This window comes from Melopsittacus undulatus, chromosome 7 (assembly GCF_012275295.1).
Source record: "Melopsittacus undulatus isolate bMelUnd1 chromosome 7, bMelUnd1.mat.Z, whole genome shotgun sequence".
Taxonomy (NCBI): domain Eukaryota; kingdom Metazoa; phylum Chordata; class Aves; order Psittaciformes; family Psittaculidae; genus Melopsittacus; species Melopsittacus undulatus.
The window spans coordinates 3,294,312-3,366,400 of NC_047533.1; the positions used below are offsets into that span (position 1 = coordinate 3,294,312).

A 72,089-nucleotide genomic window follows, 5' to 3' on the forward strand; every position below is an offset into this window, starting at 1 on the left:
GACCACTTTAAAGCTCTGTGTTCTGCATGCCATGGAAAACAGGCTGTCATTCATTCCTCAGTAGAATTTAACCCAGCACAAATGGGAGCCTACCAAGAAAAGCATCTCCTGAAGGGGACAGCTGGAAACCTTACATGTATGGGATCTGTTTTATGCGGAATCTTGAGGAATAACCAAGGTTGGAGGTCTCTGTTTCAGCCCCTTGGTCAACATTGGGTTAACCTCAAGGTTGCTGAGGGTCTTCTTCAGCCTAGTTTCAAGTCTCTCCAAGGATGGAGGCTGCACAGCCTTCCTGGATCGTGGTCCAGGGATGCACTGTACTTAGAGTTAATACTTTTTACTTAGTCTCTAGTGGGATATTGACTGTATGGAAAAGGGAAGAAGAATGGATGCTATTACTGTAGAGGAATTTGCATCCTCCAAGGGGAGCCTGGCAACCCCATTAGAGCACAGCAACCAGATGCCCACCTAAACCCTCCTTTGCTCTAGGCTGGATGAACCCAGGTCCCTCAGCATCTCCTTGTGTGCTTGCTCCAGACCTCAGCCCACTACTGTGGCCTCCCCTGGTCTCTGTTGTCCAGGTCCCTTTGCAGGGCAGTGAATTGACAGCCCTTCCCTAACTGATGTATCCCAGGGACATCTCCTAGACATCTGCTGATGCATGGGCATCAGTGTCTGCCCTGGATGAGGAACCACAATACTTGTTTAACTGTTCTTTTCCTTGATTAATTATTTATGGCCTTTTTGCCTCTCTTTTTACTTCTTTCCCCTTTTCTTTTCAGCTACAGATGATGTTCTGACTGCTCTGTTTGATCTAAGACTTTCAAAGCATGAGGTTCATCCAGCTCCTCTTTCAGCCTCTCTCATAGTAAGATATAGAGCAGGAAGCCTTTGTCTCTGTTCTGCACTCAACTGAGAGATTCCAGTTGCATTTGGAGATCCTTCCAAGTACTGTTTCAGTTGTTTTGTGCCTGATCTCCCCATTAGATATTACCTTCTAAAGAGTCCTAAGGGTTGGAATATTTGTAAGCTACATTAGGCATTTCCAACCTATTGCTATTATGGACTTTGTTATCTCATATTTACCTGAATTATTAATAGGAATAAACTAATTCATGCAAAGCCTGACTTGCATCTCTTCACTGCTCAGGACTTATTTATTTCTCTGCTGCTAACAGTATTTTGGGGAATACATTGCCACAAGCACCATTTTCTTGCTTAAAACCAATGCATTACCCTTCTCCTTCGCAGTTCCCTGTCACATTGACTTCTGCTGTTAGGCTGTCCATTGCTCCCATGGAAAAACGTGTTTGCTTTAGTGACATTGGCATGCGGCACATACTGTACACAGCATCCACACACTAGTGGCTTTTGCACATTCCCTTCCAGTGATATCATCCATCATCCTTATCTCTTTTCCATGCAGTCAGTATTGCCTTCTTTCATGAAGGTTTCATAGTGTTTAGTCTTGCATCTGTTATTAGCAGTCTATTCTGATAAAATTCCTATTTCCAAGCTTTTATGGGATAAGGTAAAAATTCCTGTGGTTTAATAATGGGTGGAATAGAATCATGGAATCCCAGAGTGGTTTGGGTTGGAAAGGACCTTAAAGCTCCTCCATCTCCAACCCCTGCCATGGGCAGGGACCCCTTCCACTGGAGCAGCTGCTCCAAGCCCCTGTGTCCAACCTGGCCTTGAGCACTGCCAGGGATGGGGCAGCCACAGCTTCTCTGGGCACCCTGTGCCAACGCCTCAGCACCCTCACAGGATAAACAGGGAAAAAGCCAAAGAAGTGTGATTAAACAGTCATTTCTCACAGTGAAGACAGTTTATTATGGATTTCCTTAATGCAATGCTAGGGCTGGGTCACTGTATTCCAAAAAGGATCTGGGAAAAGGTGTAAATAGGCTGGTGACACTTTGCTGTCAAACCTTCATTATCCAGAGCAGTCAATGCAAATGCTTAATGCGAATATTTGTGGATGAGACGTCATGATATTGGATGAGCAGGTGGTGAATTTAATACTGATGAATGCAAAATCATGTAGATGAGGAGAAAACTATGCATAGGGGGTCATGCACTCAAAAAAGAAGCCATCAGGATTCAGGAAAGAGATGCTGAATCTGTGAATAGCAGAAATGTGCTCAGCGGTGGTCAAAAAGGCCAATAAAATGTTAGGAACTACAAGGAAAAGAATCAAGAATAAAGGAAAATACTAGTATGCTCTATGTGTGATGATGGTATGTACCTAATGGTAACCATGGTGTAACTACAAGAGGTTAAGGTCAGGTTAACTTTGGCCACACACTCTCCAAAAGGATGTGATAGACCTGGAAAAGGAAGGAAAGCATCGAGAGATCTGGATCATATTCTGGTAGACTGAATAGGATAGGACTCCATCAGAAAAGAGATGGTGAGGAAGGACATGATGGTCTAAACAGTGATATTACACCCATCTATAGCTAGCAGACAGCAACAGTGATTCATCTCAGGTCACGAATGGAGAAGCACTGAGCAGCCCATCTATGACTGGCAGAAGTTAATGCCAGAGGGTATCTTGGAGGCTGAAAATAGACATGGGATAAAAAGGGAATTAGAAGAATCCAGCAATCTGATGCCCATTGGTGACCACATCTTTACATCCCCTGAGTGTCACAGTCCAGTTCCTTGGCTTAAAGAGAGGATGGAGAGAGGCCTCTCAGGCTGTCAGTCAGGTAAAATATCCCTCCAAAACAAATAGCTAAATGTGAAAAGAGTGAAAAAACAACTTGTCTGGCCAATTTCCACTGGCTAAAAGTGACTGCAGGGGCTCTTGATAGGAACAGTTGATGCAAGGGAAAGGGGTGCTAAAGATAAAGTAAGGGATAAAATGTTACTGAGAGGAGAGGAGAGAAGAAGAGAAAAGAAGAGGAGAAGAGAAAGGAGAGGAGAGGATAAAAGAGAGGAGTGGAGAGGATAAGAGAGGAGAAGGTAAGAGAAGAGAAGAGAAGAGAAGAGAAGAGAAGAGAAGAGAAGAGAAGAGAAGAGAAGAGAAGAGAAGAGAAGAGGAAAGGAGAGGAGAAGGGAAGGGAAGGGAAGAGAGAAGAGAAGAGAAGAGAAGGGAAGAGAAGAGAAGAGAAGAGAAGAGAAGAGAAGAGAAGAGAAGAGAAGAGAAGAGAAGAGAATAGGAGAGAAGAGAAGAGAAGAGAAGAGAAGAGAAGAGAAGAGAAGAGAAGAAAAGAGAAGAGAGAGAAGAGAAGAGAAGAGAAGAGAAGAGAAGAGAAGAGAAGAGAAGAGAAGAGAAGAGAAGAGAAGAGAAGAGAAGAGAAGAGAAGAGAAGAGAGAGAAGAGAAGAGAAAGAAGAGAAGAGAAGAGAAGAGAAGAGAGAGAAGAGAAGAGAAGAGAAAAGAGAAGAGAAGAGAAGAGAAGAGAAGAGAGAGAAAAGAGAAGAGAAGAGAAGAGAAGAGAAGAGAAGAGAAGAGAAGAGAAGAGAAGAGAAGAGAAGAGAAGAGAAGAGAAGAGAAGAGAAGAGAAGAGAAGAGAAGAGGAGAGAAGAGGGAGAGAAGAGAAGAGAAGAGAAAAGAGAAGAGAAGAGAAGAGAAGAGAAGAGAAGAGAAGAGAAGAGAAGAGAAGAGAAGAGAAGAGAAGAGAAGAGAAGAGAAGAGAAGAGGAGAGGAGAGAAGAGTGAGAGAAGAGAAGAGAAGAGAAGAGGAGAGGAGAGAAGAGTGAGAGAAGAGAAGAGAAGAGAAGAGAAGAGAAGAGAAGAGAAGAGAAGAGAAGAGAAGAGAAGAGAAGAGAAGAGAAGAGAAGAGAAGAGAAGAGAAGAGAAGAGAAAAGAGAAGAGGACGAGAAGAGAAGAGGAAGAGAAGAGAAGAGAAGAGAGAAGAGATGGCTTCCTATTCATGTTCCTTCAGTTCAGCACACTGTGTTTTCTTCTTTCAGCAAACCAGGTGCACTCTTTGGGCAGTATTTTAAGCTCATCAGGACTTGCCAAGTCAGGCAGAAAGAAACCACTTATTTTTAAGGGCAGACAGCATATTTGGATAATTTGGCCTGACCTCCTGTCTAAGCAGGGCATGAGGGCAAACTTTTACATCGATCCCATTACTTCTCCCTGAGACAGATCATGCATTATAAAGTAATTCTCTCTGTTCATCTCTCCCAAGTTCTGTACTTCAGGAACCCCTCACATCTTGGAGAACACTTGCTCCATGTGTTAAATACTCCCTGTGCTCACTCTCCTTTTCATGTCAATTTGCCCAGTCTCACCAGTGGACTTCCCAGTCCTTTGCCTGTGGACTTCCTTGTCCTTGAATGACAGACCTGTTGAACCAGATCCCAAGAGGTCACTGCTGTAATTGTGCTCTCAAGGAGTGAGAGGCTCAGCTGAAGCATGTGAGGCTGTCAGGAATAGCACTGTGCCAAAGGAAAGGTCATAGAATCCCAGATTGGTTTGGGTTGGAAAGGATCTTAAAGCTCCTCCAGCTCCAACCCCTGCCACGGGCAGGGACACCTTCCACTGGAGCAGCTGCTCCAAGCCCCTGTGTCCAACCTGGCCTTGAGCACTGCCAGGGATGGGGCAGCCACAGCTTCTCTGGGCACCCTGTGCCAGCGCCTCAGCACCCTCACAGGGAACAGCTTCTTCCTTATATCCAATCTGAACTTCCCCTGTTTCAGTTTCAACACATTACCCCTTGTCCTATCACTACAGTTCCTGATGAAGAGCCCCTCTCCAGCATCCTTGTAGGCCCCCTTCAGGTACTGAAAGGCTGCTCTGATGATCATTTACAGGCTAATAGGAGAAACTGAAGACTGGAGAGAAAAGCTAAACCATTTTACTAGCAAATGAATCAGCAGGGGAATATTTGTTCCTTTCTACAGCAATTTGTTAGCACAGTTGCTCATCCTTGCCTGGTTTGAAAAGCTGGAGGTGGGAGGGGGTTGGAACCGGATGATCTTAAGGTCCATTCCAACCCTAACCAGTCTATGATTGTATGGAACCTCAGAAGGCTGAAATTGCCCCACCAGCTGCAGCAGGATGCATTCTGCTTAGGTACCGTATCTAAAATGGTACCTAAGATAAATATTTGCCTGAACACCAGTGATGGGAAGGCCACATCCTTTCTGGGTAACTGATTTCAGTAATGGAATATTAGACAGCTCATTATTGATTTCTGCATCACCATAAAGTCCTTCAGCACCTGAACTCCACATGTGAGCTTTGGGGTAGTAGCTTCTGGCTCTAGGGGACATGGGACACAGCCTGGGTGTCAAGTCAGCCACAGACAGCAGGAGAAAGCACAAAACAGCATTTAAAGGATAAAATGTATACATATTTATACGTGTATCTGTATAGATCTATATAGCCATACCTATTAATGCATATAGATGAATATTCACTTGCATAAACCCCTATTTATAGCCTGCCAAACCCCCCATAGCATAAAGCTTTGAGAAGACATTTAAACTCGCAAGTCTAAACCAGGCTAGAAATGAAAGCACTGCAGCAATCACAGTTAAATTGGATTTCTGCTGTGAATCATCTCTTGCAGGCTGTAGTAATAGACATGCATAAACCAGTGGCAATTTACTCGTGGATTAATATTAGTGCTGTCAAAGTAGCAAACCTTTTAAATCCATAAAACTACCTTGTGTGATAAAATCAAAGGTTACCCAAGGGCATTCCCATGTTTTCAAGGGTTTGTGGAGAAGTTCCAATCTATCAAGGCAACTTGTAAATGGCAAAGAGCTTTTGGGGATAACTTGATGTAAGTGGAGTTTTGCTTTGTGTGTTCTAATCGGTGTATGCTTGGTTTTGGGGGTCTTTTCATAGAATCATAGAATAGTTTGGGTTGGAAAGGACCTTAAGATCATCCAGTTCCAACCCCCTGCCATGGGCAGGGACACCTCACACTAAACCATGGCACCCAAGGCTCTGTCCAACCTGGCCTTGAACACTGCTGGGGATGGGGCATTTATCACTCCTTTAGGCAATCCATTCCAGTGCCTCAGCACCCTCACAGGGAAGAACTTCTTCCTTATATCTAACCCAGACTTCCCCTGTTTAAGTCTGAACCCGTCACCCTTTGTCTTATCTCTACTGTTTCTGATGAAGAGTACAGCTCCAGTGTCCTTGTAGCCCCCTTCAGATACTGTTAGATATTAGTACATATATATTATACACAGTTATATCTCATATATATTAGATATATTATTTATATATATATAATACATTATACTCAATATACATATAGGCCTTAAGAGATTTTTCTTTTCCATCTAGAGAGTAAATATTCAGCACAGGAGCTAGAATGGGCTTTGATTCTGAAATACCCAAATGCTTTCTTTAACGTCTTAGTGAGATATTAAGCACTGGTCAACCGGACTTGTCATGGCCAAAACCCCTTCCTGGCCTCAGTCTTTTTGAAGGTAAGGACATGCAGAAAGCCCAGCAATCCCCAAACTGTGTGAAACGTCCTGGTTGGGACTGTGTGGTGAAAATTCAGCTGGAGAGCTGGGCATAATAAATGCAATATAAGGTTTCCACAAAATGCATTAAAGCTATTTTTGATGCCTACACCCTGCCCTTCAAACCCCAAGACATTCGTTATCCACCAACATGGCACACAGGAAACCTTTAAAGCTGACTAAATTGGGTTTATTGTACTGAACAGAACTGGACATTTTGCTATAAACCCTCTTCTTTATGGCCCTATGGGACTTCAGGATAGGTCACTATCTCTGACTTGATCTTCCCACCCTCTTGCCAGGACTCTGTCTCCCAGGATGCGGCAGGGACTGGGTGGCCTGGTCCTTCCTGCAAGTCAGGCCTTGATCTGACTTTTGATGATCTATTCAACCACAGTAGATATTCCATGTCCTTTTCTCCATAGGGAAAAGGGGGGATCAGACCTTCACTTTCTGCCTGTTCTTTGCCCAACATTTACTTCTGCTCTCAGTCTACAGATAGGTCTTCCTGTCATATTCCTAAGTTTTGCACAGGAGGTTTTCTGTCCTATTTCCTGTCCATGTGCAGATGTCTTGGATAGCATAGGATGACTCAAACAGCATGAAACACCTATAATCAGAGACACAGTGTTCTTTTCCTCTAGAGCTCCATAATGAAGTTTAAACACCTGGCTCATACATGGACACCTTATTGGAATGGAGATGTCCCGATCTGTGAGCTGAATCTCACTAAATGTACCTAGGAAAAGCAAACCTACTTGTCAGTGGCCTTAATGCCACCATTCATGATGTGTGTCTCTATGGAGGGTCATTTAGAAGTCTGAATGTGGACAAGAAATTAAACCTTTGCACATGATGACTGAAGTTGCTTGGGAAACCTCTGGGCAGCCCCTAGATTGCTATGGAAAGACCTTAAAAGTCAGTCTGTTGAGGAGATGGTTTTCAATTGGTGAGTGCTGTTCAGTAGCAGGAATTGACACACAGTGATGGCAGAATGGTGGGAACTCGCTCCTTTAATGTGCATTGAAGACTAACCTTGGGCTGTCTGTGTAGAGTCTTGGGTGACATGGTCTAGTGTGAGGAGCTCCTGCCCATGGCATGGTTGGAACTGGATGACCTTAAGGTCCTTTCCAGCCCAAACTATTCTATGATTGTATGATTTCCTGATGCTTAGCCTATGGGCAGAGAATTGAATGATGTAGTTGCATGGATGAGATACCCAGTATGAAGATGAAGGGTGCGCAAAGGTCTGTACCAGTGCAAAGCCTGGGTCCTTCTACCAGAGTCCCTGCTCCCTGAGGATGGAAACATCAGGAAATGATAGAAGTAAAGAAAGAGCCTACAGTGGAATATAGAATCATAGAATCATAGAATCATAGAATAGTTTGGTTTGGAAAGGACCTCAAGATCATCCAGTTCCAACCCCCTTCCATGGGCAGGGACACCTCACACTAAACCATGACACCCAAGGCTCTGTCCAACCTGGCCGTGAACACTGCCAGGGATGGAGCATTCACAACCTCCCTGGACAACCCATTCCAGTGCCTCAGCACCCTCACAGCAAAGAATTTCTTCCTTAGATCCAATCTAAACTTCCCCTGTTTCAGTTTGAACCCATTACCCCTTGTCCTATCACTACAGTCCCTAATGAACAGTCCCTCCCCAGCATCCCTGTAGCCCCCTTCAGACACTGGAAGCTGCTCTGAGGTCTCCACGCAGCTTCTCTTCTCCAGGCTGAACAACCCCAACTTTCTCAGCCTGTCTCCATACAGGAGCTGCTCCAGCCCCTGAGCATCCTCGTGGCCTCCTCTGGACTTGTTCCAACAGTTCCATGTCCTTATGAGGGCACCAGAACTGCACACAATGCTCCAGGTGAGGTCTGATGAGAGCAGAGCAGAGGGGCAGGATCACCTCCTTCAACCTGCTCCCATCAGACAACAGTTGCCTCATGGACTCAGCTCGGAGATGATACAGAACTTTCAGTCATGAAGGCACCTAATGGCTGTTCCAACCTCTATAGACTTTTGGCAGATGTAATATCTCATTCCACTGTTTTGATATGTGCTGTGTGAAGAATTACCTCACTTTGTTCATTTTGATAATTGGATCTAATGCTATTCTTGTATTATGAGAAACTGAACAATCATCCACTGTTTGTCTTCTCCCTGACAATCCAGATTTTATAGACTTCCACTGTGTTCTTCTACAGTCCTCTGTGTTCCAGGAAAGTGCCCTTTGATTTAATTGGTCTTTGGATGGAAACTCTCACATATCTTTGGCCATCTTCATCAGCCTTTTCTGAACCCTTTCTAAGTCCATTCTATCACTTTGACCTGGGCTGATCAGAAAAGCAAGCAGCAGTCAGATCACATCTACATCATTGATCTATTCAGAGATGCACAGATATTTTCAAGATCATTCTCCACCTCTTCCATGCTCCATTTTGTTCCCCAAATTCCCTAGTACAGCCTGTGACTGCTATCAAATATTGATCCAATGTTTCCATATTATATCCCCTTTAGTTTTTCCCTTTTGCCTTTCCCTTTCCTGTCTTGGATATGTACCATAATAATGTATATTACTATAAATATATATATTACATGAGGGTGCTGAGCACAGGGTGCCCAGAGGAGCTGTGGCTGCCCTATCCCTGGCAGTGTTCAAGGCCAGGTTGGATGGGTGCATTAACAGATGCATGGGCTTTTGGGGGCTGCTGTGGGATTGAGCCAGACCAGCACCATCCCAGGGTCTGACAGACACCAGAACTGTGCAGCCATGGCCCCTCATCCTGTCTGCATAGCTCAGGCCACACAATGTTGTCATGCATTAAGTCTGGGACAAGGAAGGATGCCAAAAGCAACATGCCCATGTTGCTCCAAAGGCTCATTCAGTCCTTGTGGCCACGGCATGGGTCTTTCTACTCATACTCTTGGAGAATTCAACAGCAAAGCACCTGAGGCTTTCCTTGTGGCATCCAAGCAAGGCAGCAGCCTGGCTTGACAGTGATACAGGAGGGAAAGAATCCCTTTTACATGAGCAGCATCTGTCAGGAACGTGCTTTGCTGCGGGCTCACCAGGGAATACAACATCCATCCTCCTTCCCCAGCATCAGTCTGACTAAGCCACATACAAGCATTACAAAATGCAGGGTGAAGTCATGACTATCACCTTCCCTGGAGCTGATGAGTTATATTTGTATATGTATTTGCAGTTGTATATGGTGCTCCTTTTGCCTCTGCCTGGAGCCATCCCTGAAGGACGAGCCAGCCTTGGGGCTGTGTGTCTCATTTGTTTTGCAAAGAGATATTCATGGGGTACTTGTTGGATGCTTCCAGAGCTGTTTCTCCCCTTACTTAAAGCAGTTTATGACATTGCTTTAACATCCTAGAGGTGATTTGTCTTCTTTTGCCATTCTCCCCTTTGGGCTTTCCACTCTGAGTCCTTCCCAGTCACCCAGCCCTGAGACACCAGTGCCCATATCTAGAGGTGCCATCAGGCTACATCTTGTGAATCACTTAAAGTGAGATGGTGAACAAGAAATGTTTCCATTTCACCATGAGCAGTGGTTTTGTGAGTGATGCTCAGATTTTAACTTAAGAAGAAAAATGAAATCTTCAATGAGTTAAAATCTCAGTTTTCAATTAAAAACCTTACTTTTATGGAGAACCTTTCACAAGAGCTGCTTTCAGACCATCAGCTACACAACAACCTTTCCTTCTCTCTGCCTTCTTGCTCATGGCTGCATCCAGATTCCTCCTGCTCCATGGAGCATCTGGGACAAGATGTGGCTTCATCACTGTTCAGCATAAAGCTGAAAGTATCCTCTTCTGTTGTATTCTTACCATAAGTTCTTGCATGTAGCAACAATTGCATAAAAGTCTTTAAGAAAAGCCAATATTGGATCATTCACAGGTTTCTCTCCCTTCTTCCCTCATCCCCCACACCCTCTGTTGTAAAAATAAGACAGAGCCACAACTCACAGCAGGGTTTTAGACAGGTTTGTGCATGTATTTGGTACAAACGAACAAAACCATGTGCATTCTGGTTCATAGAGCTTACATCAATCTGACAGGACTTGAATCACAAAACAGAAAGACGCCGGCTAATAAATACATCTGGGGATGAAAAATAAAACTCTAGACATAAAAAATCCCAATGTCTGCTAAAGAAAATGTACACTTATATACACACTGTAAACAATAGGAATGCAACCCAACTGCAGTCCAGCTCAGGCTGACAGGGACCTTCCTTCCCCTGAAATAGGACTCGTGAGAGTCTACTGACACACAAGGTGCTGCTCATCATCTTCATCACTCGGTCTGTTGAAGCAGCGAGGTCTGATGGTGATGTTAGTGACACAAAGCCAGTGCAATGAGGTGAGAGCTGCTGGATAACCAAGGTATGGGGGCTTTGGGAATGGCCTGCTTGATAGAGCTGGAGAAATGGGGCCATACCCTCAGCTGGTCACACCATTGTGGGCCCAGAGAAGTGAATGGGATCAGACCAGATTTACCTCCTGAAAGTCTGAGCCCATTTTTCCAAGCCTGGAGAGTTTGGAGATAAAGAGTATCAAAGAGAAATGCACAATATTAGATGCTCAGGTCATCCTTCATACAGCACTGTCCTTCCTCCCCTGCTAGCAAAGGCAACCCTGTCTACTCCAAATGAAGCTCTACATGAACAGCCTCAGGGTCTAGTCTTGGCATCACTTCTTCTGATGCAAGATGCTAGATGAAAAGGGGGCTCTACCTTAGGTGAGAAACAAGCATTTTGCCTGAATGCAGCACAGCAGAGCTCAAGACTTCCCTACAGCATCTTCTAGGGTGTATCTCAGTGCCAGATCAGATGCAGTAAGTAAATAAGCCAGTTTAGGCATTTATGTGTATGCATGTGTGCTTAAACTGCCTTTATCCTCATTTTCTCCCTTTAGGTCTGTAAGGAATTGGGATGGAGAGGCAGTAAACCTCCAGACTAATCCTTATTTCCCTCCTGGCTGCTTTCAAGGGGCTGGAGGCTGTAAGTGGAAGCAATCATGTCAACTCATTCATGGGAATGAACTGCTTGCCAGTAATTATTAAAAGCCCCTGCAAGGTCTCCATTTATAGGATGTCTGCCCATCTATAGGAGAATGTGCTGTTTTGGAGGTGACATATATAAATATAGTAAAGTGTGTGTGTGTATCTTTATGGTCATGGATGCAGATGTTACCATATGCGGTGGACATCTGGCTGTGGAGAGACACCAGATAAATGCACTCCTGAGCATCAGAGAGCATTTAATGGCAAACATCCATCTTTCCCCCTTGAATAGACTTTCAATTCTGATAATACCTGTATCAGCTTGTCCTAAACTCTGCCCCAAAGCACTTACACTGCTCACTTGCCTGTATTAGACCTGCAGAGCACTGTCACCAGAACAGGGTCCAGACATGCAGATCTGGGTGCATTTACTCCCTCTGATAGTGGCATCTGTGCACATGCATCCTGAGAGGTGAGTGGAATGCAGAAGTAATGCTTTCACCTTGACCTTCCAGGTATCTCTGTTCTCTCCCTAATGCCTTCTCTGCTACATCCCCAATGCCAGCAGTGTGCTTTCCTATCTGGATCCCAAAAAAGCCCAGGAAACCATCAGCATCTGCAGTCTTTACACTGCACAATGACTTTTGTGTCACCCCATCATCTCTGAGGGTCTCACTTCCCTTGTCAGCCAAAGTAACAGGGACAAGTAAGATGCATTTCCCCATGGAGGTTCCCATGGGGTGTCGGACCTTTGCTTTTAGTAGGGTTGAACCTCTCTAGCTGGCAGCCTCTGCAGACACTGGGCAATATGCAGGCAGTAAGGAGTCTGGCTTCAGTGTAAGTGCAATGCTGCCCATGTGCCTTGGTGGGATTTGCTGCTGGGATGAAGATGTTTGGACAACATCTGCAGGTCTTTGTGCAGTAATTTGTCCAGTTTAGAGTCTTGCCTTGAGGAAAGGGCAGAAGGGTGTTAAGGGTGTTGAGACAGGGCCAACTCCAACGTCACATCTCAGTATGCACTGTACATAAAGGTAAGAAAACAAAGACTGACTGTTCCTCTGATTTGATTTCTTTTAAAGCAGAAAAAACAAAGGTGACATTCTCTGTGCTGTGCCTAGGAGCCTTTCTTCTTCCTTTGATAGCCACCCTTAGCTAGATGTGTAGGCACGTTCATGAAAGACTCCTAATGGGGGTTGGGGAAAGTGCTAATGTGGATGAGTTTCCATCCAGGACACATTCAATTGCATTTTTCCACTCCTCAGCATCATACTCCTGTTCTTTAATCACTTGTCTTGAGACATGACACTTCACATCCAGACTTTGCCTCCATCACCTATATGTCTCCTGCCTCTGCTCACAGCTTAATCTGATGATCACTCTTTGTGGCTCATTGATGTATGAAGCACGATAAAACCAGTGCCTGCAACACATGGTCAAGTAGATTCTGGATCATCTTCTGACTTACAAAGCACTATTTGTGTGAGCCTGGCTGAGGTGGGGCTGTCATGGCTCCAACCTCCCAGACCATGGTGTCCTCCTGAGGACAGCTCACACTCTAGGCTGTGAGCAGGGCAAAAGTCCACCTTATTGACATAGCTTTTGACCATGCTATAACAGACATAATCAAAGGCCACTGTTGACAGCAACCAAAGGCTTTGATGTATCAGGTATGTGGGAAGTCACTTTGGAGAAGAGTCATGAGCATGACCCTGATGGGGGAGAAGATCCATCTACATGAGGGAGCTCCAATTGCACATCAGCTCTATTTTAGATGGGCAGTAGAGGGCTCAAATTGAGCCATCCCACCATTCCTGAGCCACAGAGCAGGCTGACTACAGACCTGAGAGAAGCCCCTGGGATACATCTTTATTCTGTGCTGAGAGAGACAACAGCAAGAGCAAGAAGGGGACAGAAAAGGTTGGGGATGACCAATACCACAAGGAGCTGCTTTCTCTCTGTATCACAGACTGATGTGCACTAGAGCAAGATGGGTTGCAAGTGTTTCAGTTGCAAGTGAAATAGGAAATGCATCACAGGTTGGAATTACAGAAGAGAGACCTGCACACCCATTGGCACCAGTGTACACATCTGGACTGCTTCTCTGGCCTAAAACCAGGTTACGTGGAAGGGGCAAAGCTGTGGTCACTGCAAACAATGATGGGCAGAGAGTCAGGATATCCCATCCTGCTTTGGAATACCACAGTCTGCTCATCCCCCAAAGCAAAGGCCTCTCCTGGAGGTCTTGTCCAACCCTGTAGAACTACAAGCTCCCAACCCATTATCTAAAGGATGAGCTGTTAGCTACTGCTCAGCATTGTCCTTTCTGGGTGCTGCCTCTGGGTAGGAACATGACCATATGTACTAAGGCAGGGTTGGCATCTTTTGGGGTTTGATCTTTCCATTAGACTTGGTGGTGTTTTTAAGGCAAAGGAGACATCCTGGTTTCCCTTCATAGAGCAGCTTCTTCCACAGTCAAAGATAACCATCCACTGGAGGAAACAGCTCTTATCCTAAGGCCATATCCACCCCACATCTTCCTCTCCCACTGCACTCGTTAAAATGGGACGTGCCACTGGCTCTTATTTGAGGAACCCATGATCCCACAGAAGGAGCTGACCTCTGCGTGGGGGATGCTTTGATAACCTTTGGGCAACTGCATTTTATACCTGATTGCTGCTTCCAGTCCACCTGACAGACCCACAGATGGAATCCCTTCACCTTCCTGCTAGACACCTCTAAAGAAACCATCAAAACCTGTCCCAATGGCTTCAAATATCTGTTTCTCTCAGCCCGCAGCAGTCTGTTAAGTCATAGGTTTGATAGTCAATGGTTTCCGTGAAGTCATGAGGGATCCCAATGGAGACAGACTCCACCTCTGTTTTGTAGGTGGCTGTCACCCCCCCTTTGCTGGAGCCACCCCGGATTTTGTTGGAAAGACTGTTCATCTTCTCCTTCAGTTGGGTGGACGCTGGTTTCTGGAAAGGAGTGAGCATTTTCCAGCCCTTGAAGCTGAGCGTTCGCCTCTTACTGGGTCTGTCCTGCAAGGAGGAGTTAAATAGGAACGAGCTGTTCAGGGTGTTAATCCTGGGCCTCAGGTCTGTCTCAGAGTCTTGCACTGAGCTGTTCATGGAGGCCCCTCTCCAGTGGTGATCATAGACACGCCAGATGGGTCTTCTCCTGCGGTGGCATTGGCACTTGAGCAGCCTGATGAAAGCTCGCTTGAACTCTTTGCTGGAGCACGGGTAGATGATGGGGTTCACGCAGCTGTTGAAGTATCCCAGCCAGAAGATGACCTTGAAGACAACCTCGGAGGGCTTCAGAGATGGGAAGAAAGAACCTTGGAAGAGATGACAAGAAATAAGGTTAGAGGAAGGGGATGGTCTGTGCAGGGGATGGTCAGAGCAGCCTGGAAGAGGAGAGACCTGTGGAACAGATGTGATTCTGACATTAGGTCCTTGCCTAGCAATGCTGTTACAACCAGAGTGAAGAGCTGGCCACTGCAGGACCACAAGGCATCAACCCTAAAGTGGTAAGAATAGGTAATACTATGTCTTTGGCAGGAGCCTCTTAGTCTGCACTGTAAAAAGGCTGCTAGCAATGGACCCAGCACCCTCAAACACATCTCTTGGGGAGAAGGTCCTGGTGCAGGACCCAATAGCCCCATGGCCAAAGTTGTTTGCATCACTGTGGGCTGAGCCATCCCGCTCTGAACAGATGCAGGTTACTTGTACCCAAGAGGCATCTTCCATGCCTATGTGCCAGGCTGCTTTTTGAGACCTTAGAGCAGGGGATGAGAGCATCACTTTGGGGAGCAGGTTCAGTGGTCCCCATGCCTCCGTGGGTTATCAGCACAAGGCAACAGTCCCTGTCCCATTCCAGGTAAGACAGAAAATTGCTGCTTGGCTTTTTTGCATGGATCGATTCTTGGTACCTGCTTTTCCTGTCTGTTGCACTGCACAGTTCACCCTGCAATGTGAAAACATGGGTACAGCCTCACGGATGGAAGAGCAACACCTCTTCACTTCCTACATGTATTTTGGGTTATCAATGTCACACACCCTCTGTTCAAATTCCATACGGATGCTGATGTAGACTGTTAAAGAGGGCTCAGATCCACAGCTCCAAACTCATACCTGCTACTTGTAAACTCTTGATCCACTCCAACCCCTACTTATGCTTTAGTGCTGGAGGTTCCTGGTGGGTTTTCCTTGATGGAAAAGCAGGAGGTGTTTCCTGCAGCCAGAAGATGTCAGTGTTGCTCCCGCATGGCCCCATTGCTCTCGGCATTCCCAACTCCCATCTGAAACAACTTTCTGACTCAGCCTTAATTCCTTGTGATTTTAGCTGGATGACAAATCCTGCTGCCATGTGACCGAGCGTTAATTTGTATTTTAGTAAATAACATTAGCTCTGGATATCGTTATTATTTGTCCTGCGCTCAAAATCCTGGTGTCAAAACAGTAAAACAAGTGCCAGGAACAAGAAATTCGGGACTGACACTGCATAAAAGCTCTCCAAAACTGACTGCTGCAGGGAAAACATCATCCAGGAAACCCAGAGCACTGATTCCAGCAGAGCTTCCTTACATTCATCCCTAAAATTGCAGCCAGACACAGCATTAGTTGTGTGGGTTACTCCATCACGGGGATGTGGGAGAAGATAGATACTGGCATTTACTGATGGTTAGGAGGGAAAACATAGATGGAGCCATGCAGAATGTTGAAGGTCAACCTAAGTCTTAGTGCTGGAGTACACACTGGGTGTCAATATGTGCTGAGGAGGGATTGGATCAAGACAATAAGCAGGATTGATGTCTGTGCTGGCAAGACCTGGGGCCTTCATGGAAATGAATGGTATTTGCAGTTAAATGAGCAGCCTCTGGTGGTGTAGCCTGTGCTTTTGAACAAAGCAATAGCACCAGGCTTAGGTTTTGTAGAGGCAATGATCCCACCTCGGTTGTGTTTGATTGAAGGGGTTTATTTCTGGTGCAGTGGTGAGCTTTAGAGGTTGGTACAAGGCTGCTTGGATCACCACATCCAAAGCAGAAACACCACCCCTGAGTGTTTAACCAGAAGCTTTTAAACACCCCAGTGGTGCTGGAGATAATCCCCCTTCATGTTACACATAGCATCTCCAATGCTCTTCATACAGCCATGGCTTTGAGCCTCCCCACTTTGTGCACTGTTCCCAGCCCATCACCCTGGACCTACAAGCACCATACTTTGTGCAATGAGGACCAGTGGTGGCTTTGCAAGCCTGGCATCAATTCCTTTCATCCATCTTTCCATTGTGAGGATGGTGAAGCACTGGCACAGGGTGCCCAAGGAAACTGAATGCCCAATCCCTGGCAGTGTTCAAGGCCAGATTGGACACAGGGGTTTGGAGCAGCTGCTCCAGTGGAAGGGGTCCCTGCCCATGGCAGGGGTTGGAGCTGGATGGGATTTAAGGTCCCTTCCAACCCAAACCACTCTTATGATTCTATCTCAGGTCTTGGCAATAGTGGATGGGTCTGTTTCCCTGCTCAGACTCCCCCTCTCCATCCTGCCTGGGACCAGCCTCTACCCTGTGCTCTCTGCAAGGCAATCCCTGCCTCTCAGTCCTGACATTGTGTTGTCCCAGCTTGACCCTGCCACAGCTCACTGCGATTGTTTGGAGCCAAAGCAGGTGAAGGACTTCATTAAGCACATAATCCTTTTCATTCCTTTGTCAGGGAGAGGTTCTGTGCCTCAGTTTCCCCACTGGGAAAGGGTATTAACCACCATAACCCCTTTCACAGCGCTGCTGCGAGCCCTGCTTGCAGCACACACTGGGTTCTGTAGTAGTTTTTCAACTTTCAGAGCGAGGAAAAGAAAACAAAAAGCTATGGTAACAAAGCAAATCAAAGAAGGGTCCCTTTAGAAATGAGACTGGTGATTACTGCTTGAGCCGGGCTGCTTAAGAGATCGGGGCTTGCTTAAACAGCCCCATGGTTGCTAAAATAATCACATATCCAGTGTGTTAGCAGCTCCTTGAAGTTTCTGTTGTCCAGATACAAAACCCACAGATTGAAAAGAATTAAAACCCAACTCTATGAATTCTATGAAGTTCAGCTCTGGCCGGTTTTTACTGGCCAGAACCTTGTGTACATCTGAAGACAAGGGGCTCATTGCCATCCTCATTACCATGCAAATAAGCATGCCCCTTGGAAGAGATGTGTGCTGAGTGCGTCCATGGTTTCACCATTTGATCACACTGGGATGAACAGAACTAGGCAGGGGGTCTCCCAGAACAGGTCCTTGGCTGCTAACTTTGTATAGGCTGGAGCATCCAACTGTTGATAGGCACTGGGAGGCTGCACATAAGGAAGAGTTGAAGGGACTTATCTAGGGAATGAGTAAAGAATGGAAGAAATTAGCTTCTGATTTCATATGCACAATTATGTGACAGCATTTGAGAGAGGGAGAGATTTTGGACTGGGCTTTTTAATGGTTATTATGTAAAAGCATAGATATTATTAGGATTCATGAAAGACTGTGTGGAGTAATGGGCACTTGAAGAGCTCGGGATGAGCTGGATGAGCCCGAGGTCCAGAAATAGAAAATATGAGTAAAAGCTCAGGTATAGGAGCAGAGAGTGATGCACCAGCACTAGATATCTCAGTGTAAGAGCACTTTTTGATGATCGGGTCCCAGAACCATCAAAGCCATAACAGAGCAGTATCAAAGAACGGGAAAAGCAAGTACTGTAGGACTGTGACATAATAGAGATTTGTGAAGCCTGGTCTTGTTTCAAAGAGAAGCTCTTCCTGCTCACTCCTAATCAGCCCTCTGGACACCTCTCTTGAGCATCCAGCTCAAAGCTTGGTGTGCTTTCCAAAGGTGGAGGTGGTGACACACACCTTGGGGACATCCACCCATGGGGTGGTCTTGGTGTGATGAGTACTGACAATACATACAGTATGTGTGCTGGCATCCAACAACCCCCTGCCATGCTGGAGCATCTGGGACCCCAGAGCCCTCACAGGGAGAGGACAACAGAGACTTGACTTGCCTTTGTTCTCCTTCAACATCCAGCCTAATCAGATCCACATGTTTAACACAGAGGCAGCCTAGGGAGTAGGGGCAGACCCTCTGAGATGAACCTTCTCCACCCTGACTGACCACCCATTGATGCTTGTTCTTGTGGTGGATGGAGGATCCTGGTTGTATCTCAGTGTAGGATGCTATCATGTAGGACAGGATGCAGAGCCTCATCCTTTACATTCTCCACTGCCTTGTTGAGATGACTCCATGTTGGCTTATGAGATCCTGCTGAAGACTTTGTCCTCTGATAAATGACATGGTTTAGTATTTGGTGTCCCTGCCCATGACAGGGGATTGGAACTAGATGCTGTTAAGGTCACTTCCAACTCTAACTATTCTATGATTCTAATACTGTTGGGGGCTTGAAAGTCAATTTGGAGCCTTTATAACTCTCATCAGTTTATAGAAGTTCATTCCGTGTCTTTCAAAGCCTGAATCCTAGTGACAGAGCTGGGTCTGAGTATCAGCTGCAGGTCCTGTTGTAACCCTAGAGAATTACCCTCAGGATCACTAAGAAGGCCAGGTTGGATGAAGCCTTGGGTGATATGGGTTAGTGTGAAGTGTCCCTGCCCATGGCAGGGGGGTTGGAACTGGGTGATCTTAAGGTGCTTTCCAATCCAAACCATTCTATGATTCTATGAAGTTAAGAAAGCTGCAGATGAGCTCAGGGAAAACCGTCCTGCACTGTGCAAAGAGACTGGACTCAGACCAAACATGAGCTGAAGACTGGATTTCATTCTCCTGGTGGTGCCAAAGCTGAGCCGATAAAGTATGTGCTCTGAAGTGAAAGCAAAAGAGTGATTTATTTGCTGTCCTTACCATGTATGTGCACAGGAGGTATATGTTGATACGCTCTGTGTGTGCCTATGCATTTTTTCCCCTGGTTAATATCACTCTACTCACATCCGGATACACATCCCTGAAGCCATGGAAATGGTCCCCCCACTGTTGCACCCTGCGTTGGCTGGGAATGGATGCAGGATGCTATCTCCCCTCCACGTATCCAAGCACCCATCCCATTTATTGTTTAGCTTGTTTGACTTAGCACTATCTCATGATCTTTCCTTGCCTGCACTCTCCACCCTGCCCTCCCCACGACTGACTCAAAGGTGATATCACTTGGATTGTTTGGAGAGTTGCTGGTCCCAGTGTTCAGCCCTCAAAAAATAAAGCAAAACAAGAAGAAAAGACAAATGCACAAATGAAAATGGACCCAGTCCAAGCTAAATTCTGGCCCTGGCTCCCAGTACGCAGCCAGAATCTGTGAGCAGGCTTGCTTTGTGCTGCAGTTGGCAAGGGCATCCTTGCTTTAAAAGGTCCCTGCTTTAGAGCATGTACCAGAGTCCATGGCATAGAAATGTTGCAGATGTGATAGCAGGAGGGAAATACAACATGCCAGAGTCATGCCCCAATGTTGTCCCATTGGGAATATGGGAAATGTGAGGACAAGCAGGATTGTTCACACTGACAAGAGTGTCTTTGCTGTTGCTTGGGGTGGGCTTTGTATTAGGAAGCAGGGTAGCTTTGTATCAATCCCTGGGCAAAAGTAGTTTATGGAGAGTTGGCCCTTGCAGGTGTTGGTGGAATGCCATGGAGAAGGTAAACAGAAATCTATTACTCACTGCCTTTCCAGAGCAAGCAGCATCACAGGAGATGGAGACTACAGGTGGTAGGTTAAAAGCAAAGAAGAAGGGAGTTCATCTCACAGTGCATTGCTCAGCTGGGGATGTCCCTGCTGCTGCATGACTGTTGATGTTAAAAACTGATTGGCAAAACTCATGGAAAAGAGGGAAATTCACCCAAGGTGCAAACCATTCTGTTCTTGAGTGAGGAAGCTCCAGAAATCCATCTGTAGGATCAGGCCATAGGTGTTCCATTGCCCAAGCTTCTCCTGGATGTGGCCTCAAAGGTCAGAAGGGCTCTGAGGACTCCCTCAGGATGTATTAGAGCAGTAAGTTAAGCGTAGGTGCTGAAGCTCACTATGAGCTCTCCGGGCCGAAGAAAGAAACATTCTCTTTGTCCTTTTCTTCTGGTTCTCATAAAATAATTAAATCTGGTCCAAAGTAATCATAAGCTGCCACTTTATGGTCATCATCCAGCTTGCATCCTTCCTTGCCAGCTCCTTCCCAGGCTCCCATGGTGGAAAAGCTCCCTGGTGCAGCTGCCAAGCTACGGGAGGATGGGCTGGACATTAGCACTGATTTCTGCCTATGTGTGGGACTGGGAGCCTGAGCTTCTGACCAGTCTTTGCTGACCTTCTCCTCCATCTGCTGTTGACCAGCTCCATCCCTGGCAGTGCTCAAGGCCAGGCTGGACGCAGGGGCTTGGAGCAGCTGCTCCAGTGGAAGGTGTTAGGGGTTAGGGTTAGGATTAGGGGCAGGGGTTGGAGCTGGATAAGCTTTAAGGTCCCTTCCAACCCAAACCATTCCATGATTCTGTGACCACCTCCACTGTACATGTCAGGTCCGTAGAGGGTTAACACCTCCTTACAGCTGATGGTGTGTCTTGGAGCGATGAGGGAGTTCACTGCCCTCCCAGGATGGATCCAAGAGCTGCTTGGCGTGGGGAGGAGGACAGCATGTTCACAGTGACTCCAGCGTTTTCCCCTTGGGATGGTGGTGTTGGGATATCAGGAAGAATTCCTCAGGCCTGTGAGCCTTTCAGCTGACTGCATAAGCAGTGTCACAGATAAGTGACAGCTTCCATCATGCCAATGAAAGCTGCAGTGAGCTGCCTGCGTGCCTAAATGTGCACAGAATGCTTGCTTAACCATAGGATTATAGACTCATGGAATGGTTTGGGTTGAGAGAGACTTAAAGCTCCTCCAGCTCCAACCCCTGCCATGGGCAGGGACCCCTTCCACTGGAGCAGCTGCTCCAAGCCCCTGTATCCAACCTGGCCTTGAGCACTGCCAGGGATGGGGCAGCCACAGCTTCTCTGGGCACCCTGTGCCAGTGCCTCAGCACCCTCACAGTAAAGAACTTCTTCCTTATCTCCAACCTGAACTTCCCCTATTTCAGTCTGAACCCATCACCCCTTGTCCTACCAGTTGGCTTGATCCAAGTTGTGCACCCTGACTGGCCAAAACCAGGGGTAAACCATCCCTCCCTGCCTGTTTCTGACCTTCTCAGCAATGTTGCATTGTCACAAGTTGATGGTTGAAGAGGCTTCCCCATGCCATGCCAAAGCCTATGGTGGGGTGTGCATATTGGGAATGCAGGGGCCTCATGGGGAATGAGGGCAGCCTATGGTGTGGTGTGGTGGTTGCAAAAGTAGGAGAGACCAGACTGGGAGAGGGTGAAGGGCTATGGAAAACACAGACACTCTCAAGCAGGATCTCAAAGCTGAGGTCTGAATGTGTATTGCCTGGCAGCAACAGAAGGATAATGCAGTAGAGCCTTGTTTTGATCATTTACTGGTCTAATTCATGGTCCCTGAACCAAACTGGCCCCTAACCTCTAGGCAGTACAGTCCTAGTGATGTCTCCAAAGCTTTCCATTCCTGCTAAAGCTCACATTAGAGCTTTTCTCAAAGCATCCCCATGGATCTGGACCTCTGATGGGAGTCATTGCCATAAGGATGTTTCTGAGGTACCAAAACCCTGAAAACTGTTGGTCTTTTGTGAATCACTGAACTGAATTTAGGTATCTAAGAAGGTTTCAGACTCCTGGCTCATGGGCAACACATCACTCTTGATGGATTTTACCCTTAATGTCATTGGTCTCCTCTCTTAAGAGGAGTTGCCAAAACTTCTCATGCATCAGTTTCTCTCCTGTGCAGGATAGGACTTTCATCATTGGAAGAGTTTCATCATTGAGGCTGCCATAGTGGTGAAGAGTGACATAGTGAAGAGCCACACAGGTAACCAATATCTAACAGACACCTAGCTAGTCTTGTATTGTGCACAGCTTAGCATGGTCCAGCTAGACCTCTCCAGATGAATTTGGTCCAGGGAGCAGTTCACTTCAGAGACCATTCCCAAAAAGCCTTAAGGACCTGACTATGCAGCCCTCCGACATTGTCCCAGCATCCTTAATCATCCCCAGATGCCCTCACACCACATCACAGGGCGTGCAATGCAAACCATGTGTTTCAGAGGGCAGATCCACTCTGGTGGGCTGCCACACAGCACCCCCTGCTCTTCCAGAGACTTACAACTCCACCAGAGAGTAATTATGTTGTAGGACCATTGGGAGACTGCATGGGGCCCAAGAAAGGCTTCGGGCCAGCTGCTATGAAGGACTTATTCTGCTCCAGTCTGCCCTACAGCCCTTGCTCTGGGGGACTGGGACCTTAAATTGGGTCTTTTGTTCTCTATTCCCTTGTTGCTGTTGTTTCAGCAGTATAACTAACCGCTAGAAGGTAGCTTAGCTCCTGAGCAAGCTGTAGCTAAACTCATTTCCTGGATACTACTGGGAATGTGCTTATGTAGGTGGGCGAGGGGACCCATAGAAGGTGCAATGTGCCAGGTTTCTTGGGAGGGCATTGACCTTTCATTAGGGAACACGGTGCTGAAAGCAGCAGCTGTAAATCCCCAGAAGGTCATTGCATTTATTGCATTCTCTTTCCAAGGACCTTAATATCCCATGTTAGCACTACACACCAAGCTTCATTGCCCTGGGTATACTGATTATCTTTCATTCGGGACCTATAAAGAAGAAAGTTGTGCTCAAGGTAATAAAGGAACAATGAAGGGATTGTGCCCTGCTACTGCTTTTTGATGTATAGATGAATAGAGCTCTGGGTCAGTAGAAGGGCCAAAAATGGATTCCCTTCAATCATGCTCCTGTGGTGAATACCACAGAGAATGAGGCACCTTGGACCCTGGCAACCCATGAAAACAGGACTCTGCTTCAGTCTCTACCCTCCAACATTAGTACCAAAACTAGACATGAAACCTTAAGGTGTAGACACCCATGAACAAGGTCTGCAAGGAGAAACTGCCCCGGAAGCACACATTGACACCACAATGATTGCTGGTAGTGGGTGACTCTGTATGGGCACTGAGATGCCCATCTGCTGGCCTGATGCTGTCATGGTAGGCATGCTGCCTTCCAGGAGCTATGCTATGAGATCTTGTTGAGAGGATGACACAGCTTGGCAAAGGTATAGACTACAGTTATCCATGGCTACTCTTTCATGTGGATGTGAATTACAAGGTTTTGAAGATGGTTAAGGCAATGGTTTCATGAGAATGAAGAGAAGGACCAAACTTCTCCTTTTCACATGGTGGAAGGCAATGTTGGCACATCAGCTTTCCCATGCCTGTTGTGAAGGACCTGGGCTCTGCTACTGACCATTAACTGTGGGCCACTCATCATCATGAGTGCTCCTCTTGCTCTGTGGTGAAGAGCATGGCTGGTTCAGTGTTGAAAGGAGACTATAGAAGGCTTGGGGCCTCCAAGCTTGGTGTTAGACATTGACTTCACCATGCCCTGAAACCAAGCTTGTCCTAAAACCAACGCTGCCCTGCCAGTTGCCTTTTTAGCTGCTTGGTTCATCTTCCAAGAAGAAGGGCTGGGCAGTAGATTCAGGGCCATGGACAATGCTGAACACAGCAGGGTCAGTAAGATGGGCTTTGGAGTCACAGAATGAAGGTGTAGGCTTTTTTCATCTGGCTTTTAATACAAATTCCCCTGAAGGTGATATTTTTTGCAGTGTTTACTATGCTTGGGAAAGATGTATGTGTATCCAGCTGCCTATTCCTGAATAATTCACAGATTTTTGTGACTCTGACTTCAGATTTGGGCCCTGACTCCAGCACAGAGGGGATTTTAAAACAAATCTTTGGATCATGAGACTCAGAAAAAGGACATAAATAAAATAGGAAAATAATAATAATAGTAATAATAATAATAGTAATAATAATATTAATAATAATAAAGCCTGGATGATCAGCCAATCTGGCAAATCCAAAGGAACATCTCAGGAAGGTTCTTATTTGCCAGATGCTAATGGAGAATAAGAGTCTCCTGAGAGAAGGAAAAAGTCATGGCATCCCAGATGCATGTCAAGAGCTCTGGTCTTGCTGTGTGAGCAGGAAGACTGCAATCCATGTGCTATAGGGTGAGCACGGCAGAGACCACAGTGAGATTCTTCCCTGTATGGTTCAACAGAGGAAACACGAATGTTCCATCTAGCTCGGGATGGGGATGAACACAATGGCCTTGTGGGGTTGCTAGGTTCCCTCCAGGGCAATGCACAAAGCAGTGTGTAACTCAGAGAACAGCATTCCCATGGCTTCCTGAGCATGAAGGTCCTGCTGCATCTGATGCTGAGTCTTCTCTGCATGATGGCATCTCAACGCACACATCTGGGTAATGCAGCCAGCATGACCGGCTCTTGGGGAAGGGAAGCACTTATGGGCAAGCTGGCTAGCTGTTACCTGCAGCAGGAGTAAGCCATAGGTAGAACATCTCATGGGCAGAAATCCAACCATAGACATAGGTTGTAAATAACAGTAAGCGAAGATGTTTTGCTTACTGCAGGTCTCAGCCTGGAGAAGAGAAGGTTGTGTGGAGACCTTAGAGCAGCTTCCAGTGCCCAAAGGGGGCTACAAGGATGCTGGAGAGGGGCTCTTCATCAGGGGCTGTAGGGACAGGACAAGGGGTGATGGGTTCAAACTGAAACAGGGGAAGCTCAGGTTGGAGATAAGGCAGAAGCTCTTCCCTGGGAGGGTGCTGAGGCGCTGGCACAGGGTGCCCAGAGAAGCTGTGGCTGCCCCATCCCTGGCAGTGCTCAAGGCCAGGTTGGACACAGAGGCTTGGAGCAGCTGCTCCAGTGGAAGGGGTCCCTGCCCGTGGCAGGGGTTGGAGCTGGATGGGATTTAAAGTCCCTTCAACCCAAACTACCCTGTGATTCTATGTTGCTTATTCAAGTCCTGTGTAAGCTTGCCAGTATGACACCAAACTATGTAAGTTCTTGGCCTTGGCTAACTTTGTTTATTACTTCTGGCTTGCATAATGATCTCTTTCAGTTGACAGTAACTTTGCAGTAGGAGGCTATGTTCTTAGCTTCCTGATGCTTGCATTCCTGTCTCACTGGTGTGACTTGGTTGGTTAAACACAGGAGCTAGAGCTGTGTTAGACACCCCAGTGTATCTTGATCTACTGCTGATGTTTCACAAAGGGTGTGGGTCTTCTCTAAATTGCCTCATATCAGCCAGATCTGTGCAGGTAACTCTGAGACCATGGAGTGGTTCAGATGGCAATAGGGAGTGGTGTTTAGGCTACTGAATTAAGCCCTGGATGTGCGGCTTTTAATCTAGCACAAATCCAGCTCAGCAAAATGGATCTCATGCAACTGATGACAAACTACCTTGGGCTTTGACATATCCATCTCCCAAGCAAACCTGTGCTGTGCCAAGTCAGTGCTGGAGCCAAAACCACCTTTAATCTGGTGCTTTTATGCACAGAGAAGCAAGGAAGATTAGCTGCTATTTATTCCTTGCCTTGGAGTCTTGTTTCAGTTGGACTGGGGGGGCAGTGGATCACCCCCAGGAGTCTTCCTCTCCTTACTCTGTGACATGAAGAATTGACTCAAGTGATCCCTTCTCAGGAGACAAGAGTATAAGCCACCCAGCAACACAGGACATCAGTATCATCAGTGCCTGCCATGGGTTTCTGTTCCCTTCATAGTGGGCTGCAGGATTAGTTGGGAAAGTAAATTCTCATGTGGGATTTCTCAGGAATGGAGGCAAAATTCATTGTCAGGTTGATTAGGCATATAACCTTCACATCCCTGTCTGTCCAAAACCTCCTGTAGAAGGAGGTGTGTGGCTTATGGGAGAATTTCTACTTCTTTGAGGTCCCAAGTAGCTCCTATTGGCAATCCAATGGATCTGAATTTCCATCTTTTGCCTGGGCACATCAATGGGTGCTCAGATGCTATCCTGATGTACTCTGAAACCATCCTACAGGGTTTAGCTTTCAAAGCCTGGGATAAACAGAGGACAGAATCAGTGCTCCTGGTTGGATGGAGGTTGCAGACTGTGGAAGGGACAAAAGGTGGGAGAGGTTTCCAATAGATGTTACATCAATGTAACATCTAATCAATATTAGGAAACATGGTATAACCTTCTTTCTTAATGTTATTTTTGGGGACTACTCCTAAAAATCAATAAGAACTTCATGATCATCTGCATTATTATTTAGAGACATAAAAATATTGTATATAGAGGGCAGAGAACTTACCTAAATACATACTGAACTAAGAATAAACCCCAATAACCAAGGAAGAGAGGTGCTAAAAGGGACTTTGGAGGGTCAGCTGAAGATTCACCACAATAATCTACTTGAGAAAACCCTAGGTATTACAACAAGAGAAGCAATAACAAACTTCTAAGCAAGGTGGTAAGTTAGTAGGAGCAATTAGCCCTGTGATAGCTCCTTTGACATATATATTCAATGCAATATCATCAAAGCTTCTTTTGCAAGATAGCAAAAATGTTTCTTCAGCCCTTGCCACAAAGAGCTGTCTGCTTCTGTATCTACAAATACTGAATGGACATAGCGCAATGTATAAACCAGGGGTTCTCCAACTTTTCTGAACCAAAACCTGTTAATCCTCATTATTTTCTTGCAGACTGGATTGATCCCTTACACTCAATAGTTTTCCTTGAACCATTTACCCAGCCTTCATGGACCATCAAGATGGCCCAGGGAGGTTGTGAATACTCCATCCCTGGCAGTGTTCAAGGCCAGGTTGGATGAAGCCTTGGGTGCCATGGTTTAGTGTGAGGTGTCCCTGCCCATGGCAGGGGAGTTGGAACTGGATGATCTTAAGGTCCTTTCCAACCCTAACTATTCTATGATTCTATGATCTGGAGACCCCTTTTCTAGATCCTGTTTCTTGAATTTATTGACAGAAACAATAGCACTTTGTGGTGAACACTCCAACTGGCTTCTTCTGCGTTACTCCTTTTAACAGCTTCCTTAATCCTTCCCTTGCAAGTAATTGCTGTTCCTCTCTGACTACTTCAAACATAAGCCTGCTTTCAACTCACCTCCCAAACAAAAGTCCCTTTCTATCCAACTGTCTCCTCCACTCTGTTCAGAAGCATAGAGAATGTGTGCTTTTTCCAACTAAAGAGCAAGCTTGGGAAATCCCATAGAAAGGGATGGAGGGGAATGATTCTCAAGCAAGTCATCCAAGACTTGGAAAAACCACTGTGTTTGCTGGGTCGGACCCAAGACTAGTCTTTGTTTTTCCAACTCAGAAGTTCTTTTCTCTGCACTTGGTTTTCTAAGAATGTGAACTCACCCGCCCCGTCCTGTTTACAAGCTCGTAAATATGTAGATCAGATTTGGCTGCAGGGTAGGCCTTGGAAGGGCTGAATCCTGCTGGGAACACATGGCATTTTATGTACAGCGAGGCCAGATCCGAGCGGCACAAAGGAAAAAGGCAATTTTTCATTGGCCCAACCCAAATGAGGAAAAACCTCTTCCCCAAAGTCAAATGCTTGAGTCTTGGCTTTAATTTACAGTGTGGGGTGAGAAGAACTCACGTTGGGTGCCTGAGCATCGACCCAAGCAGGGATAACACCATTGATCTAGAGGGATGACGTTACAATAGAAGGTTTAGTATAGCTCATTGCTGGCAACACCGGTGGCCCCGAATCTGGAGAACTTGCTAGTGGCAGGAGGCCAGCATTTGGAAAGCACACTATCAAGGGGAGGTGTGGGAGCTTCCTCAGTGCGTTTCCACCGTGCCGGTCCCAAGGACATTCTGTTTATATCAGAACTGGTCAGACAGCACGTCACTGGCCTCGGAGCCTGGCACCACAAGCACTGGCAGCCCATGCCCTGCTCCTGGCTGTGAAGGATGCTGAACAGCATCCTCCATAGAGCCACACCACTGGTCTGGGGTGCTGCGATGTCGTGGAGGAAAGGGTGGAGAAGAAAGGATGGAGGAGGTTGATATTTTCAGCTCTGATGAAGAATTCAGGAGCAGGTTTCGCAGGCTCAGGAGAGGTTATTCAAGACCAGCCAGACAACTTCTTGTTTCTTTTCAAGCTCGGAGGGGAAAATCCTCCAACGCCTGCCCTGTTTCCGCACCCAGCTCCAAGGCACAGCCCTTCTGGCTTCAGCTTGCATGGAAAGATCTGCAGTTTCTCATCGCTCACATTCTCTTTCTGGCTTTTTTTTCCCTCTATGACAAGAAGGGAAACTCAAAATAAATCAGTATTTCCGTCTTCTCCCCCAGCATGGAATTATTTTGGGGAGATAGATAGCAAAGAGTTGCTGTGTCTCTCCTTAGCCCTTAAACCCAGCTTGCAGCTGATTACCAAGCTCTAAAAACATTGCACTTGAAAAAGAGACTTTTTCCCCCTCTCAGAAAACAATGGGTCAGTGTAACAGGGCTCCAAAAATATAACAGGAATGGTGAGATAACAACATCCTCATTGCTCCCAACAGTTCCTGAAGCCCTTAACTTGAAGGGATAAAGTCTCCTGCTTAATGACGCATTGGTTGACTGCAAAGAATCCTTTTTGTCCTTTCTCCCTTCTCCACAGGAAGGGTCATGTCCTCTGTCTGATGTGACCAGCTGTGCATCTCTTATCTGGTTATTCAGCAGTGATGCACTTAAGCCCTATCTCTGTGGATACAGTAAACAGGGATAGGATAAGGGACCAGATTTTGGCATCCAGGCTGTTAGCATGGACCCTGTCATGACTCTGCCCTGGATATTGTGTAGTGGTAGCAGAGCCAAGTGCTTTACCTGCATGTAGGTCTCTGTTTGGGAGTGTTCAGCTGTGGCAACACCAGGCTCATGGCCAACAAATCAACACTAATCCCTTTTATTTGCTAGCAGTGATGTGATGGGGGAAACTCCTTGTGCTTCTTGCTGTGCAACCAAAGACCTGTCCCCGAAGGGGGTGTTTGCCCCCTAATGCTTAGCAGGGGTTTCCTGCACTTCTGTAGCACACACAAGGCTTGTACCCCACAATCTGTGGTCCACAGCAATACATCTGGCAGCATGAATAGGAGGGATTGCATGGGTATCGCCACATCAGGAGAGAAGAGAGCTTGTGATGCCCAGACTAGAGCAGTCTCCAGCAGAGCTGGTGGAATAATACAACCATGCACAATGGTGTAAGGACCTCTCAGTGGGAAGTGGGGACAAGCACAGAAAACCCATATTTTTAGTGACCTGAGCAATCCACCTGGATGTCATGGCTAACCAGAAAGTGAAATGACACAAGAGGCAAAATTGCCTGCCTGGTTGTCTTAGCCATAGAACTGAGCCTAGAACAAGCATGAAAACAATGCCAGGAAAGATCAAGAAACACAGCAGCAGCCCAGCCATCATATCCTGGTGGTTTTGTATAAGCTTTACAGCTACATGCAGTTTTAAGGAGATATCTCAGGAGAGAGAACACCAGAAACTTGCTGCATTGCCTGGTTTAAATGCCTGCACAAGGCACTGGGATCTCTGCTGAGAAGAGATGAGTGTCTCAAAGAGCTTCATTATGGTGATGAGGCTCATTCTCCACTGACATTCTCCGCTGACTGCTCCATCTCTGCCCTATCTCTATTTCGTTTTTAATCTCTGATCCTGAAGGGAAAGGATGGAAATTAGCATTCAATTTTCCTGGCAGTTTGAGTACCTCCCATGAGATATGTGCCTGCCTCTCTCTTGCCTTTTCGTTAGGTAAACAAGCCTTTTTGCTTCCTGTGCTCTTCACTCACTGCTCAGAAGGAATAGACAGGGGATCTGGGGTGCACTCCCTGTCTTGTTGTAGCCTTGGCTCCTAATTAACTTTGGGATAGGCTAATTTTGCATATGCACTTCTTGTTCCAGGGTAATGGCCCTAAGTGGACTTTCTGACCCTTCTGAGGGAAAGTGCTGGTTTTGGGGACAAGCCCTGTCAAGGCAGAGTTCATCCCAGGTAACTGTTATGTCCTCTTCTTCCATCATCACTAACTTCCTCCCTTTTAGGAAACTTTGATGGGTCCTCATATCGAGGGAACTGTGACATCTGTCTCTATACATATGTATATATAGGTATACGTGTGCATATGTATATATATGTATATCTATATAACTATATCTACTCTATATCTATGGCTATGTCTATATCTATATCCATATCTATACCTGTATCTATATCTAACTATATCTAATCTATATCTATCTATCTGTATCTATATAACTTGCTTTGCTTGTGCACTTCCACCAACAATGCTGTCTAAAGGAATGGAGTCTGGGGGTCCAATGGGAGACTTCCAGGGTGTCCCAGGGATGCCTTGGTCAGTAGATCTTCAAGCAGAGGTGTTCAGACTTGTCTTGTGCAATGGATCTATGGCTGGGTGAAGGGATTCTGTGTTTGCTGTGAGACAGGACCCAGATTTTCTACAATGCAGATCCCCTTCAAATTGCCTCCAAATATTTAAAACACCAAAAAGAGCAATTTCCCTGGCAACTGAAACCATCTGTCTCAGATGCCAGTGATGCGCTTCTTCAAGGCTATCAATTTGCTTGCAACTAGAGACAGATATCTTGCAATATTGGGTGAAGCAAAACCATCTGATGATCCCTCACTTAAATGTCAAGGAACAGATTTTAAAGGTAGTTACACATTGAATTCTCATTAAACTCGTGGGCATTAAGCATGAAAATACCTTCTGAACACAAGGATGCCCAGTATCAATCCCAGCATTGCATATGTTAGCAATACTGGCAATTCTGGATCAGCATTTGTGCACTCCCTGAATAGTAGCATATGGGAACATTCCGGTGAAATGGTTCATTACAGGAATATCTTCCCTTCCAGTTACAGCTGATTAATTGCTCTTACAGATACCACCCTCACAGAAAAGCTGTGAAGGCTGTTGGCAAAAAGGCATCCGTGATATACCCAGGTAGTTACGACACAAGCTCAGATCATAAGAAAGCCAAGAACAGAAACAGAGGAACTAGACCAAGGAAGACTGGAAAATGGAGGTTGCTCATATGGAAAATCACGTCCCATGTTGGTGCCCACAGTGCAGAAAAGAAGCCAAGGAGACAAGATATGCTCTGAGGAGCTCTACGAGCCAGCACAAGGGGCTGGGGAACTTGACTTTATAGAGCATGAGACTAAAGGATATTGATCTATTGGCATTATCTGGGAGAAAATGAAGCAACTTGCTCATTCATTGTGCTTAGATACAGGGGAGCTGTTTCTGATAGCAAACATATCTTTTATCTAGCCAAGAAAGGCAGAAAAATGTAATGGCTTGAAGCTATAGATACATAAATTCACCCTGGGAAGAAAGCATCATTTTTAACAGGAAAGATAACTAGAGACATGGTTTCTCCATTATCTGCAGTCCCAAATTAATGCTGAATGTATTTCTAAGGAGAAAACTGGTTTTGAATAATGGGGGATTTGAAGAAATTACTGAATAAGGTGTTCAGGGTTATAGTCCTGTGTAAATCACAGTGGGCAGTTGGAGCAGTCCATTCTAGCCTTGCAATCTACAGCTGTGATGAGCAAACTCCATTCCAAAATGGGGTAGGTCTTCAACATAGAAGAGGTGTAAAAATCACCATTATCACAGATGGTCTTCAGACGTGATAAGTGCAAGAACTGTTTGGGAAACAGCTGTCCCAGAAACTGCTCTAACTGTGAATAGCAGTGGACTATTCCCAACAGTCCATTGGGACTATATATCATCATATATATATATGATGCTATATATGTATATATAGATATATAGCATATATATCATATATATGCTATATATATATATGCTCCCTGCTGCAAGATCTTTTCCCTGGGTTTTACACACGTAAGCTGTGATGTCTACATTTCCATGCATTTGGTCTCAGTTAGAGGCACTGACAATGAGTCAAACCTCTGTGTCAAGGGGTTTAATTGAGCGTAATGAAGGTTTTGCTTGTTGGGGATTGTGTCAACATTTAATTAATTACAGTGAGCTACAGTGTTGGTATTTGAGACCAGTTCAGTGTCTCTGCACTCTCACATCCAGAGCTAATATACATTGGTGTGCTTTGTAATTACCCAGAGCTATGAAGAAATAAGCACCAGAGAGTGCTTTGTGGGCCTTTCCTCTCAAAGCAAGCTGCTGGCACTGGTGGCATGGTCTGCAATGTGGATGCCATGAGCAGAGACCTGAGCCAGATGTGAACAGTCATTCACATTGCAGCAGTGTTAAAGCTGCAGTTTTTGTGCTGCTGAAGAAATCAGTGCATGATGTGCTAATACAGAGCCTTGCAGCTCTGGGGATAGCTGGTGGGAGCAGCCTGGGGTGTCCTTGTGCTGTATTCTTTGATGTCTGCCTAATCTGCTTTGCATTTGTGGGGCCCACAGCCCACTTGGGAGTGGTTCTAAGGGCTCCCAAAGGAGCTGGAAGAACTGCTATATGTTATATATCTGTTATGTTATATATTGGATGCTAGAGAGAGACTCTTCATTTGACAGTGGTAGGACAAGGGGTGATGGGTCCAAACTTCAAAAGGTGAGATTTAGGTTAGATATAAGGAAGAAGCTCTTCCCTGTGAGGGTGCTGAGGCGCTGGCACAGGGTGCCCAGAGAAGCTGTGGCTGCCCCATCCCTGGCAGTGCTCAAGGCCAGGTTGGACACAGGGGCTTGGAGCAGCTGCTCCAGTGGAAGGGGTCCCTGCCCGTGGCAGGGGTTGGAGCTGGATGGGATTTAAGGTCCCTTCCAGACCAAACCACTCCGGGATTGTATGATGTATGTAAAACTCCATGAAAAAGAGCTTTTCCAATAACAGCCCTTTCTCCTGATCTTTGAGCTTTCCCCTTTCAGTCCAGTGGGAAAACATATAATCAAGAGAAGAAAAACCCCTCAAACACCCAAAATAGCTTATTAAAACAAATAATACCTCCCTCCTTTTTCCTGTATCTTGTGCTTTTCCTGGGGAGCCTTTCAATGGAGGTTCCCATCAAAGTAGTCCCTGTCCCCTTTTGGGGAGAGCAAACAGCCTCTGCCAGTGACTCCTGTGCTTTCCTCTCTGCAGTTGTGTCTCACTCTCACAGGGATAGGTGCCAAAGGACACACGCTTGCTCCTGGCCATGCCCAAATGAGGACAATCAATTCCAGGACAGCCCTGCCTGCAAGCACTTGGAAAAGTCTGCTGGCAGCTCAGTGGCACTGGAGTCCTGCATGGCATCAGCACAAGGGGCTGGGATGCTTTGGTCCCACATTCCCATCACTTGGCATTGCTTCTGCTCTTGGTGGTGGGCAGGTTACTGCTTTGTTTCTTCATCCCCTCTACCTGATTCCTCTCTCTAAGTTATTTCCACCGTATTTCCTTGGCTTTTGCCTAGGTTTTCACTTTGTTTCCTTTGCTATCCTGTTCAATGCAGGCTACCAGTGGCCTTTTCCTTTGCCATGCCCCTGCCACGTGTAAAGGTAGAAGTAGACATGCTGAGAGCCAGAGAAATGGATTTAGCCATGCCACAAACCAGCTTAACTCTTGCAGATAAGCCACAGGGACAAAAGCAAGTGAAGGGATGGCATCACATAAGCTGCTAAGCTACTTCTGTATTTCCCAGGAATATACTTGTTTCGCTCAAGAAGGATATCTCAGCCCCATGAAGGTGGGTCAAGGAGAAAGCAAGAAAGCTATCCTCTAATGTCTCTCAGTGCATCTGTCCCTTGCATGCCTGCCTATGTAGATCCATGCAAAAGCAAGTTGCTACTGTGGCTTTTTTCACCTTATCTGAGTTCTTTGACTCCAGGTATCAGATACCTTGGAGGAGATATGGGCTTACTCTTAGAAAGAGCTCAAATTAAATAAGTACTCAAAGAAGATCTCAAATAAAATACTGTAAAAGATCTCAAATCCCACGACTACAGCAGAGAAGCATCTAGGGTATTATTTAATCTTTAACCTTTATTACACCTTTACCTGCAGGTGTGAGTCTTTGGTAATGACCACCTTGCTTCTGTCTTTGAGAGGTCCCTGTTGGCCCACACAGGAGATAGGGCTGTTCTCCTCAATGCCTCAGTTGGGGTGAATGTCATCTGGACCTCAGCAAGGTGCTGAGGGACATCCTTAAGGGATAGTACTTTGAAAACCTGACTGCTCTTCTATGTTAGACAGGGCAGGTAGAGCTGGTCCAATTTCCCAAATGAGATGATTATTAACTTGATAATAGTAATAGTACTAATAATAATAATAATAAATATAATATAAAATAATAATCTCTCATTAATTTGCCAGTTTTCCTCAGTGATAGATCTCCATCTGGAGTGCAGTCCTGGACTTGTCCTGCATGGCTGGAAATGGGGTACATGAGACTATGAGAACTCACACCTGTGTCTCAACACTCCTTTCCAGGAGTCCTTTCTGCAGGTCCATCCAGCACTTCAGATCACTCTCTCAATGCTGTATCCCTTTGCTGGGATGAGCAGTCTGTTATGCTGGGCACCCAGCTGCAGCTCTGGAAGTCTTTATAGAGCCTGGCCTGGCCTTGTGTCTCTTCTGCCTGCCAAGCAATCACTGCTGATGAGTGCCTTAATAAATACTGTTTATTCCAAGCGTACCTTGGATGCTGAGCTCTCTGTTGGGCTGAGCCTGATGACACACTGTGATCTCCAGGCATTTGTCTCCAAAGGAAAGCAGGTAAGTCCCCTGATCCCAGCTCTCCCAACTGTATATGCCGATGGATGCTATCTCCCAGTTATGCATCAGGCCGTGTAGCACCACTTGGATCCCCATGTCTTTTCAGTATATGCATATGACTTTCAGAGTGTGTGACCCAGGATAGTAGGAATGGGGCAGGAATTACTGTTTGCAGCCAGAAAACTCCTTTAGTATTAAAAAGCCCCTTGCTTTCCTAACTGGAAACAAGCTCTTACTTAAAATCTGGATGGACATGTGTGTGTATTATCATAGAATCATAGAATAGTTAGGATTGGAAAGGACCTCAAGATCATCTAGTTGCAACCCCCCTGCCATGGTCAGGGACACCTCATACTAAACCTTATCACCCAAGGCTTCATCCAACCTAATTGGGATGTATGCCTGAAGCAAAAGCTGTTTGAGCTGCTGTTGCTGTATATGGGGCCCAAAACACAAAGAATATATGAGGCTTGGTACTTCTGCCTTCAACCTTGGACATCTGGAGGTGAGACCTTCCTTAGCACCCTTGAGTAGCTTTTGATCCTTCCATTACACTTAAAAGACCCAAATCACTCCACTCCATAGATGTATTTTCCATGAAAGGAGGGATTACTTGGTTCCAAAACTGCACACATGGGGCTGCCCAATGCCTGATTTCTAGGGCTGAGTCTTTTATTCCTTTTTCCCACTGTCCTTCAAGTTTGAAAGCTCAGATTAGCCCAGCTGTGCTTGCCTTGGTCTGATAATCTGTTTAATACCTCTTAGAAGTAACTACAAAACATCAATACATCGTCATTACTAATGCTGTTAAGTCCATGTCAGAGGAGAAAAGAAGCCTCTTGCCAGGCATGGAGTTGTTCCTGCATCCAAGCAAACCCATTTTGGATTTGCTGACAGGTATCGGCACAAAACATCTTGTGACAGATGCTGTATTGATGTAGGAGCAGATAACCAGGACTGGGCTGAAGTGCATCGGTAGTGGAAGAGTCAATATCAACCACAAAGACAAACAGATTACACAAAGTGAGTTAGAGGCTCCTATGTACCTTTGTAGTCCCCTTGAAGAGGGAAGGTCAGCTTGTAGCAGACATTTCAAGCTGTTGTGTTGCTCAGGCTGATTCTGGAAAACCACAGTCCCCAAACTTTGCTGTTTATCCAAACTTCTTCTCCTATGAAGTTCTCCCACAGACCTGAAGTGCAGCTCAGAGCAACCCCAAGTGTCAGTGCAGGCTCACCAGGCAGAAGGAAGGGTGTCCCATTAGGGCAGCCAGGTCATTCCTCCTGAGTTTAGTTGGATTTCATCCCCTTTGTGCCAGCAAAGCAAGCATGAAGGAGCAACCTGTTTCTCACAGCCCCATGAAGTCTATGTCATTCCCCAGTTAAAAATGCATGGTGAGATCCTGTATTCAACTCTTTTCTGCAAAGCAGCAAGCTGTTCAGCAGATGTGCCTTTACTCCATGCTTAGGGAAAATCATGGACAAATGAAGAGACTGACATGTCTCACTCCTGTTCCTGTAATGAAATGGGAATAGAAGCTCACAATCCTTCCTTAATAATGGCACATCCATTTAAAACAAAGGATGGGCTCCATGGATCCCAGTTACCTCTGGAGGTGGGGGGTACTATAGCAAAGAGCAGGAGAAGCAAGAGACCTGCACAACGTTCACCTAGGGACAAACATGAAATCAAAGCTCACTTAAAGGTGGAACTGTTGGGATAAATAAAGGCAATGATATGGAGGGAGTGGGCAAACTATTTGCACAATACCAGACTGTGTTAATCTGTATGGTTGAACTGAAACAGCTTAAAAAGAAGGAGATCCACTGAATGATAGAAAGGAAATGTAAGAGAGATGATTTCAGTGACCCAGAACAGCCAGGACTCAGATTATGAGGGGGCTTCAAAGGTAAGGTTCATCTCACAAATTGACTCCCATATTTAGGTGGTGCATGAGAGTGAAAGGCTCAGTGATGCTCGTGTAGCAGTGCCTTGTGCTGCTTGGCATGACAACGGGACATCCAAAACTTGCACACAGGACTGGCTACTGTGACACAGGATCTGCTGCTTTCTGAGTAGAAACTGAAGCCTAGATGGGACTTCCTAGTACATCTTTAATGGAAACAGCATGACATCCCATATCACCTTGTCATGGTAATGAGAGTTTAGGTGTGTGGCTCCTATGTATGTGTTCACCTATCTTCTGGAGCATTATTATGCCAGCCAATCTTCCCTGTTTGTATATTCATTGTGAATTTGAAGCTTGCCTATGAGTATCCCAACCACTAGAACAGACAAGAGGAACTACTTTGTCTCATGCAACCAGCACAAGAATTAGTGTGGAAGAGGAACCTCCCAGGGTCCATTCCCAACAGGCAGCTTGCACAAGGCCACCCTGTTTTGAAGGCTAACAGAATACACTAGCAGAGGTACCGGCTGTCATCTCCCAGTGGCTTCAGCATCTGGGAAATTCCAATTTATTCCAAGAAATGGAACTTCCAACTTCCATTTATTTTACTGATAAAACATTTTACTGCAGCTGATTTCACTGAAATTTTGACGCATGGCTGCACACCAACTATCCAATGATATGGGCTTAACATACTGGAATGAAAGGCCGAGAGTGGAATAACTGAAGGACAATAAACCATATCACTTATAACTTTGATGACTTGTATGGTTCTCCTTTTGGATCTGATTTTAGACACACAGAATAAGTGAGTTTGGAGGGGATCTCTGGAAGTATCTTGTCCAACCGCTACTAAACCAATGGGTAACCAGGTTTTCTGTGCAAAAGCAAAGAGCAAGGCACTGATGCCCATCCCTTCTACTGGGTTCCAAGTGTCTGGTCAGAAGTCCGGGGTTTTTTAAATCCCTAAAACAAGCAAGGCATGGCAAAGACATGGTTAAGGGTGGAAAAATGCCAGAATCACATAAATGACACTGAATTTCTAACAAGTGATAATATTGACCAGGCCATATTAAAAACTGACTCAAATCAGGCTTTGTATCTAATGTGTTTTAAAGAGGAACAATTACTTCTGCCTAACAGATACCCTGGTTTCATTCATTTAACCTATACATGAGATAACCTGTACTCCTTTGACAGTCATGTTGCTTGGAAACACCTGCTGGTAAGGCATACTTATGGCCAAGTCATGCCATAAGGCAATCAGCTCAGCTTCAGGGAAAGCATGTCAATGTGTGGGTTGCGTGTAGGATAGTCCTAGAGTAAAGAAAGCCTCTTACAAGACTAGGGCACAGTTACAAGGCTGCAATATTGATCAGGAGTTGGATTTAGGGTCAATTTATGTCACACAGTTTATACTTTCACTGCTGTTGGATGGTAAAGCTTTCTCCTCAATGGTAACCCACACAGGACAGATTTAAAGTGATGCAGGTACTGCCTGAATTACATGACAGAGCTAAATTAGACTTGCACACTGGAAACAGATTCAGGTAATGGAAATACTCTACTACATACTCATTGTATAGACCAGATCCATTTTCTCTAACTCAAGGGATGGAAAAGACCATCTCTTTAGACAATTTCCTGCCACAACCATCTGTATTTCTACAAAGCCAGTGGTGCGAATCATAGAATCACAGAATAGTTAGGGTTGGAAAGAACCTGAAGATCATCTTGTTCCAACCCCCAAATCCCCACGGTTTTAATGTGACAGGATGGAAATGTTAAGACTTAGCTTTCGCAGAGTATGTCAATCTATGCTTGGGAGCAGAGCTCTCTGGAAATCCGGTTTCTAGGAAATTTCAGTGTTTGATATTTGCTTTCTTTCACAGAAGCAGAATGTAATAAAAAGAATAATAAAAATTTCCAAGGAACTGTAAATTAGAAAGAAAAAAGAGGAATTCCAAGAACCTCAGTGCACTTGGAAAACTGATGTGGAAACACTTGTTAATCCATGGAGACAACAATGCCAAATGTCAGCCACCAGAAGATGGATCTGCACCATAGGATCGTGTCCCCCTGTTTCCCTTCTCAAGCTTTCCCAGCCACAGGGCACCAAAGATGAAAAGTCCTTGGCCAACAACATTCCCTATGATGAGCAACACAGGAGATCAGGCAATGGAAGCCCTGTGGTCCTTGGAATTTATATATCTGGGAATCTGGAGTGTCTTGAAGTCCCCTGAACTAACATAGTTGTAGCAGGAAGCCTTGAAGCATGAGAAAACTCATGCTTCTGGAGCCAGGATGCTCAGGGCTTCCAGGTTACTTGTGTTGGATCCAGGAGTCAAGCCCGGGTTAGAGCAGCGCTGCCAAGGCTTTCACTCTGCTCTTTGCATGGTAAGAAAACCATGGAAACTTGGCACGAATGGGCTGTCCTGGAGCTGTGAATAGTGGTTGAAGTAGAGGTTGTTAAATCTGGGACATTTCCACTTGGTTTTCCAGCTGGCATTTTCCAATGAAATCCTCCTTTGCTGGCCTGCATCCAGACCTGACACTTGGGCATCTCGTGAGTTCAGCATCAGCATCACTTCATTTTGGGCCACTGCACCCAGGAGAATGGCAAGTGCTTTGCAGATGTGCAAGAAGCTGAATCCATGCCTCAGGTACCACAAGATGGTCAAATGTGACTGATTTGTATTTGCTGATGACTCTAAATTGACACTGGAGAGCACAAAACCTTCTGGCATGAGGGAATAAATGAAGGAGAAGGGGAGATGTTGTACAGATGGAGCTTTTCTCCATCCTCATTTTAACCCCTGCCTAATGGTTTTCTTAACTTGTTTCTCACTCCTTCCTCACTTCTGTAACACACCATTTCCCAGCCATTTAATGCAAAAGATGCCAATCAATCACCTGCAGGCAGTTAAAATGCCAGTTATGTATTTGGAATAGCCATTTTCAGGTTTGCAAATGCAAATACATACAGGTCTGCAGGACACCGTGCTTTACAGAAGCATGGATGTCATCAGGTGTTTCAGCCCTGCATCCCTGACTGTTGTAAAAGCCAACACTTCCATTCCCAACAGTGCTGGACTGGGCACAAAGGTAAGCTGCTGATTTGGAATACAGAAATAATGCAAGCAGTATGAAATAGAGGTCTCTTATTCTTTTGATCATTGATGAGAATGGAGGACAAAATGCTTCTACTCAGAAAATGTCACTGTTTGAAGAAAACCCTTCCAGTTTTTGGGGAAGATCAAACCATGCCGTGACAAATCGACATTGGCTTTTACATTGTCCTAGGGCGAGATTTACCATTTGGGATCTCTAATAAGGTAATTGTCATTTCTCTACAAAATCAAAGCATAAAGGCATTCTGCTGAGATGCAGAATATCCTACACTGACCCTGTGGAGGAGACAGACCATGGCTGCCCCTCTAAGCCAGAGTTTCCAGATGGATCCCAGTCACAGAGCATCACAGAATGATAGAATGGTTTGTGTTGGAAGGGACCTTAAAGCTCCTCCAGCTCCAACCCCTGCCACGGGCAGGGACCCCTTCCACTGGAGCAGCTGCTCCAAGCCCCTGTGTCCAACCTGGCCTTGAGCACTGCCAGGGATGGGGCAGCCACAGCTTCTCTGGGCACCCTGTGCCAGCGCCTCAGCACCCTCCCAGGGAACAGCTTCTGCCTCAGAGCTCAGCTCAGTCTCCCCTCTCTTGGGCAGGTTCAAGCCATTCCCCTTGGCCTGTCCCTACAGGCCCTTGTAAAGTCTCTCTTCATCTTTCTTAAAAGCCACCTTTATATAATGAAAAGCTTCTGTAAGAAGCTTTTCTTCTCCAGGCTGAACAACCCAACTCTCTCAGCCTCTCTCCATCACCGACGTGTTCCATCCTCTGGCCACCTTTGCAACACTCCTTTGGACCCACTCTAAAAGGTCCATGTCATTCTTGTGCTGGGGATGGATGCAGTACTCCAGGTGGGGTCCCACTGGGGATGAGCAGAGTGGACAATCCCCTTCCTTGACCTGCTGCTCACGCTGCTTTTGGTGCAGCCCAGGATACAGTTGGTTTTCTGGTCTGCAAGTGCACACTGATGGATCATGTTCAATTTTCCATCCACCAATACCCCCAAGGCCTTCTCTGCAGGGCACTTCATCCTGACATCCTGTCCTGCCCTTGTATTAGGCTATTAAGTCAAGAGGAAGGAGCTGGGTGACATGAGAGATTCCCCTGGGTGCTGGCTGACAAATCAGTCCATATTCTACTGATGGACTGTGCAGGAAAGCGGGATCATTGAATCAGCTGGGACATTGCTTCCCATAGGAGACCCTGTGGTGAAGGTGGTCTCTGTTCTCCTCACACCCTGGGACATCCATGCTCCTTTGTTCATTTCTTCCAACCTCCCTTGGCTTGTTCCCTCAGAGACATCCCAGAGGACTAAAGAGGACTGGTATCAATTAGCTACATAAGACAGCTGTTTGTAATTCCCTCTTTGATGTCCTGGCACAAAAAAATCCCTGGATGCTCCCTTCAAGAGAGAGGAAACAGTCGAATTTATGGGCTGGCTCTTCAGGCTGGCAGGGGTCCCTTGGTACTTAGCCTGGGAACCTTCATGGTCCCAGGTCTGCCCTTGTTCCACATCTGTGCCATAGGTATCCCAATTGTGGCCAATATGAGGATGTGTGAGTGATACCACCTCTGCCAGAGGTCCAGAGAGGGATTTTGAGCTGACATTGAGAAGGATTGGCCCCATGGCTGGGTCTGCCCTGGTGATGGCCCTTGATGCTGCTCCCACTGACATCTTGCAGACCAGTGATATCAAACTGATCCCTCCTGCCTGGTGGTTCTTTTGTCAGGGTTGGGTGATATCCATTCCTACTCTCTGACACCACTACCAGTCTGTGACTTTCCTGTCAAAGAGGCCACTTGCTCCCCTCATATTGGGATACACAGAGCAACAAAAGTGCCCTTCAGTCTGGGAATCATTCTGCAAAGGGAAGTCAAAAATAGGTATGACCAAAAAATGCCATTGTTGTTCTAGCAATAACATGCGTCTGCTTCATTATCCACCCTTCTTAATCACTGTCTATGCAACGAAGAGATTCCCAAGAGCTTTCCAGCCTGTACCAGGATATCTCTCCTGACACCATTCACATTGTAGCCTCCCAGAAGCATAAGACATCTGATGGTATCAGGGCATAAATATATTGGTTGCTTCTTTCATTCGCTGAAAGGAATACAGACTAGAGGAGACAAACACAGATTTCCTTATAGGGCAGAGTCATCCAATTATTTTGGCCAAAGCAGATGGGAGAGAAAGAGATTATGTGAAAAATAAAGGCAAAGTTTCAGTATTAAAACTTTTCTAAGCAAACCCTTTCTTTTGGGGTATGGAGGAACAGGCATCACAAAGTACTTTGTAAGAAAATTCACTTACATTTAAGGTTACAAACCAAACGGAACCTAAACAAAGTGCAAAAGGGAATAGGACACTATGGGTCAATTGGAGTTTAATTTCTTTTGTTAAGCCAACAATTCTTTCTCTTCCTTCACTAGTTCCTAAACCTGCTGGTAAAGGACCATTATCAGCCTTCTGGATCTCTCTTGGGTGATGCACCAACCTCATTATCAAGCCTTTCACTGACAACATCCACATTTTAATGCTTGATTCCTCTGTTCATCTGCTGTGGACCTCTTGTGATAATCCCACAACCTAATGATGCCCAGAGGTCAACAATTTGCACAGCTGAGCTCTCCAAACCGAGGGAATAAAGCCTTTAGAGTGAGGAATTCCCATTTTACTATGGGAGTTCCAGCTCCCACACGCATGTTCCCGCAGTACAAATAGACTTTATTAGTAGGAATAACAAATAATTACTTGTTCCCAAATGATCACATTCTTGTATTCTCTGTTGTTTTGCTATTTGTTTGGTTGTGGGTTTTTTTGCTGTTTGTTAATGGCAATAAACAGCTCAGTTTGCTTTTCTGCAGGGCTTTGCAAGTGTTCCCAAACTTAATGGAAACAGCTGTCTAGTGGGATGCTTTTTGCTCCTCACCCATATTCTGGATAATAGAGGCACAACTACTGCTTAGCACTGATGTCAGCTTTGGTCTGCAGGACCCAGACTCCAGTTTACATGTCAAAACCTGCCAGAGTGTTCTTGGTTTGTGCAGGGAATAAAATGAAGCAACGTGAAATAAAGATAACTTAAGAGAGGAAGAAATGAAGGGAAAACTTGCTAGTGCTGAAACTTTCCTGAGTCACCAACCTGGCACCAGCAGAGCTGGTTAAAAGAGGCTTTCAGAGTGGGATGGAAACCAATAACCACTAAATGTGGAAGGATTCAACCTTGTGAAGGAAGGAAACCAGCTCTGTGTACAAGGATCTATGCAGGTATGAGGGTGACAACAGTGGTGATGCCTGTAACCACAATGCAGACACCTAAATTCTGCAGTCATGAAAAATGGCCTCACCATTGCTGCCAGATACATGAACAGGATTTCTTCTGATACCAGGAGATAGAGATATCCATTGCTATGAGAATCAATGGACAGAGGAGGAAGAAGAGGAGGATATCTCTTCCTGGAGAAGAGAAGGCTGAGTGGAGACCTCAGAGCAGCTTCCAGTGTCTGAAGGGGGCTAAAGGGATGCTGGGGAGGGACTGTTCATTAGGGACTGCAGTGACAGGACAAGGGGTAATGGGTTCAAACTGGAACAGCAGAGGTTTAGATTGGATATAAGGAAGAAAGTCTTTCCTGTGAGGGTGCTGAGGCACTGGAATGGGTTGCCCAGGGAGGTTGTGAATGCTCCATCCCTGGCAGTGTTCAAGGCCAGGCTGGACAGAGCCTTGGGTGCCATGGTTTAGTGTGAGGTGTCCCTGCCCATGGCAGGGGGGGTTGGAACTGGATGATCTTAAGGTCCTTTCCAACCCTAACTCTTCTATGATTCTATGATTCTATTCTATTAAAGACACCCTACTTTAATACAGCACCAGCTAACTTCCAATGCCTGTCCACCTGAGAACCTTACAGATGGAGTATTTAATGGGAAAAGAGTAGGGAAACCAGGTTCTGACACTACCTATGTCTGTCCCAGTCTCTCTGTCTCTCTATTCCCAAGCAAAGTGGTTTCTCATGGACTGTGACACCTTTTTCAGATATATTTGCTAGAATTGCCTCCTTGATGATTGCAGTCTGGAATGAAATAAAGTCTCCTTGGTCCCCTGCAAGCTGCTTTACCTTTGAAATACAGGTCTGTGCTGGGCTGGAGATGGAGAGGGGTTAGAGCAGACATTTGGAAATGACCAGAAATCAATAGGGAGAAAGAAAAATGGTCTTTCCCAGTTAATTTTTCAGAGGTGCATGACCCAGTCACCATGGTGACCATGAGCGGGTGCTAGGGATGCAGGATGACTCATGTCTGGCAGTGGAGCAGCAGTTCTTGATCCACATTTCATCACTGGCTGATGGAATCCCCTCCAGTGACAAAGGAGCTGTTTCCAGATGAGTTTGGGAAGGGGGGTCCTTTGGAGAGTCCCTTAGGGAACAAAATGGCAGCAAAGAAGATGAGCTTATGAAATAAACCTTATGCTACAACCTTGAGCATGCACTTGGGCATGGCAGGTAGGATCCATGTATTTCTTTATAGACATTCTCCCTTGGAGATCTCTGCAGCATGATTAACAAGAGTCCAAACCCAGTGCTGACTTAACACACACAACATCAAGCTGCATAAGTCTCATGGTGGCAATCACAGGGGACACCCATCACCACAGTGAGGGTGGTTGCCTTCTTCTCTTCTCCAGGTGGGAGTCATGATCTGCACTCCTGTTGCTGACAAGGATATCAGGATTACACAAATGACTCCTTGCCCACACTCTCTTTTGTCTGGTGCACTTTCAAGAGTGTAAAGCATAAGATTGGTCTCCCAAAGCACCTAAGCCATCAATGATCTCTGAAAGGGAAGTAAATCCAGATGGACCAGTGGAGGAATATGGATGATAAAGGCAAAAGGGAATTCATTAAGTGGGATGAATCTTCACTTGTTCAATGCAGCAAAAAAGCTACAATGGAAGAAGACCTTTTGCTCTTATGCAAGATCACTTGTCATCCATAACAATGAAAGCCAAGGGAAGAATATAGCTACTTAAGGAAGATCAGATGGACACCAGAGTGAATGGTTGCAAATGAGTCACAGATATGTTCTCACTGCAAACCATAATGTTTCTAAGAGTTGGAAGCAATAAGATCCAGAATGCCCTTCTCAAAACACAGGAGCAGAGGGTCAAGGACTGAGACACACATGGAGCTCAAGGGATTTTGGATAGGATTCTGCAACATGATGGTTGGCAGTGGCAGTCTGTCTGTGGTATCTCCACACCAGACCCACAGAGGGGTGCAGATAGGAGAAGAAACAGGGAGAGGAAGAGGAAGATGAAGCATATACAGAAAGAAAGTACTTGAGGGATTGCCAATACACTTGATGGGAAGGCAGATGCAATCACATTTCTGGCTATGTTGCTCTCCAACAGCTCATCTGAATTCTGCTGTGAGTCACCCAGTTCTGCTTTGAGCTGTACAGGCTTGCTTTTGGAGCAAATTATTTAATCACCTGTGGTTCCTCTAAGTGCATGCTGATGGATGTGCAGCCAGAGTACACAGAGAGAAGGAGCAGACCCTTTCCAGCTGAACGTGTGGAATAAATCCTGACAGGCTGATGGCCATGTTCTATGTAAACAGTCTTCACTCAGCCCCCTTGCCCTGGCTGCCTTTGACTCCAACAGCTTCAGACACTGGGAAAGTTCTGTTTGCAGTGTAAATACTTTCCCTTGCCCTGTTGTTGCAGCAGGAAAATGAAACCATCCACATCCAGATTCCCCTGACCTTTGGGGGAAGTTCATGGATCCATCCTGTAGGAGAGCAGTGGCCATGCTGGGATCATCAAGGGATGGTATCAAAGCCCAGGAGGAGTCTGCACATCACACATGTCATGCTGGCTGTTTCTGAGCAGGTTCTCACATCTCAGCATTAGTTGGTGGACAAAGACCTAAAGCTGTGATGGGGCAAGTTTTGTGCGCACCATCACCCTATCCAACAGCCTTACTATCACTGCATGTCCTAAATGGAAGAGCTGGCAAGTAACTCCGTACTTTCCATCTATTTGGCCAGCTGGATCCTACTTCCCTGGATAAACATGCCAAAGTGAAGGAGCCTAGAGGAGAAACATACAGGTCAGACCAGTAAAGGCACTTAGATGACTTCTCTATCCCTGCCAGTCATCAAAGATTAAGCCATTCCTTCAAAGACTTTTCTATACATTTCCTACTATTCCTGTGCTGAAGTATTAGGCATTCTTTTAATGCTTGCCAGCAAAGTAAAGGAAGGCAAACTGGTTCCTCATAAGCCATGTAAGAAAGCAGTAATTGCCTCTTTATTTTCGGGACACAGCTTCAGAATTAGCCTTTGGAAGGGTACATCTGAGGGAAACATATTGGCATACCAAGATACCAAGCTTCAGGGCACAACCTACACTCCAGTCTATGCGACAGAGAAAGAGATGATTGTGTGGGCAGGTTACCAGGAGTGTTTTCCTCAAGGGTGTCTGGTTTTCCTTCTAATTTCTTGGGAAAGCAGGCCAGGATGCAATCCAGGTCATACAAAAGTAGACACTGAGGTTGCCTCTGTGGTTTGTAGCACTGGAGATGAATGCCTCATGGTTTCTGGATGCCCCTCTAGGAAAACATGGGGTTTCTCTAGTGATTGTCTTGCAAGCAAAAACCCCACATGGTCACTTTGTCTGCTTCAGGGGATTTTGGACAACAAGGGGCATGTAAATTGCAATCCAGACCTGGTTAGCTTTCTAGCTCTCTAGACATGGACAATAATGGGAACTGAGACATCCAGCTCACATACACACACCTACCCATAGACCATTAACATAAATGTCTTCACCTGTGAGCCTGGTTCTACCCTATACCTGTTTGTCTATCTGCAAACCAGAAGTAGTTATGTGCCTTATTTATGAGTGGCACGGATGGAAAGGGAAACACTGGCAAGGAAAGGGACCAGGGAGGAGCGCTGGTGGCCAAGGAGGTGATCAGATCCAATGGGAGTTGATCCTTTCTTCTTGATTGCTCTCCTAGGATAGCAGAAGCTATCTACCAATAGCTGTATCACTATTTCCTTTCCTTTGCTTCAATGCTGGCAAAACTGCAGTCTGCCTGCACGCAGATACCACTGGGTACAATCCTGCCTCCCACATCCATCTGGATACACTACTTTGAGCTCATCTGGGTTAGAAATAGCATTACTGTTTGTACAGCACCTAACACAAAAGGGGCTGAAGCACATGACTACTGGGCTTGAGCATCATTAAGGTTCTCAGATAGACCAGCCTGCGAGAGCCCTGATGTGCTGTAACTGTGTGGTGTCAATGGAAAGGATGCACAATGTGATTTAATCCGAAATAACTGCTATTGCAAAACAGAAGAGAGGTCAAGATGCACTGTTTGGAAAGCCCTGTGCTCTGCTCCCTCTCCCTCTGTCTCTGTATGCTCATCCCTCATCAAGGAACACACGGAAAGCAAACCCCATTCTGTGTTGTTTCCCCAAATCCCCAGCCTGAGTGCACTATTGAGGGAGGCAGACAGGCCTGTGGCTGCCCGCCAGCTCGACTTCACAACACATCCTCACAGCATTCCAGATAATTCCTATGGAAGGAACCCTGGGAACAGAAATAGCCCATGGCTGAAAAGCTTTGCTGGTGCAGTTTGACAAGCGTCTCCTAGAGAACTTGGCTTGGAAGGCAGAAGTTGAGCTGGCGGCTGCTCTGAACCCAAGTCCTCTGCTCTTTGCACTCAAAGTAGGTCAGCGAGCATCTAATGGTGTCTCCACTGTTGGGTTGTGACTGTGTGAGCCCCATGACCTTCCAAATAGAAAGCACATCTGGGGTGTGAATATACACATCAGGTCCCCTGCTTGGGACTCAGGCAGAAGGGCTCTCACCTAGGACAAGGGATAACACCATTGCCAGCTTCATCTGGTGACCTAAAGGCTCCAAAGTGGCTCTGAGTCCCTGGATTTTGGCACCAATGACCTCCATAATCCCTGTTGTTACCCGTGGGCTGTTTCTCAGTGATCTGCAGCAGGAAAACAGCCAGGGATGAGATCTACCATGAGCTCACTGTGCTTGTTACCTGCTGCCTTCAGTCTGTCCTGAAATGCCTGGCTCCAGACCATCCTCCTGCTGCACTGAAGGTTCCTGTCCATTTCCCAGTCATGTTACCCTAACCCCCTCTTAACTGGTTGCTGCAAGATAAGCACATCATGAATATATCCCCATTTCTCACTATAATTTCTAAGAGTGAGAGCTCTTATATAGTTTCTATACTACAAATCATCTATGAATTTCCACCTAAACAAGTTTCTCTGTTATCTTTTCCTGACTAAATGCTTTCACAAAGATCTTTTTCATGGCAGAAGACCACAGAGCTTCAGCATAGCAAAACTGATCCTTGCATGGGAGATCTCTTGCAGGACTTCCTTATGTATTTTGTGTTCCCATCATGGACACATCTGGGAGGATTTACACCTTGGCTCTTAGGCTTTTCATCACCTACAACTTTGCGTTGCAATGGTCTTCTAGGGGAATGAAACCAGTTCTTTAATTCAGATCAGATGAGAGAACCTCTGTGATTTGGTCCAGCCTTTGATTCCCTATGGGAAATATAGATCCTATAAACTGTTGAACAGAGCAAGGCCTGATTCCAGGTCCTGAACACAAATGGCACCAACCAACTCATATTTACAATGCTCCAGGCACACTCCTTGGTGAGATTTGTGTTGGAGAGAGCTGGCTGGGGCCATTCCCTACTCGCTATCTCCTGCTGATCTTCCTTTATTGGGTGCCATCAATCTACCCACTGTGAGCAATGGAAAAGTCACCTTGGACTTGTCTGGGACAGGGATTTCTCCCAGCAGGAATCCCTTGCAAATGTTTTGGAATCATAGACTCAACCAGGTTGGAAAAGACCTTTAAGATGATAAAATCCAATCATTCCCAACACTGCTGAGTCCACCACTAACCCATGTCACCGAGGGCCTTATCTACATGGTTTGTGAACACTTCCAGGGATGGGGATTCCACCACTGCCCTGGGCAGCCTGTTTTGTGGGTTTTGGTGTTTTCCTTTGGTTTGTCTTCAACTACTGGAGGGGATAAAAATAAAAGCTGCATCTCAGGGTCCTTAATGGCTGAGTTGTGAGTTGGAAACTTCCTATTAGGAGGAAATGCCCTGTCTTTAGTGAGCTGGCAGTTGGTTTTCTGCCACCAGACCTGGTGATTTCTATGGCTTGGCTCCAAATGCATTAGCTAAGGAGCTCTCTTAGAAAAAGGCTATTCATTAGGAGCAGCTAAAAAGCCATATCCTGTTCCAGCCATTTCAGTGAATCCATTCTTGGGCCAATAGTTTAAGGTGCAGGGAGAATCATGGTCTCCTGTGACTTTCCATGTGAGAGTTTCATAGAGCACCGAAACAGAGGAAGCAGGACAGGCAGAAGTAACTGGTGTGTTAGCAATACTGAAGAGCTACCAAGTGACCACAGGTATGTAAGTGGTGCCTCAGTTTCCCCACACAAAATATGATGATCAGAGAACCATGGAATCAACTGGGTTGGAAAAGCCCTTTAAGCTCATCCAGTCTAACCATTCCCAGCACTGCCAAGGCTGTCACTGCTCCATGACACTGAGGGCATCATCTCCATGGTGTGTGAACACTTGCAGGCATGGTGCCTGCAGCCCTGCCCTGGGCAGCCTGTTCCAATGCCTGAGCACCCTGAGGGGCAGGAATTGTTCCTCAGCTCCATCTAAACCTGCCCTGGTGCAGCTTGAGGCCGGTTCCTCGTGTGCACTGATGAACAGAGTTGAAACCACTGACTCTCTCCCTGATTATATTTGTGTGTGTTCCTCTTCTTCCTATTTAGTCCTGTGCACTATGGAGCTGGCACCACTGGGATAAGTTTGTCCTCAGCACACATTGCCTGGGAAGATGGGAATGTTGCCTCTACCACTGAGGTTTCCTTCATCATGGCAGGTCCTCACTGTGATAATCAATGCAACAAATCAACACCCACCAGAGACTTCATTTTTGCATTGCAGTGGTTGGAATTTGCTCTAGAGAAAGGAGGAGATGAGGATATTTGTTGCTGTGTGCTCAGGTACAGGTGCAAAGGGCTGGGAGCTCTCTGGATGGCAAGTGCTCATAAAAGCAAAGCCTTCAGAAGGAAGAGCTCATCACTTATTGTTCCTAGAGGCATTTTAAAGCAAATATTTACTGCAAGTAAGGATGGTAATTAGCTGCCAAATTGGAAAGTAGCTCTCCTGTGGAAGCAACTGAGCCAGCTGCTGAGCTTTAGTACTGAAGCTATTCCTCATGAGCTGCCCTCGCTCCCAAATCACCAAACCCCTGCAGCTACAACCAAATTAAGAGCAGGTGGGTAAGCAAAAACAGGACCATAAAGCACGTTTGGCCCTTGGAAACACTCTTGGGGGTTGGAGAATTAGGTGAGAGAAAGGACGGTTCTGCTCTCGGACTCAGCAAACCCTCTGTTGTGGGGTCACCTCAGTGAACCTTAAGGTCTTGCCACCAGCCTTCTTAGCACCTCACAAGCCCCACTGCATCCTGAGCCTCCTGTTCCTCCTCCTCATCTCTTACTGTGCCTTCCAGATCTACAACTCCTCTCATTGCTCCCACATCCCAGTTCTTGCACAGAAAAAAACTATAGTGGATAAGAGATCCCCCATAGTTGGCTGTCTCCAGCCCCATGGTCAGACTCAAGAGATGTGAGGGATGAGATGACAGCACTAATCTCTAATGGAAGAGATGGGGAGGGATGAGTGCTCTCACATATTCCACAGAGACCTTGTCCACAGGGACTTACCACCCAACAAGTGTTACCCCAAAAGGTAATTTGATGGACTAAATGAGCCCCATATGTAAGATCCTCATAAAAGATAGCATACTTGGGTTACTGACATCCTTTTTTGACAGGTTGCCTTCAGCTGATATTTTATTGTAGACCCTTTTGCATTAAAAATGGCTCAAAATAATCATAAAGTCTTAAAGCCACTGAGATACCTTGTGAAATCCAAAGAAGACCCTGTGTTGATGTGGAAGTGTAAGTGTCCTCCAAAGACAAGGATCCTTAAGCTATGAGGATGTGAGTCAATGCACTGCTTTGCTGGGGAAAATGCAAGGTTTGCTTTGTGGAATGGGTGCATTTGTGATAATACATATACATATACAATGATAATCCTGGTGTAGCACCTACTTTGAAGAACGAAAACACAACACCTTGAACTTTACATCAGCCGTTTTCCCTAGGTACTGGCCCGTCAACATGTCCCTGACACCTGCACCACCATTTAACAGCCAATATATAGAAGAATAGCCAACTGATCATCCTCAGAAGAGCTCTTTTGAGTTGATGTGTTCAATAGATCTGCCTTGGTGACAACCCAAGAGTAGGGGAATGACTGCCTCAGGGTTATGACCCCACACTTAGCTGTGCCTCATTACCACCTGACAAGGAAAAGAGGTAATTTGCTCACAGATAGAGCAGGAAACCACATTCTCAAAGTGTAGTTAGTACAGAGGCTTTCCTGGGAAAAGCTTTGCTCAGAGATTAAAGCTGATTCACAACCTACAGAGAATTGATTGAACACAAGAAGAGTCAAGTTATTCTGAGAGGAACACTGCACAAAAACACTGTACCCTCAAAGCCTTAGGAGTACTTATAGAATCATAGAATCAACTGGGTTGGAAAAGACCTTTAAGATCATCAAGTCCAACCATTCCCTTAGTGCTTCTTAGAAACTGTATGTGTAAAAAGAATAAGGAGGTGAAACAACTTGGGTTGGTGTGAATATCTAAACATCTCTTAGTTAGAAAACTGGATTTCTCCCTACAACATTTTGTGCCAGAAGCTCTTTACAGCCTTGTTTTGCCCCAACACCAACCAACCAACTACGGGAATATTTTGTCAACAATAACATCATCCTTCTGAGAGCTGCAGTTCAGTTGCTTTCCTATTACTATTTGACTGGAGATTGGTTTAACCTGTGATACAAGATAGCCAACACTTGTATGTATATATGTATGTATATATATATGTATGTATATAAATGGGAGACTATAAATGTGGCTGTACCAGCAAATATAGACCAGTTAGGAGGATCACCTTATAAAAAGCAATCAGGTCCATATGCACCCAGTAATGCTCCATATAAAAACATCCAGGGGTATTTTCCTGAATTGAAATCATGTGGAAAGAGACATTTGAAAGAAAACCCTGTTTTTCCAGGCATCTCCTGTCCTCATCAGCCACTTGAATTTAGGAGTTTAGATTAAACAGACATTGCTGCAGGCACCACTCAAGATCCCACCAGTGTCTATGGGTAGATGATTGCTGCAAATCTGGTGTGTAAACCGCAGCCTTTGTAACTGTTGATTCTGGGCTCCAGCTGTAGCAAAGATGTATTTTCTCATACAGAGGACAAATATTTAAAGAGATTTTCACATTCTTTGCTTTGCAATTGGGTTGTGTGTTTAAAAATGTCTTGTTTAACTCTACCACTATGATGAACATTGATTTCTATTGAACACAACACTGTCTTGCAAAGAAGTTATACTGTGTGCTGTATAATAAAAGTGCTAAATGAACACTAAGGAACTTGCAGAGTTAAGGGCTCAAAAGATTGAGCACATCAAAGCAAAAATCACATTTGCAAACCTTCGTTTTCTCACATTTAAAGAGTTTAATTTCAGGATCATGCTCTATTTGTGCAGTGTCCCTGCCACATCAGCTGCAAGGAGAGGTGGTGTTCAGTCGAGCTTGGTTGAGTATCTCCTCACAGGTCCTCATGTGGCTCCACACTACAAACTCACCCTGCTCAGCTCTGCTCTGATGACAGAAGTATTTGTCTCCTCATGGGTATCTGAAGGTACTTAGCACAGTCATGGCCAAACATTTTGCAAGCAGATATACTTTTCACTTCTCTCCAAGGAGAATGTGCTTTAGAGCCATTTTACCATCCCAACTACAAAGCAATGTCAATTCCTGAGCCCTTGGTGGTCTGGAGCACTTCACATCCTTAAAGTCTAACTACTATCAGTTCCAAATCCAGCTAAAAGCGTGTTGGACTTTGGCAAAACTAGTCCCATATTTGCCTTCACATTGGGATTCATCTCAGCTAGCTGAGATGTGCACTGTGCACCTTGGAGCTGGTGATCTTTGCCTCCCTCAGAGGCACTGAGAGGACAGTGGTGCTTTTAGGGTGCAATTCATCTGACTGGCTTAGCAATACTAGGATGAGATGAGCTGCAGCCTCAGAACACCTATTTTTTAGTGCTGATAATGTAGAAAGCTGAAGAGCAGTTGGCTGAAGACCACATTCTGTTGGCACCCAATGCCAGGGGCTGTCTTGACATTGGAGAAGATGGGAACAGTGTGGAAAGGAGCAGTGCAGGGAACTGCAGAAATACCCATCAGATACCATCAGGTCATTGCTTTTAAAGGTTTATCTGAGCAATCTCAGTTTTGATAAGCTGCCTGTTCTTGATAACACCCCAGAAAGGTGCTTTCTGCACAGAAGTTGACCATATTGGGCCATCTTTGTCTAATCCCTGCCCTGACATAAAGCACCCACCAACCATGAAGGAATAAAATATCAGGTCTTTGCTGTGACTCATGATACTGCCAGAGCTTTTTAAACTCAAGCATTTGTTATTAGGAACCAAACACCATGTTTTTTCCTGTCACCTTTCTCAGCTGTGTCTGTCTCATTTTGTCTTATATTTGGCAGAACAAATCCAGCCAGTTACAAAGACACAGAATGGAAAATGATAGATAACATTTGGCACCAGAACTAGGACTTTATTCTAGAAGGGTCCCCTAATGTTCATAGGTACTATCAGCCCTACCTAGAATATAACACTGTAATGACCTGATTGATCCTGATTGATCAATTGGAAGATAGTTCATACTGCTTTCTCAAGGAAATACAATCTTCTGAAGAGCCTTGAACAAAAGTGTTGTATTTACTGACTAAAATGAACACACTTCTAATTAAAACCCTACAGGTAGCATGGAGCATTTACACCCTTACTTGCTAACATAACACAGTTACTATTACTTTGTTCATGCTGTTTGTTGTAGTCAAACCCATTTAGAACCAAGCTGGTAACAAGAGATTAAACAACCACCTTGCGTGATCATACCAAAGAGCATCCCCACCCTTCTACTCAATCTTTGTGACATCTCATTAACCAGATTAACAGAATTAATGAGCAAATATTTATCCAAATATAAATTAATGGAGATAGATCAGGCTAATTAAAGTTTCTCTCCCAGAATAGCCAGGACAAAGTTTTCTCTGTACAAATATAATAAAGCCATCAGGCACAGCTTAATATAGATGCATTTAATGTTATATGGTGTATTTTGGTACTGGTTCCAAACCCCTTGTTGAGAGGTTTTATAGCATTTTGCCCACGGAACCACAGTGGTTTTGAGTTTTTCAAGATCTATTTTTTTCCTGTTTGTGATACATCCATTATAGCAACTGCATCCAGATGCGTCAGGATAACATAAAATGATATAAAAACAGGCACTTGGCTTTAAATAGATTTATTTGGTGGTGTGGTGGGTGGACTGGAAGCAAAGTAATCCCGTGCATAGGTCATGGGAGATCTGCATTCTATTCCCAGTCACTTCAGTGAATCACTGCGTTACTTTGCCAGGCAGACGCATATGTTCAGACTTGGGTGCCCAAATCATTATTTGACATCCAGAAAGCTTGTAACAGCAAAAAAACCTACTAAAACCTTCCATCTGTCTCTGGCCTTCTACACAGGGTAATGGGTAGGAAGGGAACCACTTGCACTCATCTGGGCTTCAAATGACCAGTTTTTGCTGGTTATTTCCAAGAACACATAGATTGTTTCTCTATCCGGTGTCTTCTGCAACAGGGCACAAGGAGTGAATTAATACCATCAAATGCTTTAGCTACTCCATTTATGCACAGACTTGTTATCCATGTGCCTACTTGGGATTCTCTCCTGTGCCCTTTTGCAGGAAGTCAATGATGTTCTCCCTGGGAAGAAACTCAGGTTGCTTTTCCATGGTAATATCTCTAGACAGACACAATCAGAGTAGATGAGCCCCAGTCAGGTCTCCTGTGCCTGGACTATTCCTCCAGTGCTACTCCATTCATCCCTATGCCACGTCCACATGCATCCCTGCTATGGTGCCCTAGGAATGACATTCTTTCAGGCTGCAACACAAGCCTAATGTTATTGCTGACACTCTGAACCGGAAAAGAAGGAGAAATCACATTTGAGAGCTGCTAAGCAACGCTATCATTTGCCTTGGAAAGCAATGGGCTTGCCTTCAATGCTTTAAGAACAATCTTGCAAAACAGATCAGGAATGCTTTGAGGCTAAATGATCTTTCCATAAGAACAGAAACCCATCCCCATATTTATAGGAAGTAGGTATACTGAGGACTTTTAGACTTTCTCATTGTGTTGTTCTCTATTGCACACCCAGCACAAGACACAGCCCATACCAGAGTTATGGGAGTAATTAGAATTCCATCTCTTGTTGAACAACCAGCTGCTTAAAGAGTCCCATTAGCCACAGAAACTGTTAATTGTGCTAAAAGTCCTGGTGATGGCATCCTGTGCTTGGAGATGTGTCTCACAAACCCAAGAGTGAGCTAAATTATTCAGCTGATCAATAGACGGTAGAGGTATTGAGGGGTTTGAGCTGATGGAAAGGATCTTTGTGGATTATTTAAGCATAAAGAAAAGGCTGACAATGTTTAGCACATACACAGGTCCTGTTATTCAAAATTATTGCTTATTGCAGCTTCTCAACCATGATGTGCTCATAGAATCAGAATAGTTAGGGTTGGAAAGGACCTTAAGATCATCAAGTTCCAACCCCCCTGCCATGGGCAGGGACACCTCACACTAAACCATGGCACCCAAGGCTTCATCCAACCTGGCCTTGAACACTGCCAGGGATGGAGCATTCACAGCTTCCCTGGGCAACCCATTCCAGTGCCTCAGCACCCTCACAGTAAAGAATTTCTTCCTTATATCAAATCTAAACCTCTGCTATTTAAGTTTGAACCCGTTACCCCTTGTCCTGTCACTACAGTCCCTAATGAAGAGTCCATCCCCACCACCCCTGTAGGCCCCCTTCAGATAAATGTTATTCCTGTGTAACTGATAGCATCATAGATTAATAGAATCCTAGAATCCCAGACTGGTTTGGGTTAAAAAAGACCTTTAAGGCTTGTCCAGTTCCAACCGCTGCCATGCGCAGGGACACCTTCCACTACAGCAGGTTACTCCAAGCCCCTGTATCCAACCTGGCCTTGAGCACTGCCAGGGATGGGGCAGCCACAGCTTCTCTGGGCACCCTGTGCCAGCACCTCAGCACCCTCACAGTAAAGAACTTCTTTCTTATCTCTAACTTGAACTTCCCCCGTTTCAGTGTGAACCCATCACCCCTTGTCCTGTCCCTACAGTCCCTGATGAAGAGTCCCCCTCCGGCATCCCTTTAGCCCCCTTCAGACCTTGGAAGCTGCTCTAAGCTCTCCCCAAAGTGCAGCCTTACAGAATAGTTCCCAACATAGGGGAAACTGTTCTGCAGAGGTGTGTGCAGACTCACACAGACATCGGTGACGGAGCCAGCACTGAAGTTTCTCATTGCTAAGTCAATGCTAAGCAGAGCTGCGAGTCTTTTTCCAGCTGATGAATTCCTTATCCCTAACAAGTTTCACCAGTCAACGGCATCACTGACAACTTCTTGCAATAGAAAAGAGTCAAAACATTTTGGTATTTTCATGAGAAAATAGATCACTTGTTTAATTCTCATGTGACAGCTCATTCTGGCACATATCTGAGTGCTCATTGTTTAATAAACTGCCATTGAAGCAGTGTTTCCCTTCAATTGAAAGTGATTTGTACGCCTCACAAGTGTCCCATTTGCGTTTTAAATGTGTGTCAATATCAATTCCACTTGGCTCCAAATTGTTTCACTTAAGTCTGTTTAAAAGGCAAGCAAAAAAGCCATTATACTTCACCATTTACTACCTGCTTTTCAAGCAGAATTGACTCCAACATGATTCAGGTTCTGGATTTACAGTGAACTTGGCTGCTTTCTCTGCCTCCTGAGCTTTAACATCAGGGATTAGACCTTGCAGAAGCCTCTGCTCTCCTCCTAGAGAGCGTTGAGTGATTCTTGGGTCTGAATAGGAAACTGCAATTAGTAAAAGGGGGGTGAAATCAATGGCAGCATATTTCATAGTCATAAAATAAATGAATGTTTGCTCTGTTTATATTCCACATATAATGGAGCAGGAAGTAGAGATCAAAGCCATGTTTATAAAGGACTTGGCAAGCTGTGTGCTTGGACGAAGAGAATGGGTTCATGCTTAAGGTGTTTCAAGTATGAGGTTTGGATTTTAGGTGGTGTAAACCAGGGGATCTCCTTTCAATCCAGTGCAAGGGCTGTGATTTACACCAGTGGAGAAGCTGGTTCGAGGGTTTCAAGTAGAACAGATGTGGTAAAGTATTTTTCCTACTGAAAAGCATTCACTTGTGTTTGCTCTCTAAGTATTGGGAATAAATCAGAGGATCAGGATCCCAATTCCCAGCTTCATTCACTGTATAAAGGTGCGAATGATATTCAGAGCTGGTTCCTGCCCTGGCCAAGGAGACAAGCACCAGACTGGAGCTGCCCACTGAGCAATGCCTTCAGATGCTGGCATCTCCCTGAGCCCTCCAATTCCCAAACTATTTGCAAGCTACAACCTCCCCCATTCACCAGATCAATGAAAGGGAAACTGAGGCACGGCCAAATGGGATAATTCATCTTGTAGTGAGAGAAGTTCACTGCAGCCCCACTGCTCCCTGCCTGCTTATACCATAACCCTCATAGCAGCAGCTTCCCCCCTGTGGAGAACTAAGCTCACATATGCCACCCTCACCCTGAGAGAGGCACAAGACAGCAGCATGGTGATACCAGGCACCCACAGCCCTCATCCAGCTCCTCAGGGACACCTCAGCTCCCAGAGCACCATTGGTCCTGGTGAGTGATCCCACTGAGGATTGAATGGCCTCGGTTAGGTATCTAACACCCTTGGGCTCTGGCTGTCCTCAGGGAGGCAGCTACAAAAGCTGGAGGGAGAGCAACACTTCAGCAGGGCAAAATCTATGGTCATGGTGCTGTTCCTATTGACTTGAGAGGCAGCTTCAAGCAAGGGGATGTGCAGATTCCCTGGCTGCAGAGTTAGCTGGATACAAGTCCCAAGGTAGCTGTGGGACACATAGGTCCCATGCAGCAGATGGAGTGATGGATCCCCCTGCCTTGCTGAGCTCTGTGCAGAGCCCAGCATCAATATTCAGGTTATATTAATGTCTTTTCCCCTGCCTTAGGTTTTGCTGCTCCACTCCTGAGGGTAAATCAGGTCCCGTGAGTTGGGTGCCTGTTATTAGATGAGGTGGTGATGAAGAGCATTGGCTTTCCTGCTCTTCATGGACCATGGGTAGCACTGATGCTGAGAGGGGTAGCACTGATGCTGACCATCACAGGCTCTGTGCCTGCTCACCCTCCTCTGCACACAGGGACCTGCATCCTTTCACCAGAGCAACAACTTGGCAGAACTTCAGAGCACAACCCATTGTCCAGCCCCAAATGAGCAGGGCCAGGAGCTGAGGGCACAACTCCAGAGGGAGGTGAATCAGTCCTGGGGCATCACCCAGGACCATCAGCCGCATAGATGAGACCTGGTCCTGCTCCACATCCCTGCACAGCACTGGCATCCCGGGAAGTCAGTGGGACTTCTGCTTCAGACTCTGACATGCTCCTTGTGGGGATCAGACCTCACACATGTGCAACAGCAGCACCAGTTCCCAATGGAATTGGAAATGGAATGGAATTGGGACCACGGAGGCATATCCAGGTGCCCTTCCCCAAACTGGGACAAAGGGAGGCTGGGAGAAAGGATAGTGAAGCTGTTTGGAGACCATTGTGCCTGTTTGAAACAGAGCTGCTTCCTCCTTTGCCTGGACTCTGTTAATTAAGCTGCTGAGTGCAGAATGAATTCATTAAACCAATTATTGTGCTGCTATTTTATACATTTGCTATTTACTTTGATGGATGATATGGCTCTGATTAATAAATATTGAATAAGTGTTAATTAATTGAGTTAATTCATTGCTGCTTTATTCTCCTACCAGTTATCTCCCTGCAATGAGTTGTGTCCTGGAAGTTTGTCCCACTGAGCAGGTCCTCAGGGGCTCAGCCATGGGCAGTGGGGCTGGGATAGGGATAGGATCACTTACCAAAAGGCAGGATGAAGAAGAAGGGGAACCAGCAGAGGATGAAAACCCCCACGACGATGGCGAGAGTCTTGGCTGCTTTCTTCTCACGGGAGAACTTGAGGAGCCGGACAGAGAGGGAGCTCCTCAAGTTGTGCCCCTTGCTCCGGGTGCTGGAGAGAGGCTCCTCCAGCACGCTGCGGCAGTGGATGCGCAGTACCACCTCCATGGATTTATTCCTCTCCTTCTTGACCCCTGCTTCCAAGCTCCGGGTGGTCCTCCTGGCCACCACGTAGATCCTGAAGTACATCACCAGGATGACCATGAGGGGCAAGTAGAAGGAGAAGAGGGATGAGAACAGGGCATAGCCCGGCTCCTCCGTGATGCTACAGATGCTCTCATCTGGTGGTGGCGGCTCCTTCCATCCCAGCAGTGGCCCGATGGAGATGACCATGGAGGAGAGCCAGACCACCACAAGGATGACCCCTGCCTTCTTCTCGGTCATGATTGTGGGGTACTTGAGGGAGTACTTGACACCAATGTACCTGTCCACGGAGATGATGCACAGGCTCATGATAGAGGCGGAGCAGCACAGCACGTCCACCGCTGCCCAGATGTTGCAGAAGATGCGCCCAAACACCCAGAAGCCCAACACCTCCAAAGTGGCCGAGAAGGGCAGCACGGTGGTGCTGAGCAGCAGGTCGGCAATGGCCAGGTTGACGATGAAGTAGTTGGTGACCGTCTGCAGGTGCCGGTTACAAGCCACCGAGAGGATGACGAGGATGTTCCCCACGATGGCCGAGAGGATGAAGACAGCCAAGAAGACCCCGACTCCCACCGCCTGCACGTCCAAGGCGAAAGTCAAAGTGGTGCCGTTGCCCTCGGGGGTCTCCTCCCCTTGCAGCCCCCAGGACCGGTTGGCACCGCTCTGGCTGCCCTGTCCCGTCCTGTTCCCACTCAAGCTGCCATTGCTCAGCTCGGGGAAAGTCATTGTAGAAAACGTCCGGGCTCCATGGAGAGCGAGGAGAAAGCGATGCCGAGACGCAGCTCCCCCGGCATGATCCCCGCAGCCCCCTCCGAGACTCGCTCAGCACCCTCGGCGGGGCAAGGCTGGGTCCTTGGGATGGGGGGATGCAGGGAAGCGGGATGCGCTGCTCCGAGCCTCCCACCCCTGCCCGGCTCCTGCTCCCCTCCGCCGGCTCCGGCCGCAGCTCAGCCCCGCCGCCGGCCCGCCCGGGGGGGCAGCGAGCTCGGTGCCCCCCCGCTGCCCTCGCATGCTCCGGGGGGCTGCGCCCTGCGGCTCCGCTGCTCTGCGCGTTCAACGGGGAGAGCTCCGGCAGCGGAGAGGGGACGGGAGGGTGGGGGGGGACGGGAGCCCCGCGTCAGGTGCCGGAGGAGGAGGAGGAGGAGGAAGAGGAGGAGGAGGAAGAAGAGAGGGCGGTAGCAACGCTGCTCTGCGGGACGAGGCGAGCCCGGGGCAGGGTGAAAGCGGCGGCAACGCAGACCCAGCTTGGGGGGCGTAAAGCGAGATGGTGGGAGGAGCAGGGAGGCACTTGGGGGGCAGGACCCGTTCGTGGGGGGTAGGGACCACTGTGAAAGGGGCAGGAGCACACAGGAGAGGGGCAGGAACACACCAGGAGGGGGACCGGGATGCACTTGTGGGTTAGACACCCATTCCATAGGGGAAGGGACCCCAGGCACTCATCCGTCGGGAGGGGGGGGGGGGTGTCAGGCAGCTCTGGGGTGCAGACACGTCGGGGGGAGGCTGGGGTACCGCTACAGAGCCAGCCGCCGTCGCCAGGGGGCAGCAGAGCGCAGGGTTTGCCCTGTGGGTCCCGGTCCCTCCCTGTTCCCCGGGGTCCTGGCGCTGCGCTGAAGCGGGGTTCACCTTAGCATGAAGACCACCCCTGCCCTGGACCATGGCTACAGCATCCCACCAGGAGGATGCTCTGCAAGGCTGGAAGGTTCCCCCTCAGCCCCAGCATCCCACCAGGAGGATGCTCTGCAAGGCTGGAAGGTTTCCCCCAGTCCCAGCATCCCACCAGGAGGATGCTCTGCAGGGCTGGAAGGTTCCCCCCATCCTTAGCATCCCACCAGGAGGATGATTTTCAAGGATAGAAGGTCCCTCCAGCCCCAGCATCCCATCAGGACGATGCTCTGCAGGGCTGGAAGGTCCTCTGCAGGCCCATTATCCCATCAGGAGAATGCCCTGAAAAGCTGGAAGGTGTCCCCCTCCCCAGAAATAGTATCCCACCAGGAGGATGCTCTGCAAGATTGGCATGTGCCCCTATCCCCATGATCCCATAGGAGGGGTACTCTGCAGGGCTGGCAGGTCTCCTTTCTTGCCTTGCATCCAGGGCTTCCAACAAGCATCCTTCTCCTGCTAACCCTGGTACTCCCATCCTCCCACTGCAGCCTCTGCAAACAGAGGCTACCCCTCACTAGTTACCCCCAAAGCAGAAGGAACAATCAGCATCCTGCACTCAGGCACAGTGAGTGATTGGCAGCTCCTGTGTCTGTGACTTAGCCCTGCTGCAACACTGGGAAGCAGCAGCTTGTGTTTAAAACATATAGGCTCAGATTTCTGGCTAATTTAAACAGGGTTGTTTGGTTTTCCCACTGATAAAAGCAGATCCTGTTTACATTGGTTTCCTCCCGCTGGCCCTGCTCTCCTGCCTCCATACATTGCGATGGGGACTGATCCCAATGTTGAACGGGGTCTCTCCCTCGGCTCCTTTCTGTTGCACACAGGAAATGTTTCCTTGGAGTGTGTTTATCCATAATTTGTCAACTTTCCTCTCTTCAAAATATGATTTTAAAGGGAAGTCCAAGTGGACAGTAAAGTGATTTAAATCCCTGCTGCTCTGTCAGAGATCTGTCGATTCACTGGTTATGAGAGTAGACAGAAAGATATAATAGCATATTTATTCCCTCATTTTCCTTGACAATCATTGCAGGAAATGGCACATTTTTGATCCTCCTTAGTTCTTTCATGCATTTTCTCTTCCTTTAGATTTCAGCCTCCTTCCTGGAGCTGGGGTTTTGACCCCGCTGGGAACAAACATGATAGAGCAACTGGAAAATACAAGCAAAAAGGAATAACTACTGTGCAAGGAATAGCTCAAAAGGATGGTTTTGCTTAGAAAAAAACTCTTTAATTTCTTTTTAAATGTGAATTAAAGTCCAAACAAGCAACACTCGAGGTCAAATTAGTCATTTTGCCTCAATTTTGATGAAAACATGTCAACCCCCAAAATGAAGTATCGCTTCTTACTGGGATGCTAAACTCAGCATGGGATGATCTCAACCCATGGAATTTTGTAGCTGTATCTTTGCAGCTATGCAGATTGCTGTCTAGATAAATATATCTCATCTAATCTATCCAGTGACATGCAGAGATAAAGAAAACATGTGCCTTTCTCCAAAGTTCAGACTGGACTGAACTTCTCACGTACAGCAGGATTTTAACCACCTTTTTGGTCAGAAAACAAAGGTTTCTCCCAAATTACATGATAGGAAATGCCATTAGGGTGAAGACTGAATCTGCTCTGCATCTTGCCCTCTTTGGATGAGCTCTTCTCTCCTCACCTCTATGAAGACAACTTGCCCATGTTTCTGAGAGGGTTAGGCTGGTGTGGGCTGCAGGGTTTGCATGGGATGAGGTATGGCATCATCATCGCATCTATCCCATATGTGCATCTCATGTATGTGGGGGTAAGATTGCCACCTTGAATGCTGCTTAGGACTGATGGACCTGCCACAACCATGCTTAAAACCTCTAACCCTAACCCTAACCCTTTCCCTTCTAGCCAAGGCAGGAGAGAGCATGTCCCATGTCATCACTGCAGCTCAGCTAGTGAATATCAACTCATTAAGATCCAGTTGCCTCATTGCTTTCCATCTGTCTCCTTGTTTCAGTCTAAACCAGGGCTATTATGGTTAATTGAAACTAATGAGGAACAAGTTTATACTAATGCACTTAAACCCAAATAGAAGTGGTTGGGTAGGTCTGCATGGAGGAACTGAAGGGCTTGAAGTGAATACACATGGTGATCTACAAGCCCATGGGACTTTGCCAATCACATGGAGAAGACGAGGGGTGATGGGCACAAGTTATTCCTGGGGAGATTCCAACTGGACATAAGAGGAAAAGGTTTCACAATAAGAACCGGACATTGGAATAATCTCCACAGGGAAATGGTGGATGCCCCAGTGTTGGGCACTGTTAAGATTGGGTTGGACAGGGTGCTGGGCCACATAGCCTAGGTCATGTTTTGCCTAGAAAGGTTGGACCGGATGATCCTTGAGGTCCTTTCCAACTTGGGATTTTAGGTTTATATGAGTCAGTCTGTGGGCTTGAGGTGGAAGGAAGTGCAGCTCTTTCCTCCCTAATTTTACCTTTTGGGTACAGGTTATCCTAGGGCTTGGGTACTGCTGTATAGTGATAGGAACTGGGCTGTTTAAATAGACACCTGATGAACAGTATTTGTGACTGGGGTTATGGGAGGAGTGGTGAAGTGTGTCTAAATGGTTCTCCTTTGCTGGTACTGCTATATTGACTTTGGTGAGGGGAATTCTTCGGTGTAAATGAGCTTTGTGATGAATGATGAATGTGTGCTTTAATGGTATTGTTGTAGTGTTGCAATCCTATTTGGAGTCTAGTTAAAAACAGGCTGCACTGAATGCTTATTTCTTAATTAATGAGGTGAGAAGGATAAGGAGAGGAAATAGCTTATATTAGCTGATGGATAAAAGGGAGAAGGGAAGGATGGCATTAAACAAGGTGGCAAAGCATCTTTCAGGCCATCAGCAACCAGTGCCTATTGATATGCATGGACTATGGGCAGTTCAGGAGGAGTAAACCTCCACCCCAGGTCTAAGACACAGCCTAGTACAGTGGACAGGAGTCAAGGAAAGAGGCCGTATTTTCCATGTGCAAGGAGAATTGCTCTGAGTGCCATGCTGATATCTGGGAAGCCAATGCAGGTGGGATGAGCAGATAGAACAAACAGATAAGTGTGGTTTATTGGGCTGGTTGGACATGGATTTTATTTCAGTGGGATTGTTGATGTGTTCAAAATGAAGCATTCCTCAGGGATGTTCTTTTTTTTTTAGTCTTTAGCTCTGTTAAGAGCCATATAATAAAATGCTTCAATATCAAGAACATTTTAGATAAAACACTTTTTAACATGGGGGGAATGAACAAAACATAATGCAGATTACTTAAGAAATCACTAACAGGTTTAGCAATTATCAGAACAATTGCTAATGACGCTGTAAAAAGAGCCGCCACTGATGTATAGAATAAAATAGAATGAATAATAGCATGAAAGATAAATCACAGCAGAACTAAGTAAATAAAAATGCTACAAAAGGTCAAAATTGCAATGAAGAGTTTCTCTGTTATCACAGAAAAGTATTTCTGTTGGCAGTTTGGTTTGAGAGATTTCACTTCCTAAGACATCAACATTTAATTGCCATTACTCCATTTTTAACTACTGGTTGGAAACTGAGACCATCAACTGCCTCAAATAGTGGATATGATCTGAGACCTGAACCAAAGCCCCTCTGATGTGAAGGTCTCTCATGGTTGACTCTTTTGCTCATAAATGAAAGTTCTGAGAAGCAGCTTTTGGAAAAGGATACCAGAATTGGTGTTGGCCTGCAAAGAAGCTGTCATGATGTCGTTCCATCCTAGCAGTCGTAAGATAACCGTAAAGCTTGGGAAAGTCATAGTGCCAAGAGATACTGTTTAAGTGAACAAGGGATATAGGAGTTGGGTAGAGTGATGGAGATGTCAGGAGCACTAAGAGGAGGGTCTGCAAAGAAGATCCTGGGTACTTGGCTTTAGGACTTCCCTTTGGCAGTGCATTTCTGGGTCTTTTTGCTTGAATCCTCATATGGTTCAGCTTGGCTTCTGCAAATCCCCACATTAAACCAACAAAAGGTGTCCCTATGAGTGATGTTAACAGTTCCCAAGTCTGGGAATATTATTTCCCATTATAAATACCAAAAGTTCTCAGGTGGAGAGGAGAATAATGCCTCTCTGGCAATCAGGCAGGATATAAGGGTCTTTGGGCTTCGAGACCACATAGTGTCCAACACAGGGCATGTGTGTGAAGACACCTCCAAGCTTGGTCCTGCTATAGACCTATCCATGTGTCATCCTGGACACAAGGGCATGGATATGGGCAAAGGGGACGTCAGGGGAGGACGGAGGTGAAAGTGGTGTGGCCACAAGGAAAGAAGAGTGTAAGACAGAGGGTGGACATGGGTTGCTTGGTTGGCAGAGGTGAGTTGATCTCTGTGTGTTAGTCCAGGCCAGGAGTGTGCTTTAGAAACAAGGTAATAATCTTGATACCAATAAACCCCAACAGCCTAAAAGCTTTTGGTAGTTCAGTTTGCATAATGCATAAATAAATTATCAATCTAAATCTAAGTATAAATATAGATAGAAGTGTAGATATAATTGTGTTGATACAAATAGAAGAATAAATATACATGTACGTGTAATTATTAATATAAGTATGAATATGAATGTAAACATGCAGGTATAAAGGTAAGTATAGGTATAAGTACAGATAGAAGTCTAAATATGATAAATATATGATATGGTTTAGTGTGAGGTGTCCCTGCCCATGGCAGGGGGGTTGGAACTAGATGATCTTGAGGTCCTTTCCAATCCTAACTATTCTATGATTCTATGATTCTATATAACTACAAATACAAATATACACTCACTACTTCTATAAATTTAAGTTATGTTGCGATTTCTCTCAGTAAAAGAAAGAAATCTGCTTCTTTCTTAAGTGAACACAGGGATCCCCCACGTTTCCACCCTCAAATTTAGCACAAATAAATGCAAACAGATATGAATACATGCAAGAATGTGAGACTAAAGTTAAACTCTGCAGACTGGGTGCTGTTCCTCAGCTTTGCCTTCAGTTAGGAGTAACCAGAGTTACTTTAGCAGCTCCTTCATGACAGATTAAAAAGATCTGGGTTCAATGTGTATGAGGTTTGGGGGTTTTTTAGAAGCCACCAAAATATTAAAGGATGAGAAATAAATGTCAGGGTCACTCATTCCTGTGGCATTAAACAAGTTCACCCCCTGACTGGTTTCCTCATGTCCACCTTGAAGTGGGAGTCAATAAAACATATGCTTGATGCTGGCCACCTGTGGGCAAGGACAAGTGGTGAAGGTACAGCCATAACCTGAGGCTTGATGTGCTGTGGAAATCCATTTGGGAGAAGATGTCTCTTGTATTAATATCTTCAGTTACCAGCTTTGTTTGTCTCCTATTTGGTGTTTTTTCAGTTTCCTTTTCAATTTAATGCCATGCATATTACAGAGTCCAGATGTTAAACAGTGGAAGTTGAGCTTGTACTTCAATAAAAGCACATGAGTGTCTTTCTGTTTGCAAAGCAAAAGGGATGTGGGGGAATCAACCAACAAAGCAGCATACTTTTTCTTGCTTTTAATGCCAACAGTGAGTGGCAATGCTTAACAGAGGCTTGATCAGTAAAAAGGGCATTTACCAGCCTTCTGGGAACACATCCAAGCACCTTTTCCCCCACAGAGATAAAAGCACCATTCTGTTTTATATCTTCTGAGGAATTTGGCCCAGTATACCAGGATGCTGACCTGATGGATTTCTCCTTCATCCAGCTGAAACAAAATCCTCTTGGCAGATGTTTGTCTTGCCAGTTGACACAAAGCACCAGCCAGCCTGGGCTTTGCTTATGCTCCAGATGTGGCTGGTTTGGGAACTGGTGTGATACCTGAGAGTGTGCAAGGGCTGGACTGAGCTCAGTCACCTCTCTGCTTTAAAACCTTAAAGATCTTCTTTGGGTCTATAGCATGGGTAATTAAGGTCTGAGAGAGTTACATCTCCTCTGTATGCCTCTCTTTTTCCTTCCAATCAAGTGTAATCCATTGCAAAATGGAATCTATGGCAGCACTGAGAGCAGGAGGAGGAGTTCTCCTTATCCCTGATAGCCAGAAATGTATTTCTGGGTCTTTTCACTTGAACTCTCATATGGTTTATCTTGGCTTCTGCAAATCCCCTCATTAAGTCAACAAGGAGCATCCCCATGAGTGGTGTTAACCCAACAGTTTTCTAGTGTGGGAATATTGTTTCTAATAGAGAGGTTGCACATGTATAAATACCCAAAGTCATTAGAAGAGCACTGTCTCTAGTTGCTGTTCCAAATATTGCAATCTAATGCAACCTACAGAGTTAAAAGTGGTAATAGATTTAGCAATAAGTGTAGCAATGGGCATGTAAAAGCATTAGCCAGATGTTTGCTTTTAACATGACACGTGTAGGATAGGCTTGCTCTCTTCTCCCTGCTCTAAAGTGACTGCATGACTGTATTCTGGTTTAGAGGCCAGAAGGGAATATCAGCGTTGTCTTGGCTGGTAAAAGTGAGAAAGCATTGCTGATAGCTCTCTAGTTTGGAGGTGAATTAGGTTGAAGAAGCACTATTAAGATAGGCTTTGCTAAAGGAATGACCTTACTGCAATGACTAGTCTGTTTGGATGGCACAATCAGTTTCTTATTGGTTATTCCAAGTGATTCTGGGCTGTTTTGTCATTGCAGTCAGTGAACTTGGCCTTCTAGGGCAGGGCTTTCTGTTAGCAAGCAAAGACAGGGAGAGCACAAGCAATGACAGATAAAGGTATGCCTCCAGAGCTTGAAAAAGCAGCTGCTTTGGGATCCCATGACCATATGCAGATGTACGTAGCAGGTGAATGCCCATCCAAGGATATAATGCAGAGAATGCTCTTGCTAGGCTTAGATCAGATGCTTTGAATCAGACTTGTCTCTTCAGACAGGAAGTGGTACAGAGCTGCAGCCCCCAGATTTCTTCACTGGTGGCTTTAGGCAACATATTTCGGTGAACTTTTAACCAGGGTATTTCTGAAGCTGGAACTACTTAAGAAGCCATCTGGTTATTGTAGCTTATACCTTATTTCCTCATCTCCCAGAGGGAGGAGGGTGGGAGATCCAAACCCCATACATGGTATCAGATCTCCATTCCCTCTGGTGAAGGCCCAGCCTCGTTTACTGAACATCTTTTGAATTACACATCCTAACTGGAAGGAAGGGGTTAGAGATAGATTTCAGAAATATTTTATGTATTATCCCCCAGTTTAAGACAAAGAAACAAAGGTATTAACCAAGAGCCCTGGGGGAAAGGAGCCAACTATTCTGTCTCCAGTGTTAGATTTCCTGGATCACCATGGTCTCCAGTGAGCAGGGCTCAGTTGTCCCATAAGGCTGTAGGCTGCAAGAGCTGCAAGAGCTGAACTTAGCCTGAGGATACCTTGGCAACGTTCAAGGTGCAAACACCACTATTATAGAGACTCTCTTTGCTTGCGGTTATCCCATGTACCTCCCTCGTTTTCCCTGTTTGAGGATTTCCCTGGAAGTCAGAAAGTCCTTGTGGGGACACTGACAGAAGGCAATTGTCACACAACACACCAGCAATGTCCCAGGTGTAAATCTCAGGGCATTTGGTAGGGTCATGGTGATAAATCCACAGGGTTAGGATACATTACTACTCTCAAGAGAAAGCCAGGTCTGACAGGCAAGTCAGAAGCAAACCCCCAGAAGGTACTATCCAAATCAATCCTTCTGACCTTGGCTATTAGGGAGCTTGAAATCTAATGAGTCAATCAGACAGGAGACATGACTCCCAAAGACTCATGGAAATTACTTTGGAGAAGACAATGAATAATCTTCTTGCGTCAGCCAGCTAAAGAGCTAAATCAGGGCAAGGGAGATCAGTCTTTATTAAAACTATCATCATTATGTTTAGTAAGGGATAGAATATAACTATACAGAGAGGAAAAGGAGAGAAATACATTTCCAGAAGTATGTGTGTGTTATGAGCAGCTTGACTGCTCATCACTGGGAGATGACGGTGCAGATCAGAGGCAGCAACATGGAAAGTGAGGTAGAGAGAAGTTAGTGATGCCACACTAAACCCGGTAGGAACGCAATGCAGATATTTTCCAGCTCTATTCCAGGCAGGAAACAGGATTTATTGTTTGCTGTGCGGTGTTTGGATAAAGAAGCATCCATAAAATCCTTGCTGTAGAAGTCACATTGCAGCACTATCAGAGAGGGGAAGCCTGGAATGGCTTTGAAGTATGCAGCTGCTCCCAGCTCCTGGTTTGGAGCAGTGGCTGATTGCAGGCCATGATGCAGGAGCAAAAAGGGAAGTGCAGTAATCTAATACAGATGTTTCATCAGCGAGTGAAGCTTTGGTTTGACAGCAGTTCTCTGGCATTCAGGAAATTACTGTGGTTAGAGATTAATGCTTTCTACTGCTCTGCTTTGCTTCCAAGGATGAAGGAAAATAAAACATGAAAAATGAGCCCAGAAGTTATCAAAAGCTGAGGGGTGGTCTTAGAGTTTGTTTTCCTACCCCAAGTTTAAAGCCATATTTGCTAGAGAAAGTGTGGGAAGCAAATGTTTGCCTTCGAATGTAAGATGAACATAGCAGCCAATTGCTAGAGCCAGCAAAGATCAGAACTCGGGTCCTCACCATCTAAGGGTGCTTCCTAAATCCAAATGATTCCATGTAATGGGAGTACCTTAGCACAGCAGTGAAAGGAGGAACGGTGAAGGTGAGCAAAATTAGAATGAATCCTAATAGCTTATTGAATGCTAGGAAGAGAACTTGCTTAGGAGAGCTCTTAGCACTCATTCCTATATTTTTCAGCGTGACAATGCATGGAAATCCCTCTGTATAACAGTGAACCACTTCTGATCACTTGTTATGCTATGGAATACCTTAGGGAAGTACTGTACTGGTGAGGAATTATGGATTTTTCCTGCACAATGGGTATACCTTGGCAGTGATGGCTGTGACACTGCTGCCAGAGGATGAATATCTTCTTGGCTGCAGATTGGCTGTTATAGCAAAATGCAGCCAAAATTTCCAAGAAATGAACTAAAAGAAGGAAAAAGGGGCTGGTAAGTACATCAAACACACATATTTCACCTCTGCTCTGGTTGGAGGAGGAGTAATACATCTATATACTCTGGTGAGGGTATAGGTGGTTTATACTCACCGGAGTATATAGGTGAATTACTACTTATCTGCTCTGTCGTTATGCTCTTTCCTGGGCAGCTTGCTACTGTCAAAGGCAAGACTCTGGACCTTTTTCTTCTCCCAGCAAGTCCACTCTTCATGTTTGTACAGGGAAAAGAGGTGCGAGGCCATTGCATGAGAAGATGTACTAACCTTTTCCCCTGGGATTTCCAATGAAAAGAGAATCAAGAAATAATTGGAGAGAAAGCAGAGATAGAACAGCATGCCACAGGCATCTGGTAATGTAGCAGCAGGACTCTGGTAGCACTTAGAACAGATGTCTGCTCTCCTGAGTTTCCAACAGGTTTCATCTTCTTTTCATTGTCCCGATGCAATGAAACTTCAAACACATGAAACTGATACAGAAAGGAGCTGATGGCACAATTTAATGTGAAAAATCCCTTTGTGTTCATAGTCGATGTAATTGTTTTTGGAATATTTTCATGGGCATCGTCTTATTCTTTGAAAATAACTAGCTGGATTCAGAGTAAGAAAAGCTCCTTGGATTCCTGGAAGCAAAATTAGTCCTGGTTTATTTTGTTTCTTTACAGCATGTTGGAATTGAGAAGCTGCATGTGGTGAGAACAGTGTGAAGCATTCAGTTGAAGGAATGTTTTAAGGTATTGGCTGCTGAGACTCCTGAGTTTATCTCTTTTCACACTAAAAATGCAGAAAGCTCTTGGAATTATAATTGATACTTCCATAAATACGTAGGATTTCTATGAAACAACCCAAAGCTCAATAGAGTAAAACAAAAAGCAAAACAATTTAACAGTGGAAAAGAAAACACAGAATGTTATTAATACAGCATAAACCCTTAATATTTGGACTTTCCTACATCTCTAATACTATGTGGAAGTTTGGCACCCTCAATGAAGATATAGGAGAACTACAGAGGAGAGCAATGAATCCATGCACCTGTGAGCAATAGTTAAGACTCCTCAGTTTGGGAAAGAGGTGCTTAAAGATGAGGATAAAAACTAAAGGGCAATGGAGGTGGTCAATAAGAATCGATTATTCCTGATCTCTTTCAAAGTGAAAAATAGGAGCCATTGAATTAAGCTAGTATATGTCAGATTAAAAAGATACAACTTCTTTGCCAGAGGATGTTATGGTACAGGAAGTTTATTTGGCTCCTGGAAGAGTTTGCACAAGTATTTGAAGAAATAGATTACTAAATTACATCAGATTCAGGAAACATTCTGAGCTGAAAATAATGGTAGGGAGTGGGAATGCACAAGGAAATGTTGTGATTTCGTGCCATGTTCGGATTCTCCCTGACTCTGAACAAGGATGATAATTTTAAAGGCAGCTCCAGGAGCATCACCAGCAGAGAGTGTTTATTAGAGTCCTGCCCCTCTGCTCTGTTCTTGTGAGACCCCACTTGCAGCACCTTGTGCAGTTCTGGTGTCCTTAACATGAGGACCTGGAGCTGTTGGAGCAAGTCCAGAGGAGGCCAAGAGGATGCTCAGGGACTGGAGAACCTCCCTTATGGAGACAGGCTGAGAAAGTTGGGGCTGTTCAGCCTGGAGAAGAGAAGCTGAGTGGAGACCTCAGAGCAGCT

General features: G+C 45.8%; 1 protein-coding gene across 1 annotated transcript; it reads right to left on the reverse strand.

Moving 5' to 3' along the window:
- Window positions 1-14,124: 14,124 nt before the first annotated feature.
- Window positions 14,125-60,410, reverse strand: ADRA1D (adrenoceptor alpha 1D). Its single transcript, XM_034064893.1, has 2 exons — window positions 59,444-60,410; window positions 14,125-14,802 (listed from the first exon to the last, which is right to left on the reverse strand). Exons 1-2 carry the CDS (start codon window positions 60,408-60,410, stop codon window positions 14,234-14,236), a joined length of 1,536 nt encoding a protein of 511 aa, XP_033920784.1. The 3' UTR covers window positions 14,125-14,233.
- Window positions 60,411-72,089: the final 11,679 nt, after the last annotated feature.

Bases quoted from the DNA above. Each gene is read 5' to 3' on its own strand.
- ADRA1D (XM_034064893.1), bottom strand. From the start codon at position 60,410: ATGACTTTCCCCGAGCTGAGCAATGGCAGCTTGAGTGGGAACAGGACG. The intron at 14,803-59,443 runs GTAAGTGATCCT...ATCTCTTCCAAG, and splicing joins CTTCTTCATCCTGCCTTTTG to GTTCTTTCTTCCCATCTCTG.